Source organism: Moschus berezovskii, chromosome 9 (assembly GCF_049115385.1).
Source record: "Moschus berezovskii isolate FMDL1 chromosome 9, NW_MosBer_1.0, whole genome shotgun sequence".
Classification (NCBI taxonomy): domain Eukaryota; kingdom Metazoa; phylum Chordata; class Mammalia; order Artiodactyla; family Moschidae; genus Moschus; species Moschus berezovskii.
The window spans coordinates 37229462-37301550 of NC_142468.1; the positions used below are offsets into that span (position 1 = coordinate 37229462).

Genomic DNA, 72089 nt, shown 5'->3' on the forward strand with positions numbered 1-72089 from the left:
CCTGCTCTAGTATTCTTGCCTGGAAAATCCCCTGGACAGTGGAGCCTGGTTGGCTATAGTCCAAAGGGCCGCAGGTCTCCCTGGAACACTTCATTTCAGTCTTGGCAGACACCCTATGCGACAGCTCCAGGGAATGGAGGGCGAGGAGCTCAGGCAGCACATACTTCCTCCCCTTCAACCATCAAACCAGGCAGGTATGGGAGAGAAGCCCTCCTCTCCCATCCTCTCAAACTTGGCACATCAGGTACCCCTCTCAGGAAGACTCGTAGAATACCTTCTCCTACCTTGTTATCAGAGGTCAAAGAGTCGAACATAACGGAGCACACATACACATTATGAAAAATAGTGTGGGGAGTTTTTCAAAAAAGTCAAAAATAGAACTACCATATTATCCAGCAATTCTCATGGGTATTTATCAAAAGAAAATGAAAATACTAATTTGAAAAGATATAAGTATCCCTGTATTAACTGCAGTTTTGTTTTACAATAGCCAAGATATGGAAGCAACCCAAATGTCCATCAATGGATGAATAAAGAAGATGTGATATATTTGCTATATATATGTGTATATGTATGATAATATAATGGAATGTTTTATATACATATATAGTGTTTTATACATACAGTGCTTTTATATAGTGTTTTTATATATATATATATAGTGGAAATTTGCTGAGCCATTGAAATCTTGCCATTTGTGACAACAAGGGTGGACCTAGAGGGTAGATCATGCTTAGTGAAATGAATCAGACAGGGAAAGACAAACACTGTATGATTTTACTTACATATGGAATCTAAAAAACAAAACAAATTAACATAACAAAACAGAAGCAGGGTAATAGATACAAAGAGCAAACAGCTGTTTGCCAGGGAGAGGAAGGAGAAGAGAAATAGGTGAGGAAGATTAAAAGGCATAGACTAACAGTTGCAAAATAAATGAGTCATGGGTATGAATTGTAAAGTGTGGGGAAAATAGTAAAAAATTATGTAACAACTTTGTATGGTGGCAGATCATAACTACAGCTTTCATGGTGATCATTTTGAAATGATGTGGACATCTGCCCATCCAGAGACCATTTTCATTCAGCAAATGATCATGGAAAGTTTATTTATAATAACCCCAAACTGACTTTATTTTGGGGGGCTCCAAAATAACTGCAGATGGTGATTGCAGCCATGAAATTAAAAGATGCTTACTCCTTGGAAGGAAAGTTATGACCAACCTAGACAGCATATTAAAAAGCAGAGACATTACTTTGCCAACAAAGGTCCGTCTAGTCAAGGCTATGGTTTTGCCAGTGGTCATGTATGGATGTGAGAGTTGGACTGTGAAGAAAGCTGAGCACCGACGAGTTGATGCTTTTAAACTGTGGTGTTGGAGAAGACTTTTCAGAGTCCCTTGGACTGCAAGGAGATCCAACCAGTCCATCCTAAAGGAGATCAGTCCTGGGTGTTCATTGGAAGGACTGATGTTGAAGCTGAAACTCCAATACTTTGGCCACCTGATGCGAAGAGCTGACTCATTTGAAAAGACCCTGATGTTGGGAAAGACTGAGGGCAGGAGAAGAAGGGGACAGCAGAGGATAAGATGGTTGGATGACATCACCAACTCAATGGACATGGGTTTGGGTAAACTCCAGGAGTTGGTTCTGGACAGGGAGGCCTGGCGTGCTGTGGTTCATGGGGTTGCAAAGAGTCGGACATGACTGAGCAACTGAATTGAACTGAAACTGGGAACAACCCAAATGCCTACCAACTGATGAATTGGTAAACATATTGTGGTATATCTGTATAGTAGAATGAAAAAGTGAAAATATTAGTTGCTTAATCCACGTCTGATTCTAATGACCCCATGTAGCCTGCCAGGTTCCTCTGTTCATAGAATTCTCTGGGCAAGGATACTGGAGTGGGTAGCCATTCCCTTCTCCAGGGAATCTTCCTGACCCAGGGATTGAACCCAGGTCTCCTGCATTGCAGGAAGATTCTTTACTGTCTGAGCCACCAGGGAAGCCCATATAATATACTACTACTCTGCAATAAAATGAAGTACTGAAATGAAATAATGAAATATTTCATTTCAATAATGAAATAAAATAAACATGAAATTATTATATGAAGAGAAGGACACAAAAGATTATATACTGTGTAATTCCATATAATGACATTCTAGACAGAAATTAGACAAGTGGTTTACAGGAGATGGAGGAGAGGAGCTTGGAATTGGCTACACAGGGCACAGGGAAACTTTGGGAGATTATAGAAATTTTCTGTATTTTCATTACAGTGATATAAGGAAAATATACCCTTGTCACAACTCATTGAATTTTATATGGAAAAATGGGTGAGATAAATTTTATTTAAAAAAATTTATCTCTGTTAAAGCTGACTATGTTCCCTCTCCCGCTTCCAGATTTGAGCAAGTATGTAGACCTGGAATTTACAGCCAGAAGGAAAGGCGTGGTTCTCAGGAAGAAGAATCCCATAGCCTGTATCCAAGCAAGGGTAAACAGTATGATTCCTATAGTCCTTCTCCAAAGAGATCTATGGGCATTTCATTGAGTAACCATACAGTGATACATTGGAAGACTGCTGAACAAAGGATTTAGATTGAAGTTGATAACTGGGTCTTGAAGGGTCATCACAGTCCCTCTGTAAGAGAGGTGGTGTGTGAAGACCAGTGAAGCTCTGGCCCATATTTAGCTCACAGTGAGTTCACTGGGACTGGAGTCACTCCCTAGCTGTTTCCCCAACCCCTGAATGCATAATTGAAGTGTATATACATGGTAGTTGGCTGAACCCCATGTTGATGCCTTGACCTCTGAGTAAGAGCTATTGCAGTGTGGGAAGACCAAGCAAAAGTCTCTCAAATCCCTGCTTCCAGTCAAGGCAGTAAGTAAAAGCAGTTGCATACCAGAGGAAATAGTAGAGATTAGTGCCAGTCTTAAAGATCTGAAGGATACACGGGCCGTGATCTTACCAGTCCAGTCCATGAAAAGCCAAACTGATCCTGGAGGTTAAGGGTAAACTATCACAAGCTCAACCAAATGGTAGTCCCAATTATAGCTGCTGTGCCAGATGTGGTATTTTTGCTAGAACAGATTAACATGATCTCAAGTATCTGGCAGATGTATTTGTTTCATCTTCATCAGGAAGGAAGACCAGAAGCACTTTGCATTCACGTGGGATTAACATTGGTATATACTTACAGTCTTGTCCCATGGCTGTGTTTAACTCTGCCATCAGTTGTCTGTCATAGGCTGAAGAGCACTGGACTCTCTAGATAGTCCATTGAACATTATATTGATGCATGATGTTGTTTACATTGTGTTAATCAGACTGGATGATTATGAAGCAGAGAATATGTTGAAGGACTTGGTATGGTACACATACTATGAAAGGTAAGAGATCAGTTCAGTTCAGTTCAGTCGCTCAGTCGTGTCCGACTCTCCGCGACCCCATGAATCACAGCACGCCAGGCCTCCCTGTCCATCACCAACTCCCGGAGTACACTCAAACTCATGTCCACAGAGTCGGTGATGCCATCCAGCCATCTCATTCTCGGTCTTCCCCTTCTCCTCCCGCCCCCAACCTTTCCCAGCATCAGAGTCTTTTCCAGTGAATCTCCTGTTTGACCACATCCAATTTGCCTTGATTCATGGACCTAACATTCCAGGTTCCTATGCAATATTGCTCTTTACAGCACCGGACCTTGTTTCCATCATTGGTCACATCCACAACTGGGTATTGGTTTTGCTTTTGCTCCATCCCTTTATTCCTTCTAGAGTTATTTCTCCACTGAGCTCCAGTAGCATACTGGGCACCTACCGACCTGGGGAATTCCTCATTCAGTATCCTATCATTTTGCCCTTTGTTACTGTTCATGGGGTTCTCAAGGCAAGTATACTGAAGTGGTTTGCCATTCCCTTCTCCAGGGGACCACATTCGGCTGTGGTCCATGTGATTAGATCAGCTAGTTTCCTGTGATTATGATTTCAGTTTGTCTGCCCTCTGGTGCCCCCTAGCAATACCTACCGTCTTATTTGGGTTTCTCTTACCTTGGTCGTGGAAAATCTCTTCACAGCCGCTCCAGCAAAGTGCAGCCGCTGTACCTTACCTTGGACGAGGGGTATCTCCTCAAGGCCACCCCTCCTGACCTTGAACGCGGAGTAGCTCCTCTCGGCCCTCCTGCGCCTGCGCAGCCACCGCCTGTTGGACGTGGGGTAGCTCCTCTCGGCCGCCGGCCCTGGCCTCAGGCGTGGGGTAGCTCCTCACGGCCGCACCTCTTTGCGTGGTTCGTTGCGCCGGGGCCGGCGTCTCTCGCGTCGCGTCTGCGCCGCCGGGGCCGGCGTCTCTCGCGTCGCGTCTGCGCCGCCGGGGCCGGCGTCTCTCGCGTCGCGTCTGCGCCGCCGGGGCCGGCGTCTCTCGCGTCGCGTCTGCGCCGCCGGGGCCGGCGTCTCTCGCGTCGCGTCTGCGCCGCCGGGGCCGGCGTCTCTCGCGTCGCGTCTGCGCCGCCGGGGCCGGCGTCTCTCGCGTCGCGTCTGCGCCGCCGGGGCCGGCGTCTCTCGCGTCGCGTCTGCGCCGCCGGGGCCGGCGTCTCTCGCGTCGCGTCTGCGCCGCCGGGGGCGGCGTCTCTCGCGTCGCGTCTGCGCCGCCGGGGCCGAGATAAGCCTCATGAATGTTCAAGGGCCTGGTGTATCAGTAACGTTTTCAGAAATCTAGTGATCTAGACAAATTGTTTCATTTTTTTCTTTCTACCACTAATAAGGAAGCAGAATGCCTGGTAAGTTCTTCAGAATAGGAGAGGAGTATATGACATGACTGGGAACCCCATGATGTGAAAGGTTTTCAACTTTACTGTTGTTCAGTTGCTAGTTGTGTCCAACTCTTTGCAATTCCATGAACCTCAGCGCGCCTGTCTTCCCTGTCCTACACCGTCTCTCGGAGCTTGCTCAGATTCATGTCCATTGAGTTGGTGATACCATCTAACCACCTAATCCTCTGATGTCCCCTTCTTCTCCTGCCTTCAATCTTTCCCAGCATCAGGGTCTTTTCTAATGAATTGGCTCTTCACATCAGGTGGCCAAAGTATTGGAGCTTCAGCTTCAGCATCAGTCCTTCCAGTGAATATTCAGGGTTGATTTCCTTTAAGATTGACTGGTTTGATCTTCTTGCAGTTCAAGGGACTCTGAATAGTCTTCTTCAACACCACAGTTCAAAAGCATCAATTCTTCAGCCCTCAGCCTTCTTTATAGTCCAACTCTCACATCCATACATGACTACTAGAAAAACCATAGCTTTGACTATCCAGCTTTGAGTAGAGCTCAATGCAGGAAAGGGATATATGTAGCACACCCAAGCCATGGTGCAAACAGCCTTGCTTCTTTGGCCACGTGATTTGGAAGGCCCTATGGTGTTGTCTTGAGTGAAGAGTGATGTTGTGGGGAGTTTATGGCAAGCCCCAGTAGGAGAATCACAATGTGAACACTATAGCAATGTTATTCCATCTACAGTGGAGAATTCTATGTTAATTGAAATTTAGGTCCTGCTATGTTTCTGTGTTCTGGTAGACAGAGCACCTAATCATGGAACTTGAGTGACCATGTGGCCAAATTGTTCATCATTACATAAATTCCGTCAGACCCACCAAGTCATAAGTTGGGATATCCTAATAGCAATACATCATAAAATAGAAGTGGTACATCCAGGACTGGGCACTGAAATGACCAGAGGGCACAAATAGACTGCAGAAGCAAATGGCCCAGACTCTCATGTCATCCACTATTATGGCAGCTTCCTCTCCCTCATCTTATACCCTTGGGCACATATGTAGTCTTTTAGGACCAGCTGACAAAAGAGGCTAAAGGCCAGGCTAAGTTGTGGATGTGTTGCTATGTGGCTTTATGAGGAGAAATTCTTCCAGTGAACACAGCTTTGAGCAGTATAGAACATCATCCACCTTATGCTGTAGGAGAAGTGGCCAAAGGAAGAACATATATCAACTTTCAGGCCTTTGTAAATAGCTTGACTGAATGGTCAGGGGTCTGGAGGAGAAAAATTGGATTAAGGATGATCAGATATGGATAAGAGTAATGTGGATGGACCTATGCAACTGAGCACTAAGTGTGAAGATCTTTGTATTACATGTTAATAGTCTTTAATGGCAGGATCAAGACCATCCCCAAGAAAAAGAAATGCAAAAAGGCAAGATGGTTGTCTGAGGAGACCTTACAAACAGCTATGAAAAGAAGAGAAGCAAAAGGCAAAGGAGAAAAGGAAAGATACCCACTTGAATTCAGAGTTCCAAAGAATAGCAAAAAGAGATAAGAAAGCCTTCCTCAATGATCAATGCAAAGAAATAGAGGAAAACAATAGAATGAGAAAGACTAGAGATCTCTTCAAGAAAACTAGAGATACCAAGGGAACTTTTGAGGCAAAGATGGGCACAATAAAGGACAGAAATGGTATGGACCTAATAGAAGCACAAGATATTAGGAAGAGGTGGCGAGAATACACAGAAGAGCTATACAAAAAAGATCTTCATGACCCAGATAACCAGGATGGTGGGATCACTCAACTAGAGCCAGACATCCTGGAATGCAAAGTCAAGTGGGCCTTAGGAAGCATCACCATGAACAAAGCTAGTGGAGGTGATGAATTTCCAGTTGAGCTATTTCAAATACTAAAAGATGATGCTGTGAAAGTGCTCCACTCAATATGGCAGCAAATTTGGAAAACTCCACAGTGGTCACAGGACTGGAAAAGGTGTTTTCATTCCACTCCTAAAGAAAGGCAATGCCAGGGAATGCTCACACTGCAACACAATTGCACTTTCTCACACGCTAGCAAAGTAATGCTCAAAATTCTCCAAGCCAGGCTTCAACAGTACGTGAACTGTGAACTTCCAGATGTTCAAGCTGGATTCAGAAAAGGCAGAGGAACCAGAGATCAAATGGCCAACATCTGTGGATCATCGAAAAAGTGAGAGATATTCAGAAAACTTCTGCTTTATTGACTATGCCAAAGCTTTGACTGTGTAGATCACAACAGACTGTGAAAAATTCTTCAAGAGATGGGAATACCAGACCACCTGACCTGCCTCCTGAGAAATCTGTATGCAGGTCAAGAAGCAACAGTTAGAACTGGACATGGAACAACGGATTGGTTCCAAATTAGGAAAGGAGTATGTCAAGGGTGTATGTTGTCACCCTGCTTATTTAACTTATATGCAGAGTATGTCATGAGAAATGCTGGACTGGTTGAAGCACTAGCTAGAATCAAGATTCCTGGGAGAAATATCAGTAACCTCAGATACGCAGATGATACCACCCTTATGGCAGAAAACAAAGAAGAACTAAAGAGCCCCTTGAGGAAAGTGAAAGAGGAGAGTGAAAAAGTTGACTTAAAATTCAACATTCAGAAAACTAAGATCATGGCATCTGGTCCCATCACTTCATGGCAAATAGATGTGGAAACAGTGAAAACAGTGACAGACTTTATTTTTTGGGGCTCCAAAATCACTGCAGATGGTGACTGCAGGCTTGAAATTAAAAGACGCTTGCTCCTTGGAATAAAAGTTATGACCAACCTAGACAGCATATTAAAAACAGAGACATTACTTTGCCAACAAAGGTCCATCTAGTCAAAGCTATAGTTTTTCCAGTGGTCATGTATGGATGTAAGAGTTGGACTATAAAGAGAGCTGAGCACTGAAGAATTGATGCATTTGAACTGTGGTGTTGGAGAAGACTCTTGTGTCCCTTGGATAGCAAGGAGATCCAACCAGCCCATTCTAAAAGCAATCAGTCCAGAATATTCATTGGAAGGATGATTCTGAAGCTGAAGCTCCAGTACTTTGGCCAACTTATGCAAAGAACTGACTCATTGAAAAAACCCTGATGCTGGGAAGGATTGAGGGTGGTAGGAGAAGGGGACGACAGAGGATGACATGGTTGGATGGCATCACTGACTCAATGGACATGAGTTTGAGTAAACTCTGGCAGTTGGTGATGGACAAGGAAGCCTGGCATGCTGCAGTCCATGGGGTCTCAAAGAGTTGGACACGACTGGGCAACTGAACTGAACTGAATGGTGGGGTTAATTGACACTAGTCAGTAGGAAGAGTAGGTGCAGGGCAGAATATCTTTTGATCCTCTGAGTTGTCTATTGGTATTCCTTGCTCAATTTTGTTAGCAGATTTACAAATTCTGCCATTATTGCCTGGAAGTTCATGGTGATTAAGACCTCCAGGGTTGATAGTATAGGCCCTCACATCCTCTGCCTGGTAAGCCATTTAAATTAGCAGAGATGGTAGCTGAGAGTGAGAGGGAAATAAGTTGGGAAATAGAGGAAGAAGGTGATGGCAACTTCACCACCCCATGACTAACTGCAAGGGCTAGGTCTTGTTTCTCTGGTTATCCTTAATACTGAAAGCTTCCCTAGGAATAGAAAGGAGTTGTTCCCAGATGGCATAAATTTAATAGAGAAAGTGAGCACAAAGTGTAGTATAGTAGATTCTGTATTGTGCTTCCTAAACTTCTCACACCCACTTAAAGATTTAGACACTCATTTTCCCAGCTGCACCAGTCCTACCTGCAAATAGCCTACAGTTGAGTTCTTCACCAGGCATCACTCTTAGCTTAAGGGAGCTCCTCTCATAGGTTACACTCCTCCCTGGGGTAGCACACATTCAATGGCTTGTCCAAACAGGAGTAAAAAAGCACAGTTTTCTAGCCTCAATTCAGGACCTCTCTCAAGGGCCATCCCAACTTTATAGTCCCTATAGAATCTGTTGATTCTCTATTGCAAGTACAGCTCAACTTCTCCCAAAGGAACTGGAAACTGGTTCCCAAAGGAACCCAATCTGTGCCAGTGATAACATAGGAAATATAAGAAAGCAGAAGCAGACAAAAGAAGACAAAATTTTTCTATAAATCTCTCACCTATTAATAATTTAGTATATTTCCTCTCTAGTCTCTTTACTATGAACCTCTCTCTCTGTATATATATATATAGATAGATAGATATAGATATATGTGGATATGTATATATTTTATGTTTTTTTATCATGCATATTGTTTTGATACTTTTTAAACTTAATACATTACGAATATCTTACCTCTTATATAATAGCACTCAGTTGCTGCATAATTCATAGTACGGATATACCAGTATTTTATTGTGTGGTTTCTAATTTTTCATTATTGTAAATAATGCTGAAATCATCTTTATAGTTAAATCTTTTCCTACTCATGGTTATTTCCCTTATTTATGAATGTAGAATTGTTGACCAAAAGTTATGGATAACTATATAAAATCAGAACTGTCCTCCAAGTAGAGTATATGATTGATTCTTTAAAATATGATATGTCTGATTCTCAGTCCTCTAGTATTGGCATGATGGGTGTTGACAAAGATGATTTTGCCAGAGATGTATCCTTTTTAATCTTTATAAGAGTATGTAAGCCTTGTTTTAGGCTTCCCAGGTGGTACTAACGGTAGAGAACCCACCTGCCAATGTAGAAGACATAAGAGGGACAGGTTCGATTCCTGGGTTGAAAAGATCCCTGCAGGAGGTCATGGCAACCGACTCCAGTATTTTTGCTTGGAGAATCCCATGGACAGAGGAGCCTGGTTGGCTATGGTCCATAGGATCACAAAGAGTTAGGCACGACTGAAGTGACTGAACATGGCACGGCCTGGGCCATGTTTTATACATGTAGATTTACTTCAGGGATTTTATTCCTGATGTCTCACCCAGTATGTGGGAGGATATGAAGGTGCATAGATTTCTCTCCATTTTTCAGTTGTCTGTTTTAAACAGGAGAAGGGAGGGCAGATTTAAGACCCTATTCTTTTATATCATATGTTAACTCCTAGTCCCCCTCAATACCCTTTACCTCTTTATCTAAATAATTTCTAAATATGAAAAGAATTGCCTGGAACTACGCTACTGTTCCTCAGAAGGGACAATTATGCAACATTAAAGAGTGGAGAGGGTACCCTCAGCCAGAGGCAGAGCCCTCGTTCCAATTAATGCACTTCTTGGAGGAGAGCATAAGTAATTGGTTTTGAGGTTGTTTCCACTGCCTTTAAAGGACAATTGAAGGGCTCATCAAGATGTGCCAAATGTTTATAGAGTGCTTCTTTGGATGAGTATCTGTTTTAAATAAGTGAATTTAAAGGGGTCTTTAACTCACTTAAATTATACCAAGATGGGAGACTGGAGACAGGATATAACTTCCAGTTGAAATTCCTTGATCTCTGGTTTAGTCTTAATTTTATAGATAACAAAAGCCATCATTGGAAGAACTTTAACCAGTTATGTTCGAATGGTATTCAGATGGAACACAGGCTGCAGGCTATCTGCAGGCTTGTTGGTTCAGATCTGGTTTCTCCTTAATGCAAAAATTTGGTGTTTGTTGGTCCAGGGAGCACATACGGTTTATAACTTGCAGAGTCTCGATCCCTTCCCTGGACAGAAGGAACACAGGGTAAGAGAATGCCATGCCTTTGTCACTGGCACCTGAAAACCGTGGTGCTGTCTGGTGAGTCTGAGGAAATCAGCTGCAGGATTTGAGAAAGGCTCATCCTGTAATTCCCCTTCCTTCCTTCTGGGTGAACCTACATCGGTAAGTTCCTAATTCTGGGCTCTGGACCCAGCCTAGTGCACTGAAAGCTTCAGTAAAGTACACACTTGGCTGAAGAACTGGGAGAAGCTGTGTGATACTGAGAGACAGCAAGGGGGATTCATTATAGAAGATGGGAGTCATGGAACAGGGCTCAGAAATGCTCAGAGAAAGGCAGGCTTAAACCTGCAGTGAGACAAATGGACCAGCCTGAAACTTCATTGTACCCTGCCAGTAAATGAGAATGGGGATGAAGACAGAGAACTGACATCTAGATTTGTCTCTGCCTAGCTGTGGGGTCTTGGGAAAGTCATTTAATTTTCTAGGCCCTTGGTTTCAAATGTTATACAATGAAGGATTCAGAGAAGAAAATCACTTGGGTCATTTTTTATTTTAATCTCTAAAATTCTCTGATTTTATTTCTAAGAATATGTTCCAATTATATCTAATTGCCTTTAAGATTCCAGGCACTTTTCATATTTGAACTGTGGACCTGTTTGCTTCTCTGTCTTAAAGCTTAGTGAGTTACCTGACTTTGAAATTACTGCTCACTTCTCTCCCTTTTACTCTGAACCCTTATGGACATCACCCTTTTCACCACAGGGTTCAAATGCACAGCAGGAAGATGACCCTTGACCTCATGCGGGCTCTCAGTCCTGCCCAGGGATCCTATTACATTTCCCTACTCTGATCTTTCCCCTACTTTCTTAGGTAACTATTTCACATCTTTCCATCTTCCTTCAAACCATTCAAACTCTTCCCCTTCTCTTGACTGTCAAATAATAAACCTGTGTCTTATTTTCCTGAGAAAAACAAAGCAGAAGAGGATTTATACAAGAGCCTGTTGCCTCATCTACCCACTTATCTGCACCTTTGCCTTTATATTCTGCCTCTTCTTCAGTTAGAGTACATGAGTGATGAATATATTAATCTAAGGCTGACTCCTGTGCTTGTGACTAAGAGCACTGTTGTTCAGTCACTCAATTGTGTTTGACTCTTTGCAATCCCATGGACTGCAGAGCGCCAGGCTTCCCTGTCCTTCACCATCTCCCAGAGCTTGCTCAGACTCATGTCCATTGAGTCAGTGATACCATCCAACCATCTTGTCCTTTGTCACACCCTTCTCCTCTTGACTTCAATCTTTCCCAGCATCAGGGTCTTGTCTTCTCTAAGAGTCAGCTCTTTGCATCAGGTGGCCAAAGTATTGGAGCTTCAGCTTCAGCATCAGTCCTTCTAATGAATATTCAGGATTCAAAGACATTACTCCAGTAATTGTCCCCTCCCCCTTTCACATCAGTTTTCTCTTTGTAATGGATCATTTCCATAACATACAAATGTGCTGAAATACCATCCAGCTTAAATTTCTCTGTTTCCACATGTCTTTTAAATATTGTTCCAATTCTCTATTTCTTTATACTATAAAATCCTTGAAAAAGTTGTCTCTACTCACTGTGTACGACTTATTCCCTCCTTTTTTATACCCACTCCAGTGACTTCTGTGTAGCTATATCTAGTTGTTAATTATTAATCCTCATCTTACTTATCTCAGCAGTTGATCTAATTAGCCAGTCTTTTTTGAAAAATATTTTTTCACTTAGCTTCTATCTTTTGGTTATCATCCTACCTTACTCGCCATTCATCTTTCTTTCAGCATTGAGCTGCTCACGGTTATAGTCCTTAGAACTATTCTTTTCTGTGTGGACCCAATACCTAGCTGATCTCATCCAGCCTCATGACTCTATGTTCATATATACTCTGATGGCTCCCAAATACTTTGTCTCCAGCCCATAAATTTCCTTTCACCTTCAGACTCATTGAGCTCACTATCTATTCTAGATAGGTATCTGACAGGCATCTCAAAGTTAATATATCTAAACCATGTTCTTCCACCGTTCTGAACCTGTGCTTCTCAAACAGCCATTGTCTCAAAGTACCTGGCATCTCCATCTCTCTAGTTGCTTAGACTAGGAAATACTTATGAAATCTAAGCATCTCTCTAATCGCTTAGCCTATGGAGATATACTTATGAAAACTTCTGCTTAAATTCTATTCTGTTGGTGGCTCCACCTTCAAAATATATTCAGAGTTCATTCGTTTCACATATGATAATATACACGTTTCAATGCCATTCTCCCAAATCATCCCACCCTCACCCTCTCCCACAGAGTCCCAAAGACTGTTCTATACACCCGTGTCTCTTTTGCTGTCTCGTATACAGGGTTATCATTACCAGTCCAGGTTCGATGCATGATACAGGATGCTTGGGGCTAGTGCACGGGGATGACCCAGAGGGAGGATAAGGGGAGGAGGGAGGTGGGAAGGAGGTTCAAGAAGGGGAATACATGTACACCCGGGATGGATTCATGTCAATGTATGGCAAAACCAACCAATATAATATTGTAAAGTAATTAGCCTCCAATAAAAAAATAAAAAAAAAAGTATATTCAGAGTTCAACTAAATCTTATCGCCTCCACTCCCATTTTCATGGTCTCCCTAATTGGCTTGCTAATTCCTTGCTTCTGTTCTCAACATGGCAGATAGAACGATCATTAAAACTTTGAGTCAGGTTATGTGACTCCTTTGCTCACACCTACCCTGCAAGTTCTTATCTGGTTCATAACATAAAGCCTAAAATTCTCTCTCTCTCTCTCTTTTTTTTTTTGGGTATGTTGTGGCCCTTGCAGGATCTTAGTTCACTGACCAGAGGTCGGACCTGTGCCCCTTGCATTGGGATCATGGACCACTAGACCACCAAAGAAGTCCCCTAAAACCTCAGATTCTTATAATGGTCTATGAAGTCTCTAAATTTTCTCCATCACACCTTTTCCCACTAATACTTCTCTCACCTTGTCTGCTACCACACTCTCATTCCCTCCACTTCAGCCACATTGGGCCCTACCTATTCCTGCTTCAGTGCCTTGCGTGTATTGTTTTCTTGGCTTGGCAGCGTCTTTTTGCAGACAACCACAAGGCTCACTCTTTCATCACATATGAAATAGATGCCCACCCTGCATTTCTATCCTTTTTACCCTATTTAATCTTTCATCATAGCGTTTTATCATTATCTGACATATATCGATTTTAAAATGTTTCTTTTGTCTGTCTTCCTTCTCTAGAGTAGAAGTTTCACAAGTTTGTTCTTTTTTCATTGCTGAGTTCCCAGGGCCTGGGCCTGGGGTTGGCACATGATAAGTGCCCACTACTGATTTGTTGAGTAAATATGTGAATGAATGGGGGAGGTTCAGGTCATTCCCATACACTTGCCAAAAGATTGCCTTATGCAGGTGCTTCTCCATTAGCTTATGCACATGTGCATGTTCCCAATAGCATGCCAGAAGACAGAAATTCAGAAAGCACCATCCCAGTTGAAATCCATGGTCCTTTCGACATAGTATTCTCTGGCCAACAACAATCCAAGGGAATTAGGTCAAAGCAGGTATGTATACTTGGTAGCACATTGTCATTGTTAGGCTAGATCTGCAATTCAAACTAGCTTGATCAAACAAACCAAGAAAGGAATATATTGGTTCCAGTCATTTGGAAGTATAATGGGTATCTTTAGGTTTAGCTGGATTGTGAGACTCCAATGAAATGATAACTTTGTATATATCTCTTGGATTCTTCTTTCCTGGACTGGCTTCATTCTCAATCAGGCTCTGTACAGATGATGGCAAAGAAAGCCTTAGGCAGTTGGTTGCAAGCTTATGTGGTCCCCAGCCCTGCCACAATTCTATGAAGTTTGCAGGCGCAGGCCTAAAAGGAAGCAAAGCAGAGTAAACAAAAAGATGACATTGCTGCTCTGCTCCTCATGGCCATTTGTAAAGTTGATTTATTCAAAATTTTAAAATGTATTTTTATTTCCTTGAAGTCATTGACATAGAGTTGTCATTTTAGATTCTGCTGTCTTTGATTATCATGTTTCTTAGAACCCCATGTTTGTTTCCTCTGCAACTCTTTCTGGCATAATGTTATTGTTCCTAATAGAATTGATGAGTCTTTGGTAACTTTAGACCAAACACAGTTCAAATGCTAGTTAGCCCCTTTGGTGCTGTTGTCATGGGACAATATGTATGGGATCTGATGAAAGGGGTGTGGTCCTCACCACCAAAATAGGCCTCATACCACCCTTATCCAGAGGCAACGATTAGTCAAATTCTGCTCCAAAGTAGATGCAGCTTGAGAACAAACTTTCAGCTTAGGAAATCAATAGGTTCTACAGACATTTCAGTCAAGAGATTTGGGACTGGTCAGTCTGAGTCCTTCTTTTAACATGAACCTGGGCTATCGTTTACTCAGTCTGCTTGATCCAGGGAATGGAATGGGCATCTTACCTTATTCCTAAGATAGATGGCCTTTGCCATTATAAAGTCACAGTTCAACTCATCCCTAGAGAGCTCTGGGTGGAGAATTTCAGAAGGGAGGTGAGGAAAATGGAGAGATTAGACAGGTCAAGATTCAAAATGGGGAAGTTACAACACTAGTTTTGCTATTTTAAATAAGAAAAGAGTTTATAAGAAAATATTGTGAGTTGGCCCACAAGATGACTAGGCTGGAGATCCAGGCCCAGGAAATCAATAGTAACATAGATTTTATGCATTGAATTGTGTTCCTCTAAAAGACATGTTGAAGTCCTAATCCCCAGTACCTGTGAAGGTGACCTTTATTTGGAAATAAGGTCATTGTAGATGTAATCAAGTTAAAAATCTGGTCATATTGGGTTACGGTGGTCTCTGATCCAGTGACTGGCATCTTTTTAAGAGAAAGGAATGGGAGATTGATACAAAGAGACCCAGGAGAAGACACAGGTAAGAAGGCCATTGGAAGATAGATGTGCAGACTGGAGTGATGCAACCACAAGCCAAGGGACACCAAGGATTGTCAGCAATCCTTGGGTAGTTTTAAGTTACCCAGTTTGTCGTACTTTGTTTTGGCAGCCCAAGGAAACCAACACAGTGGAAGCATTTTAGTGGGAGCCTCAGCCAGAATCTTGCTAAGTCTGCAGATGTGATACAAGAGCTGCTGCTGGTTACTCAAGCTGGTGCCCCGGGCAGTAGTGCCCTCTCCTCTGGTCCAGGATGAATGCTCATTTCTCCTTGCTTGCTTGTATTCAAGTTCTAGGTAGGATTGTCTGACTGGATAAAGTCTGGGTCACATGTGCCTACCCAAGGTGACCAGAGGAGAGAAAACAAGAATCTGGGAATTTGGAAAGTTACACAGTGGGTCTTTCTCAAAGATGAGACAGAACTTCAGATGCTAGGCAACCAAAAAGAGTCACTGTAACATGTATATGAAAGAAGGCAGCTATTTTAAAATGTTGTTGTTCAGTCACCCAATTGTATCCAACTCCTTGTGACCCTGGGGACTGTAGCCCACCTTCCTGTCCCTCACCATCTCCTGAAATTTGCCCAAGTTCACGTCCACTGCATCAGTGATGCCATCCAGCCATTTCATCCTCTGATATACTTCTCCTTCTGCCCTCAATCTTTCCCAGCCTCAGGGACTTTTCCAATGAGTTGGCTGTTTGCATCAGATGACCAAAATATTGGAGTTTCAGCTTCAGCATCAGTCCTTCCAATGAGTATTCAGGATTGATTTCCCTTAAGATTGACTAGTTTGATCTCCTTTCTGTCCAAGGGACTCTCAGGAGTCTTCTCCAGCACCACAGTTCGAAGGCATCAGTTCTTTGGCGTTCTGCCGTCTTTATGGTCCAGCTCTCACAACTGTGCATGACCACTGGGAAGACCATAGCCTTGACTATACGGACCTTTGTTGACAGAGAAGTGTCTCTGCTTTCCAACACACTGTCTAGATTTGTCATAGCTTTCCTGCCAAGAAGCAATCACCTACTGATTTCATGGCTGCAGTTACCATCCACAGTGATTTTAGAGCCCAAGAAGAGGAAGTCTGTCACTACTTCCACCTTTTCTCCTTCTATTTGCCGTGAGGTAATGGGGCCGGATGCCATGATCTTAGGTTTATTGATATTTAGTTTTAAGCCAGCTCTTTCACTCTCCTCCTTCACTCTCATCAAGAGTCTCCTTAGTTCCTCTTCACTTTCTGCCATTATAGAGTGGTATCATCTGCATATCTGAGGTTGTTGGTGTTTCTCTTGCCTATCTTGATTCTAGCTTGTAACTCATCCAGTCCGGCATTTCTCATGATGCACTCAGCATATAGCTTAAATAAACAGGGTGACAGCAGACAGCCCTGTCATACTCCTTGCTCAATCTTGAACCAGTCAGTTGTTCTTTTTAAAAAAATTTTTTATATAATAAATGGTACAAAGCACAATGCCAAAAACATTAGAACCCATCCAGGGTTCTAACTGTTGCTTATTGACCCGTATACAGGTTTTTCAGGAGACAAGTAAGATGGTCTGGTATTCCCATGTCTATAAGAGCTTTCCACAGTTTGTTTTGATCCACATAGTCAAAGGCTTTATCATAGTTGGTGAAACAAAGTAGATGTTTTTTTCTAGAATTCCCTTACTTTCTCTGTGATCCAGCAAATCTTGGCAATTTGATCTCTGATTCCTTTTCTTTTTCTAAACCCAGCTTGGATATCTGGAAGTTCTTGGTTCACATAATGTTGAATCCCAGTATGCAAGATTTTAAGCATGACCTTACTAGCATGGGAGATGAGTGCAATTGTCTGATGGTTAGCACATTCTTGTTACTACCCTTCTTGGGAATTGGGATGAGGATTGACCTTTTCCAGTCCTGTGGCCACTGCTGGGTCTTCCAGATTTGCTGACATATAGAATGCAACACCTTGATGGCATCATCCTTTAGGGTTTTGAATAGCTCTACTGGAATTCCATCCAATCCACTAGCTTTATTAACAGCAGTGCTTCCTAAGGCTCATTTGACTTTGCCCTCCAGACTATCTGGCTCTGGGTGACTGACCACACCATCTCAGTAGTCCGGTTCATTAAGATCTTTTGTTGTACAGTTCTTCTGTGTATTCTTTCCATCTCTTCTTGATCGCTTCAGTTTCTACGAAGTGTATACAGTTTCTGTCCTTTATTGTGTACATATTCTGTCCTTTGAAATGTGTATGTTGTAAGTTGCAAATAATAATAATAACACTGAAATTTGTGAATAATTTGCATTTTGACATAAACTGGAGGGACTGCAAGTTTATCTTTTAATTTCCTTTTAGGTTCCTGCTAGAAGTTTGGATATATTGTATATATCTTCATGGCATATACTTTAGAGTGTCACATCTGAAAATGCCATTTGCTGGGCATCTCTGAAAAAAACAAGGCAGGTGTATGTTGAAGTAGATGTTGTGTCACCACAAATTTGAGCAGATTGTGAAGAAGACCAGAGGCGCTGTACACTGCAGAGGACTGTAGGCTCTGAAGCAGGCCTCTGGGACTTGAGCCCTGGCTCTCCCACTTATTAGCTGTGTGATTTGACAGTGTTTTAACCTCTTAAAGGTTTTGCTTCCCTGTTTGCCAAATTGGGATGATAGTACCATTGTAAGGATTAAATGAGTTAAACCACATACAGTGCTGGTATGTAATAAGAACTAAAGGTTAGCTACTGTCTCCTTACCAAGTTCTGAGCTTTGGAGAGGTTCTCTTTTTCCTTTTGGGGATAGCATTTCTCAGCATAAAATTAAACAAAAATCAAAAACAGTATTCAAACAGCGAAAATATTAGTATTTTGCTTATACCATCTGCATGAAACTATGTGTCTGGGTGCTTTACCTCTCCAGTCCTGAACCAAGATCAGTAGATGGTCACAGACCTCCAGGGACAGGGACTACAATGTATGCTTTGCAGTTATTAGTTGGTCAATAAATATTTGCTAAGTGTACTGGGCAAGGCAAGCAAGGTGCTTGGCAGTTGCACTACCCATCCTAGAAAACCTCATTGCCTTCCATATCCCCATCTCTTTCTGAAGGTTTCTTACATTTAGCTTTGTCTTACACTGTAGCTGTCATGCATGCTAAGTTGCTTCAGTCATGTTCAACTCTTTGTGACCCTGTGGAATGTAGCCCACCCGGTTCCTCTGTCCATGGGATTTCTCAGGCAAGAATACTGGAGTGGATTGCCATGCCCTCCTCCAGGATATCTTCCCAACCCAGGGATCTCTTGCATCTCCTGCACTGGGAGGCAGGTACTTTACCACTAGCACCACCTGGGAGGCCCTGCTGCTGCTGCTGCTAAGTCACTTCAGTCATGTCCGACTCTGTGTGACCCCATAGACGGAAGCCCACCAGGCTCCCCAAATCCTGATTGTGGAAGTCAATCCACAAATTTCCCTTATCTATGTTAGAGGAGACCTTGTACAAACAGTCTTCCTTGAAGAGGTCTAGTGGATCGTGACTAACTGACCCAATCAAAGCCACTTTTGGAACATACTAATTGGAACTTGGAGAGAGAGCCAGAAGTTGGTAGTGGAAGCAGAGTTCAAGAAGTACACAGAGCAAAACCACGAGTTAGCTGAATCCAGAAACAGACGCTTGAGGGAAAGAGAGAGAATTAGTGAATTGCTTTTTGCTGGCAGCAGAAATAAAGACAGGCATGCATAATGGCAGGCATACCAGTGCTGTACATGATTATCTCATTTAAAACTTATCGTAACCCAATGAAATAGTTGCCATGCTTATTCTCCATTTTACACATGAGGTCACTGAGGCCTAGGGAATTGAGTGTCTTGTTAACAGTCGTGAAGTTAGAGAAGTTAAGTTGGATTGATACCTAGCATCAGCCTATAAGCAGAAGCAGAGCAGCTGAAGCCACACTGGGCAGAATAATGAATGCCTGCCACTGAGGCCACCACAGTTGTGTTCCAAGTCCTTGTCCAGGCCTGCTTCACTGGGAAGCCCAACTATGAATTCACTTTCACTGACTGTGTGTATAATAAATGCTCCACTGAGGAAGGAGAGAAGGAAGCTTGAAAGGCTTTTGTTTGGTAAAGGCTCACTACTTAAGGTACGGTTCAGGAACAGCAGATTTGGCATTACTTTGACTGGAGGGATTGAGGGCAGGTGGAGAAGGGGACGACAGAGAATGAGATGGCTGGATGGCATCACCGACTTGATAGACATGAGTTTGAGTGAACTCCGGGAGTTGGTGATGGACAGGGAGGCCTGGCGTGCTGTGATTCATGGGGTTGCAAAGAGTCAGACACGACTGAGTGACTGAACTGAACTGAACTGACCTGACTTATTAGACTTATTTAACTTATATGCATAATACATCATGAGAAACGCTGGGCTGGAAGAAGCACAAGCTGGAATCAAGATTGCCAGGAGAAATATCAATAACCTCAGATATGCAGATGAAACTACCCTTATGGCAGAAAGTGAAGAGGAACTAAAAAGCCTCTTGATGAAAGTGAAAGAGGAGAGTGAAAAAGTTGGCTTAAAGCTCAACATTCAGAAAACTAAGATCATGGCATCTGGTCCCATCACTTCATGGGAAATAGAAGGGGAAACAGTAGAAACCGTCAGACTCTATTTTTGGGGGCACCAAAATCACTGTAGATGGGGATTGCAGCCATGAAATTAAAAGATGCTTACTCCTTGGAAGGAAAGTTATGACCAACCTAGATAGCATATTAAAAAGCAGAGACATTACTTTGTCAACAAAAGTCCACCTAGTTAAGGCTATGGTTTTTCCAGTGGTCATGTATGGATGTGAGAGTTGGACTGTGAAGAAAGTTGATCGCCGAAGAATTGATGTTTTTGAACTGTGATGCTGGAGAAGACTCTTGAGAGTCCCTTGGACTGCAAGGAAATCCAACCAGTCCATCCTCAAGGATACCACTCCTGGGTGTTCATTGGAAGGACTGATGCTAAAGCTGAAACTCCAGTACTTTGGCCACCTCATGTGAAGAGTTGATTCATTGGAAAAGACCCTGATGCTGGGAGGGGTTGGGGGCGGGAGGAGAAGGGGATGACAGAGGATGAGATGGCTGGATGGCATCACCGACTCGATGGAGGTGGGTTTGAGTGAACTCTGGGAGTTGGTGATGGACAGGGAGGCGTGGTGTGCTGCGATTCATGGGGTCGCAAAGAGTCAGACATGACTGAGCAACTGAACTGAACTGACTTATTAGAAATGCAGTATCAGGGTGCTTCCTCCAGCCCTCCTAAATCAGCCTTCCTTTTAATAATCAACAAATCTCTACATATTTGGTATGTCCATTAAAGATGGAAAAGCACTTCTCTGAAACATTGGTTGTCACACGTTGCTGCACATTGGGAGTTTAAAAAAATACTGTTGCCTGAATCTCTAGCCCTGAGTCCTACTGATTTAGTTGGTGTGAGCTGAGGCCTGAACATGGTGCATTTTGGCTCCCCACATGATTCTAGTGTATAGCAGAAATTGAGAACTCCTGACTCTAAAACCTCTAATCATGGTGCAAATACCTGATATGCAAGGGGCTGAGGCATAATTTGAATGACGACTGTGAAATCATGAATATCAGTTAAAGTCAGTACAGATTTGTTCACCAAATCATAGGTGATGAGAAGTGCTTGAAGCTATAGAAGGATTAACCATAAAATAAAATGAGTGTGATGAAATTAAAATTACTGTGGCTGACTACTTCCAACTTTTCCTCTTCTCCTGCCCACTACAGAGGAACTTGCTTGCTCATGTGTTTTCCTCTTCCTGCTCTCAAGTGAGGGTTCTGTCTCTTGAGTGCTTAAATGATATAGGCTCATGAGAAAGAGGAGGAGAGGTGGAAGACAGAAGGTAGTAGTCAGAATAGAGTTTTAAGAAATTTGGTGGTGGGTTTGGAAGAGTAGTGTTGGTAAGTGTGGGTTTTGAGAAAACTGGGGAGAGGATTAAAAAAATATATGGTAAGTGTGGAAATTTTACTGATTAGAGCCTTATTAGCTTTTTTAAGAGATGTAAGGAAAGCACTGAATATCTTTCATAAAAAGTTCCTGTATGGAAATATACATAACAAAATTTACCATTTTAATTTTTTAAGTATACTGTTCAGTGGCATTAAGAATATTCACATTGTAGTGCAACCATCACCACTGTCCATTTCCAGAATTCTTTCATCATCCAAACAGAAACTTGACCCGTTAAATAATAACTCCTCATTTCCACTCCTCCCCCACCAGCCCCTGGTAACTGCTACTATACTTTCTGTCTCCATGAATGATTATTCTTGGTACCTCATACAAGTGGAATCATGCAATATTTGTCCTTTTGTGTCTGGTTTATTTCACATAGCATGTGAATTTCTTTTATAATTTTTTTTAACCTCTTAGACTGTGCTCTATAAATTATGACTTATTTGGGAACTGAAGCATGTGTGACTTAGCTTTTTTAGTGCTGCATTAGTGTAGTGCTGCTTTTCTTGATAGGGCTTGAACTTAGGAGATGATTATACTAAGAGGTAAGCCATGCTAAAAGTAAAAATAGTTTCAGGAAAGGTTGAGATAACCTTGTTGATGACAGAGCATGCAGGCTTTTAAGGAAGACCGATATCTAAGATTGACAGTTTGTGATACTGCTTATAATTGCTTCATCCAGTTTGCTAACAATGGCTTTTTGGTATTTCTGGTTGACAGTGGGTCACATGCTCTTTACCTACTCCTGTTTTCAACTTCTTCCCAAACTAAAATGCTGTTTTAACAATTATCGCTCCCTCTTTTTGGCTGTGGAGACGTTGGTTGATTTGGTTTGTGTGAACAATGATATTAATGTGATGAGAGCAGGGTGGGGTTTTCGGTTTTGTTTTTAGAAAGGTGTGCTTTAAATCTCATGGGTAAGCCTTAGAACACATCAGTCATTTCTGAAGTGATCACTTGGGCTTTATCCCACAACTGTTGAAGAACAGGAAGTTAGAGGGACATCACCGTTTTCTCTTAGAGTATTTTAGAACATTTATGATCAACCTGTGAGAACTTTTCAGGAAATACTCAAAATAAATTGTCATGTACTAGTTATCTGATTTTTCACAGATTTTTCAACATTGTTGACTCAATTTTTAAAAATTTGGTAAGTGTGAGTGGCTATTCCTACCTAGAATTTGAGGAGCTTGGAGAAGGCAATGGCAAGCCACTCCAGTACTCTTGCCTAGAAAATCCCATGGATGGAGGAGCCTGGTAGGCTGCAGTCTGTGGGGTCGCTAAGGGTCGGACACGACTGAGCGACTTCACTTTTCACTTTCACACATTGGAGAAGGAAGTGGCAACCCACTCCAGTGCTCTTGCCTGGAGAATCCCAGGGACGTGGGAGCCTGGTGGGCTTCCGTCTATGGGGTCACACAGAGTCGGACACGACTGAAGTGACTTAGCAGCAGCAGCATCTACATGGAAGGCTCTCAATAAGCTATAGTTGCCTGTGTTGATTCTGTACCATGATACTATGTCCTTTGCAGACATCTACACTTTAGGTAGAATATGGAATTTCATTGGCAGAGAAGTCCATAGGTATTGTTATATAATACTTTATTAAAAAGATAATATCTTAATAAAGATAATGTTGTCTTCAGTTGGCCTCACTAAAAGCAGAGCCTGAGACAGGACTTTGACTGCTCTTTGGTAAGAATCTATAAGGTAATGAGGGAGACAGGATAGGAAGGAGAAGGGCCAATTAAAGATATGGCTTAAGATAAAGTCAAGCCTTCTAGCTTGATGTTGGAGCATGAGGGGGAACCACTGGAATGTAAATGCTACCACAGAATCATACCAGGCAGCAGATCAGGCTTTCATTATGTAGTGGGACCACTTTAAGACTCTAAAACTTTTATGGAAAGCGTGTGGAACCATCAAGAATAGCTATTTGCTGTGACATCTGTGTCCACTAACTTTAAAATGGCTGTGCAGTAGAGCCTCTTAACCAACTGTTAGTGATGAATCAAGCCAAAATTGCTTCACAATGGAAAACAAAGCATTTATTTGTTCATGAATTTAACTTCTGTTGCTTAAACATCTGTTAGATGCATAGAAATGTACTAGGCACAAAAATCATGGTCAAAACAATAAGAATTATCAATAGAGATTTTTTAATTACTGAAAGAATAGCTTGTTGAAACAGGACAACAATAACCATTTCTTCCACGATTTTCAATCAAGTATCTAGGCTGATAAAGGAAACATGGTGTTTAAACTGTATTTTTGAAAAAGGATGCTACAACTTTTAAAATTAGTTCTCTACATGACTAGTTAAACTTGGAAAGTTGAAACATTAGCAGCAAAAGTGGTACCCTGTTTCTGCTTCATGCGATTGCACATGAAAATCAGGGGAAATTTGTGGTAGCTGAGGTAGGGCTTTGGAAATTGGTCAATTTTAAATGCACCCTTTGAAATTAATCTAAAAATCAGTGGGTTTTTTTTTTAACATAAAAACATGTAACTCTGTCTAACATCTATTGAACAATAAGTACTTTTAGATACAGTAATAAAGGATTCTTATGGCGTAGGCAAAGAACTAAATGTTTTCATTTCGACTCAAGTTCTTGCCCTTACATATATTTGGTGAGCTCAACCAGACATATGGAAACAAAAGGAGAAAAAAATCCACAAACTTCCTCTAACCTTCTTACTGTATGTGTGTAGTGTGCTGTGCTCAGTTCGGTCCGACTCTTTGTGACCCCATGGATTGTAGCCTGCCAGGCACCTCTGTCCATGGAATTTTCTAGGCAAGAATACTGGAGTAGGTTGCCATTTCCTACTCCAAGGGATCTTCCTGACCCAAGGATGGAAACTACGCCTTTTGCATCTCCTGCGTTGGCAGGCAGATTCTTTACTATTGCACCACCCGGAAACCTTATTACTAAGCCCAGGTTGTGCTGTGTTGTGCTTAGTCGCTTAATCACATCCGACTCTTTGAGACCCCATGGTCTGTATCCTGCCAGGCTCCTCTGTTCATGGGGATTCTCCCAGCAAGAATTACTGGAGGGGGTTGCCATGCCCTCCTCCAGGGATCTTCCAGACCCAGGGATTGAACCCAGGTCTCTTGCATTGCAGGCGGATTCTTTACCAGCTCAACTACCAGGGATGCCCTATGAAGCCCATACTTGGGAATAATAATTGGTGTACTTCATACAGTGAACTGGGAAATGTGTGTCTTGTCATGGTTCTTCTTTCATAAGCAGCAGAGATGAACTTTGAATAACTTAAGCAGAGGGAGAGTTTACTGGAAGGATATATTAGTTCTTAGAATAGAAGAGAAAACTTAGGCACCTGGCTTGGAAAGGACAGGAAACATTATGACAGAATCTGAGCGTCCAGGTAACAAAAATGGATGGTCTCTCTTCAGAACGTGTCTGCTGCGTTGAATCCACTTCTGGCATTTTTTAGTCTATGACATTTTACTTAAAGCCCAAATCTCATTTATCTCAATATTTCATTTGAGTGTAAAATTCTTCTAGTTTTCTTATAAGTTTAATTTTCCATTTTCATCCTCCTGATAGAAAGGCCAGCAGAGTCCTTTGTGTTTCCATGTCTCCTTTAAAGGATATTTTTCTCCTTTTTACCCTGTTATATATTCCTAGACTTAATATTGGTTCAAATACAGGTGTACTTACATTTAAAAGCAAATATAAGGAAATGACTACACTACCTAAGCTTAGCTAACAAGAGCTAAAGTTAGGAAAAACACGTTTTCTTTTTGTTATTCCTGCGCAAACCATACTACTAGTCTTCATTATCAGACATTATTGAAACACCTCCACTGTTTACTTGTTCATTCACTCATTCATTCATTTTTATTTATTCACCAAACAGTTATTAGCGGCCTACATTTGTCATGCCTTTTTTTTTTCCCCCTAGGGCTTCCCTGATAGCTCAGTTAGTAAAGAATCCACCTGCAACAACACAGGAGACCCTGGTTAGACTCCTGGGTCAGGAATATCTGCTGGAGAAGGAATAGACTACCCACTCCAGTATTCTTGGGCTTCCCTTGGGGCTCAGCTGGTAAAGAATCTGCCTACAGTGCGGGAGACCTGGGTTAGATCCCTGGGCTGGGAAGATCCCCTGGAGAAGGGAAAAGCTACCCACTCCAGTATTCTGGCCTAGAGAATTCCATGGACTGTACAGTCCATGGGGTCGAAAGAGTTGAACACAACTGAGCGACTTTCAGAGTTTGTTTGGCTTTAAATGGACTTAGGAAAAAGGAGGGTAAGAGGAAGGTTTCAGTGAGATTAGCACAAGCTGGTCAGAGGGGACCAGAAAGAAATTTGTGATGTAGTTTCTCACTTTTGAGTCTGTAACACTGACAGAGTCTAAATTTCCAGATCCTGAAGCAAAACTTAAAATAGCTTATTATTCCTGCTGCAGACGCAACTTACCTGGCATCAGAGCTTTCCCATCCTCTCCTTACCTGGGCAAAGAAGAAGCTTAGAGTACAAGACTTAAGTGCTCCTGAAGGACATGGGACTCAGGGTTCCCAGGTAAGGGTGGAGCTGGTAGGGTTGTTGTCTTATAGAAGCATAATAGCAGTCCTACAACTGACTTTTTATCTGCTTTACTGCTTGTATTCCCATTGTGTCAGGTGATCTAATAACCTATGACACCTGTTCTTCTTCAAGTCTAGGGTCTGATATTGCATTTGGCTGTCATGTCTCTTTAGTCTTACTTAATCTGTAACAAAGAATGCTCAAACTACCGCACAATTGCACTCATCTCACACACTAGTACAATAATGCTCAATATTCTCCAAGCCAGGCTTCAGCAATACATGAACCGTGAACTTCCAGATGTTCAAGCTGGTTTTCGAAAAGGCAGAGGAACCAGAGATCAAATTGCTAACATCTGCTGGATCATGGAGAAAGCAAGAGAGTTCCAGAAAAACATCTATTTCTGCTTTATTGACTATGCTAAAGTCTTTGACTGTGTGGATCACAATAAACTGTGGAAAATTCTGAAAGAGATGGGAATACCAGACCATCTGACCTTCCTCTTTAGAAACCTATATGCAGGTCAGGAAGCAAAAGTTAGAACTGGACATAGAACAACAGACTAGTTCCAAATAGGAAAAGGAGTACATCAAGGCTGTATATTGTCACCCTGCTTATTTAACTTACATGCAGAGTACATCATGAGGAATGCTGGGCTGGAGGAAGCACAAGCTGGAATCAAGATTGCTGGGAGAAATATCAATAACCTCAGATATGCAGATGACACCACCCTTATGGCGAAAGTGAAGAAGAACTAAAGAACCTCTTGATGAAAGTGAAAGAGGAGAATGAAAAAGTTGGCTTGAAGCTCAGCATTCAGAAAACTAAGATCATGGCATCTGGTCCCGTCACTTCATGGGAAATAGATGGGGAAACAGTGGAAACAGTGTCAGACTTTATTTTTTTGGGCTCCAAAATCACTGTGGATGCTGATTGCAGCCATGAAATTAAAAGATGCTTACTCCTTGGAAGGAAAGTTATGACCAACCTAGATAGCATATTAAAAAGCAGAGACATTACTTTGCCAACCAAGGTCCGTCTAGTCAAGGCTATGGTTTTTCCCGTGGTCATGTATGGATGTGAGAGTTGGACTATAAAGAAAGCCGAAGTATTGATGCTTTTGAACTGTGGTGTTGGAGAAGACTCTTGAGAGTCCCCTGGACTGCAAGGAGATCCAACCAATCCATTCTAAAGGAGATCAGTCCTGGGTGTTCATTGGAAGGACTGATGTTGAAGCTGAAACGCCAATACTTTGGCCACCTCATGCAAAGAGCTGACTCATTTGAAAAGACCCTCATGCTGGGGAAGACTGAAGGCAGGACGAGAAGGGTACGACAGAGGATGAGATGGCTGGATAGCATCACCGACTCGATGGACATGAGTTTGGGTGAACTCCGGGAGTTGGTGATGGACAGGGAGGCCTGGTGTGCTGTGGTTCATGGGGTTGCAAAGAGTCGGACACGACTGAGCGACTGAACTGAACTGAATCTGTAACATTTCCGCAGTCTTTGTTTTACGTTAGCACTTTCGAAGAATATAGTCCTCACTACAACTCCTCCCTGTCCTTTTTTTTTCCTTCTGGCCGTGCTGTGCAGCTTTTGGGATCCTGCAATAGAAGCTTGGAGTCCTAACCACTGGACTGCCAGGGAATTCCTGAACCCTGGCCTTTTAAAAACAGAATAATCCTCATCTTAGGTCTGTCTGCAGCCATGAAATTAAAAGACGCTTGCTCCTTGGAAAGAAAGTTATGACCAACCTTGATAGTATATTAAAAAGCAGAGACATTACTTTGCCGACCAAGGTCCGTCTAGTCAAGGCAATGGTTTTTCCCGTGGTCATGTATGGATGTGAGAGTTGGACTGTGAAGAAAGCTGATCGCCGAAGAATCGATGCTTTTGAACTGTGGTGTTGGAGAAGACTCTTGAGAGTCCCTTATACTGCAAGGAGATCCAACCAGTCCATTCTAAAGGAGATCAATCCTGGATGTTCATTGGAGGGACTGATGCTAAAGCTGAAACTGCAATACTTTGGCCACCTCATGAGACGAGTTGACTCACTGGAAAAGACTCTGATGCTGGGAAAGGTTGGGGGCGGGAGGAGAAGGGGACGACGGAGAATGAGATGGCTGGATGGCATCACCGACTCTGTGGACATGAGTTTGAGTGTACTCCGGGAGTTGGTGATGGACAGGGAGGCCTGGCGTGCTGTGATTCATGGGGTCGCGGAGAGTCGGACACGACTGAGCGACTGAACTGAACTGAACTGAACTAGGTCTGTCTGACATTTCCTTGTGATTAGATTGAAGTGATACATTCTAGGCCAGAGTATATTGTGTCCTTCTCAGAGTACCATGTCTGTTCACGTTGGTAATATTAATTTCAATGACTTGTTCAAGGTGTTTTCCAAATTCTCCATTATATAATTAGTGTTTCTCTCCTCACTCTTGCATCTAGTAAGAACAATCCATGAGGAGACATTTTAAGATGATGCAAATATTTTGATCCTCATCAAAATTTTCTCTAGGTGTAGCATCCATTGATGAATCTTGTCTGATTTAATCTTCATTATCATGGTTGCAAAAGAATGGTCCTCCAGGTCTAATACTACTCCCCCCCGCCACCACCAGTGAATTTTGTTACAGCTGAGAATTCCCTTTTCCCCTTATTTAACTTTTATTTACTGTCCGTTTATGATTGATATGGACTTGTGAATTCCCACTTTTTAGTTGTTTGCTATACTTGTTTGCTTTTTAATTGATTGCTATACTTCTTTTGATACTCAAATTCATATATTTTTGCTTATGTAAATTACTAGGCAAATGTAGCTTTAGGCAGTTTACCAACATCCAATTGGGTTATAGCCACTTAGCCCCTTCTAGAGTATAGAAATTTGGGAGCCACCGCTGTGTGTATGTGGCAGACATATATGTGCTTAGATGTGAATAGACAGTAGCACCCAAAAAACTGATAGCAGGGCCTACTGTGAGAGAAGGAGACGGGGGGAGGGGAACAGGGGTTTGAGGTTGGAGAGAAATTTTCACTTTTGTAATATTTGAATTTTTTTAAAAAATCAAGGATATATAACAAGTTATCAGTTCTTTCAAAATGTTTGTTTTCTTGTTGAATCATTATCAGCAAAACCAGATCAATGTGGTTCTGCCACTGAAGATCAGATTTTGTTTTCCCTGTCAATAAACTTCTCAGCTTTATGTGAAAGCGTTCTAGGCACACAGTCTTCACTGCCTATTGTAGAATTGTTTGGTGATTGCCCTTAGTGTGGGTCTATCTTTGAAAGCAAGCTTTGAGTACCGACACTGCAGATTTTGACCCCTGGCCCTCAGTTCTCAGACTCAGAGTGTGACTTTAGTGTCGGTGTTAATACAGTGTAATTGTCATGGCAGTGGAGTGCTGCCTCCACCCTAACCTTCATTCCAGAAAGTTTTACAAGCTGGTAGAGAGGAGACTGTATGGGAAGTTGTTAGATCAAGTGCTCATTTCAAGCTAATTTCTCAATCATTTGGCTGCATGTGTCCTAGGTACGTAATGATGGCTGGATTTGTTCATAGCAGTGCTTTTCAATCTTAATAATTCTCAGGGTGTCTGCTATTGAGTAGCTCTCCTTCCCACATTTTAGATAATTAAGACCTTTTTTTTTTTTTCTATAAATCTACACACAATATATCCTAAAGTTTCTTCCTCACTTAAAATAAACCAGTACATTCAAGACACTCGATCTCACTGTGGTAAGAAATCTCTGAACCTTGCAAAGCTCTGGATGCTCTGGCTCAGCACAGAGAACTTTGTAACACACAACCTAGAGGGAAGCTCCGTTGGCCCCCTCACAAGCAGCCTTGTGTAATTACTCCTCCATTAAGCCTGCATGCAGACCACACTGAACTCAACCATAGTCATCCTTCTTGAAAAAAAATAAAATAAAGTGGCCTTATTATAAACATGGGCAAGCTGGATTTTTTTGAGGGGCTTTTGCATTTTGGAGCCTTGTGGTTTTCTTCATCTATTTGATAATCATTAACATGCACAGCAGTTAACCTTCCAGCAATGTGAAACTTTATATCTGAGCTTTGCAGCATCTGTCTTGAAACGCAGACTGAGGTTTGCTGAGGCTGTTTTTATAATCACTGGTGGTAAAAATCAGGAAGATGCAAAATGGGCGTGTATTGAAGTGTAGTTCATCCAACATTCTAGACCTTAAATTAGAGTGATGAGCATAAACACTGCAAACAGAGTTTTTTTTTTTTTCCAACTAAATTGCAATTATATTTTAAATTACCTACAATTACCAGAAACCATCTCAAAGCTAGAAATTAACTTCTTAGGCACTGGTCCCAGCAGATCAGCTGTTAAATAGACCATCTTGTGTAGCTGACCTCCCACTCTAGTTTCACTCACACACAACCTCATACAAACCAAGCAAGGCAGAGCCCCAGGGTGGAGCACAAGTTTCACAGTCACGTGATAGGCGTGACAGCCCAACAGGATTGTGCAGCCATATTTTTACAACTTCCTGAATTACGGTTTCATCCAGGTTCACGGCGTTTTGCTGAAATACTGTGCTTGTTTTCTTTTTGCTAGTAAGTGACCACTTTATGTTAGATTTTAGTTGAATTATTTTAAGCAGCAGGTTTTGTCATCTGAAATTTAGGAGCCACTAGGACTATTCCTGACTGGTCACTGTGTGACCTTGGTTAAAGTTCTTCTCTTCTGGGCTTTAGAATGGTAAGAATGGTACGGGATGAGCAGTTGGGAAAGTGCCAGGTGGCCTTCCCTCAGAGCACCTGCCAAGTGGCCTACGTACAGGGGTAGATTCTTCCCCATCATGTAGTCAGTCTGCTCCCTGCTCCTATGTTGCACCTCCCTTTCAGTGAGAGAATGGGGATACTTCCCGCCTAGTATATAATTCAGCACATAGTTGAGTTGAATTCAACATGGTAGAGTACTTTAAAATGTTGAAATTTATACTTAATACATTTCATAACGGATGAACTGGTTTAAACGTCATGGCCTCTTGTTTCACCAGGAACCCATGATGATCCTCTTTTTCTTGAATCCAGTTTCTTGTCTTGAATTCACTCCCCTAAGTGTCCCCAAAGTGATTTTTATGAAATGTAGATCTATGCCAATTTCTGTCTTAAAATTTTTCAAATTTTCCGTTTGCCAAGAGCCATCCTGATTAGATCCATGCCAACTTCTCTGCTTCACATTTCACTTCCACAGTATGAAATTATTTCCAATTCTCTCCCATACACCTCTCTTGTATTCATGTAAAACACTTTGTTTTGTACTGTCAATTTTTTCTGACTTGCTTTCCCTATCGCCTCTCCATTTGGCTAAATCTTACAATGGTGTTTAAGACTATTTAGACCATACTTGGACTGAATGTTTGTGTTCCCTCAAAATTCATATTATGGGCTTCCCAGCTGGGTCAGTGGTAAATTATCTGCCTGCAATGCAGGAGACCCAGGTTCAATCCCTGGGTCGGGAAGATCTCCTGGAGTAGGAAATGGCCACCCACTTCAGTATTCTTGCCTGGAGAATTCCATGGACATAGGAACCTGATAGGTTACAGTGTATGAGGTCACAAAGAGTCAGACACAACTGACCATGCATGGCAAAATTCATATATTGAAATCTTTTTTAAATTATTATTTTATTTATTTTTATTGGAGGCTAATTACTTTACAATATTGTATTGGTTTTGCCATACATTGACATGAATCCACCCCGGGTGTACATGTGTTCCCCTTCTTTTTTTTTTTTTTAATGCCAAACATCTTTTATTTGGAATTAGACAATGAAAGCCAAAGTTCCAAACACATCTTCAAGAAGGAAGACTGATCAATGCATTTTGAAGCAAGTTCCTGTCTACAACTGAGACAGTCTTGGGTATCCCAGATTATCAAGAGGGACACAAAATCTTCAAAACAAAATTAAGTCTATTTTATTTAAAAACATATAAATAGGCCAAAGAACACTTAAGCCTGAGAGGGCTGCAAACTTTTCTAAGAACATAATGGTCCCAAAAGATTAACATTTTTTGCTGATTCAGCTCACAATGGCAGCCCTCTTCAAGCAGCAGCGCAGTCACTAGCAAACATTTTACGGGCATCAGAGATTCACAAAGCAATGGGCCACGGCCCTGCCCTCAAGGAGCTTACAGTGGAGTTGGAGAGACATGATGATACATCCAAAAGAGACACAAAGTCCACATATCAATATCATAACAAAAGCAATTACTGGCATAAGTCTTCACAGGTTCTAACAAATGAACAGTAGGAATATCTGAGCTACTACATCAAGTTTCAACCTGACATATCAAAAAATGGTTTCTGTTTATTCTTTTCAATTCAACTGAATTAAAAGGGGAAAGCATAATTCCAAGCCAAATGTACCATAATGTTTGCTGTCTCAGATGAAGGGGTAGATTGTTCAGGTTCTATCTAGGGTTTCTCTGCAGCACCACATCCAGAGGTCAAGTTCAGTAGTTCTGGCTGCTAAACCGATGTACAAACTCAGACAGCGAGTAGACGGCTCCCCATCCGACCTCAGGATCCATGCTGATAAAATCATTCAGGTTCATCTTGGAATCTTCTGAACTGTGGATGGATGTCCTCATCAGACTTAAAGGCATCTTCCACGTATGTGTCAAAGGGGCAGGGGAATGGCAGGACAGTGTCAAGGTCATAAATGAAGCTCTGTCCTCCGCTTGAAACATGAAGTAAGACAACATGGTAATCCCAGATGACAGGTCCATCTCCGGGTCTTGCCTGCTGCTTCCAGATAGGTATCATCTTCCTCTCATTAGATATGAAGACAGCATAACACTCTTCTAAAGGATACTGGTCGTGGTTTTTGATGTATTCGCAGAGCTTCCAAATATTTCCTTCACAGTAGCAGCTGTTGTAGACACAGGCGTCCCGCGGGGGGCTGGCCGGCTTGTAGTGGGCGGCTGCGGCGTTCCCTTCCATGGCGGGCCTGGGTACGGGCCAGAAGCGTGTGTTCCCCTTCTTAAACCCCCCTCCCACCTCCCTCCTCCCCTTATCCTCCCTCTGGGTCATCCCTGTGCCCCAGCCCTGAGCATCCTGTATCATGCTTCGAACCTGGACTGGTGATTCGTTTCACATATGATAATATACATGTTTCAGTGCCATTCTCCCAAATCATCCCACCCTCGCCCTTTCCCACAGAGTCCAAAAGACTGTTCTATACATCTGTGTCTCTTTTGCTGTCTCACATACAGGATTATCATTACCATCCTTGTAAATTCCATATATATGAGTTAGTATACTGTATTGGTGTTTTTCTTTCTGGCTTATTTCACTCAGTAATAGGCTCCAATTTCATCCACCTCATTAGAACTGATTCAAATGTATTCTTTTTAATGGCTGAGTAATACTCCATTGTGTATATGTACCAAAGCTTCCTTATCCATTCGTCTGCAGATGGACATCTAGGTTGCTTCCATGTCCTCGCTATTATAAACAGTGCTGCAATGAACATTGGAGTATATGTGTCTCTTTCAATTCTGGTTTCCTCGGTGTGTATGCCCAGGAGTGGGATTGCTGGATCGTATGGCAGTTCTATTTCCAGTGTTTTAAGGAATCTCCTCACTGTTATCGATAGTGGCTATACTAGTTTGCATTCCCGCCAACAGTATAAGAGGGTTCCCTTTTCTCCACACCCTCTCCAGCATTTATTGCTTGTAAACTTTTGGATAGAAGCCATTCTGACTGGTGTGAAATGGTACCTCATTGTGGTTTTGATTTGCATTTCTCTGATTATGAGGGATGTTGAGCATTTTTTCATGTGTTTGTTAGCCATCTGTATGTCTTCTTTGGAGAAATGTCTGTTTAGTTCTTTGATCCATTTTCTGATTGGGTCGTTTATTTTTCTGGAATTGAGCTGCAGGAGCTGCTTGTATATTTTGGATATTAATTCTTTGTCAGTTGTTTCATTTGCTATTATTTTCTACCATTCTGAAGGCTGTCTTTTCACACTCCTTAACACCATACACAAAAATAAACTCAAAATGGATTAAAGATCTAAATATAAGACCAGGAACTATAAAAATCCTAGAGGAGAACATAGGCAAAACACTCTCTGACATAAATCACAGCAGGATCCTCCATGACCCACCTGCCAGAATATTGGAAATAAAAGCAAAAATAAACAAATGGGACCTAATTAAAATTAAAAGCTTCTGCACAGCAAAGGAAACCATATATTGGAATCTTAACCCTGATGTCATCAAGGGTATCAGGAGGTACCTTTGGGAGGTGATCAAGTCATAGGCAGAGCATGCATGAACAGGATTAGTGCCCTTAAAAAAGAGGCCCCAGAAAGATCCCTTGTCCTGTCTGCCATGTGAAGTTGCAGTGAGAAGACAGCCATCAGTGAGGAGTCTGACTTGCCCCAGACCCCAGATCTGCCAGTGCCATCATCTTGGACTTCCTCATTTCCAGACTTGGAAAAAATCAATTTCTATTGTTTATAAGCTCCCTAGTTTATGGTATTTTGTTATATCTGCCCAAACTAAGACAGACCATATTCCCCAGAAAGCCTCTCTGAAAGTCCCTACTGTCTAGTAAATAATGCTTTTTAATTTATTCACTTAATTAATATAAAGTTGAATGCCTATTATGTACTCAGTAGTATTAACTAATGAGGGTCATTTTCCTCTATGAGTCGCTCTGCTCATCTCTAGGTATCAGGGAAGAGAGGAGAGTGTCCAAAGAGAGCGAGTTAGATTTCCTGGTGCACATTACAGGGAGGGCCAGATGGATGACCTTTAGGGCATGTTTGGGAGGCCTTATCTGAGAGCTGGAGAAGGGTGATGTAGAACAAATAACTACAATCATTTCTCTCAACTATGAACTCTATAAAGTTGAACTTGAGCCTAAAGTAAAAGATGGTTTTTATTGGACTAACAGTAAGTTTGGTTAATAGTGTGCTAGACCTTACACTATTAATTATACTATTAATGCACCCTTCCTTATACTATTAATGATATAATATTGGAGTTACATTAATATAGTTAGTATGATTAGAGGATAAACCGGAAAGAGGGATTTGTTTCTGTGCCCCATATCAGTGACTTAATTAAGTAATGCTTCTTTAACCCAACTTCTGGGGGATTTTTGAGAGATAGACAAACTGGTGTAGAATTAAAAGGTGACAAATAGATGGGCTAATATATCTGCAATCCCATTGTATCAATAGGAATGCTTTCAGCATCAAGAGAAAACTAATCAAAGTGACGAACTACTTTACTCATATAACAAGCATTCTGGAGGTAAACAGCTGTTGGTGACTGATACCAATGTGAAAAATACAAAGCCAGCATTTCTCTAATTTTGTTGGCCATTCTCTTGTGCTTTGCAAGATGGTTGCCATAGCTCTAGACATGAGTCTATATCCAAAACAGGAAGGGTGTGGCAGAAGGAAATGTTTGACAGTGTCATTTCTTCTTTTTATCAGGAAAGCAAGGATTTGCCAGAACTCCTAGAGACTCTTACTTACACCTCACTGGGGCTGAAACTGCCTCAATGGCCGACCCTAGCTTCAGGAGAGCAGGAAAGCAAATATATGGCTTTTCTAGTCTCTATAATGCAACATGCCAAGTAAGGTATATTTGAGAACGGGAGATGGGCTAACCAACCAATGACTTCTGCCACATGTATCCTGTTTAATTCTCTACGACGTCATCAGCCTTCACTACCATTTATCAGTGTCTTGGTCTTTAGGATTCTTTTAAAGTAAAGGTGGCGGAAATATGAAGTTATACACTGTTTATAAGTTTCCTCAGTTACTACAGCAATGTGCCTGCATCTTCAACAGCCCATTTCATGCCTGAGGAAGAAGCATTTGCCTGTGGTGCCAGGGAAATTTTTTGAATCCAGTTGTTTGGATAGTTTTGAAAAAAGTGCAAACAAAAATGTCTATCCTTGGTTTAATTTTTCACTCTTGTTTATCCATGGGTGCTTCTAAGAGCTTTTGCAAGTAAACCTTCCAAATCTTAAACTAAGCGTGGTAGGCAAACTATCTCACAGTTTACAACCGATCAAGAAGAATAACAATCCATTAATTCTGGTGCGGTAACCTCAGGAAAGGGGGCATGTGGAGTAAACCAGGGGGATTCTAGCAAGTGTGAAGGTTTGAAACCATACTGTATCCTCCCTGTGGTGGTATGTCCACAGACACCTCTCTGCCTTAGGAACACATGTGGCAGGATATGCTCTGATACAATTGGCCTAAGGGCAGTACAGAGTAGTGTTTAGGATGTAAGCTCTGGAGCCAGTCTGTCTAGGCTCAAGTCCTGCTTCTACAACTTACTAGCTGTGTGACCTTGGACATGTTACATAAACTCTCTGTGCCTCTAAAGCGGACAGTAATAGTACTCAACTAATGTATATAAATATATATGTGAAGCATTAAGAAAATTTCCCATCACTTTATACACAACAACTGGTACCTACTAGCTTTTGTCATTGTATAGTGCTATTATATAATGGCAATGTCCACCAAGCCAAGTAGATTCTTTGCTTCTTCACCTTTCCTTTTTTGCTGCTGTGCATCCCTTTTGGACATTTGCCTATTATAGAGGAAGCACTCGTAAATGCTCATTAATGTTTAAGTGCTTCAGAAGGAGTAGTACTTCATCACTCTGTGTACACTGTGCTATGTAATATGTATTATTATCACAACTTCACAGAAAGAAAAGGAAGTTGAGCAGAGCGGTGAAAGAACTTGTCCAAGCCACACAGCTAGTAAACTTGTTGGAGTTAGAACACAGGTGTTTTGGGCTCCAAGATCCGTACTGAGTCCCTTTGTGGCATTATTGAATTGAGTTATAAAACTTAAGTTAGCTTTTTATGTGCATATCTTTTCTCTGCATATAATTTTCTCATGCTCTGTTGGAAATATTTGAGCCATAGTCATCTTTTAGGACATTTGCACAGCTCACAATCAACTTTCTCTTTCTAAAAACTGTTTTAGAATCCTAATAAAGGAGGCCCCACTGTTTCAGAATACAAAACCCTTCTTTCCTAAGAGCTGCTGCTGCTAAGTCGCTTCAGTCGTGTCTGACTCTGTGTAACCCCACAGACGGCAGCCTACGAGGCTCCCCTGTCCCTGGGATTCTCCAGGCAAGAACACTGGAGTGGGTTGACATTTCCTTCTCCAATTCCTAAGAGCAACCCATTCCATATGAGTGTCATAGGCCCGACTGTAGGCTTACCAGAAGAGGCAGCATCACCTAGGTTATCCCAGTAAATCAGAGAACCCATCCCATAAACTACCTTAATTGGTACAGGAACTGTACATGATCAACTCAGATCAGTAAATCATTCTTTCTTGGGATTTTTTCCTGGAGTTATTTGGGAAAACAAAACAAAATGTATTTCCTCTCTTTTGGGGTTATTAAGCTTATATAGAATTGGAGTCTTCAGCTTCCAGCTGTCATTCTGTTGGTAGAGAGGACCTGTTGAAGAATTAGAGTGTAAGGGCCTGATATTGTCATTTATGATCCTTGAACCACGTGTACCTGAGGCCAGATGAATCTCCTAACCCATTTATGAGAGTTAACAAATTCCCTTAATTTGCTTACATTTTTTTGAGTTAGATTAATGCCACCTGCAGTAAAGAATCTTTATTAATATGCTTATTTCCCTTCCTTATCCATGGGTGTGAAAATCTTTTTTTAATTCAGAAACTTTGTATTAGGGATTTTACTTTAAATTGACACACATGTCAGATAAGCATGAGGTAAACAATTGTATTTGCATGGAATCAAATCCAGAAGAATTAGAAATCTTCACTCATCCTGAAGATTTTGCTTGGGTATTCCTTCCTTGGCTGTCATACAGCTACAATTGATGCATAGATGATGTATCCCCCGGACAGCAATATGACAGAATACAAAGCTGAATAAATCTGATCCAGTGTGTGGCAACTCACTGGCTTCATGGTAAGAAGACGGCAAAAGTTCAAAGCATGGGTATAAGATGCAGGCTCTAGAGCAATCTCTGGAGTGGTTTAAAAAAAATCTCTTTTGAGCTTTTCTTTTTCTAATTTTCCATCCTTTCTATTTATGAGACTTCACAATTTGGGATTTTGTTCGTGCTTAGAGAATGGGACATTCAAAAACCAGAAAAGAAAAGATAGGGAATGATGCTTTTGTTATTATTGTCATTATTAAGGTGAAAGCAAGAAATTTCAATTGTAAATCAATCCTGTTAGAATCAGGGGTGAATTCGAATCTTAATAGGCAGTGAGGAGAACTGTTGGCCAGATCATTCATAGAGCCATATAACTATAGAATATTTAAAGAGGAAGAGACCCAAGCAATTCAATATTTTCATTTTATGAAAGAAAAAGCTGAAACCCAGAAGGTTAATCCACTTGTTCAAAGTCACAGAAACAAGCCTGTCATCCAGAACTCCCTGGTTTCATCTGCTGTTCTTTCACTGGATCGTGTTACGTTTTTTCTGAGTCTAAAATTGTCAGGCTGGGTCAAAACTAGATGTAATGTTCACAATTCATTTGCATCATGGAGAGGAAGGCAATCAATGAATGAACAGTTTCATTAATTCAGCACTAAATACAACTGCATTACATTAAAGCAGCAAAAGAAAATAAGCAGACAACCCTAGACATAACCTCATACTCGACTAAATTGCAGTTTCTCTATCCATGATTCAAAGTCCAAGTTTCTCCAACCTTTCAAACTTGTTATCCTTACTCTTTTCAGCGTTGAAGAAAATTTATGAAGGCTTCCTCCCAACTCTGCCACGCTAAAAACATACAGATAGAATAGAGATGCCCTCTTACATTGAAGCTCTTATAGAAATAACTACACCAAAAAACTAATTTGTGGAGTATTTGCAAGTAAATGGATTACTGGAAATTCACAAAAGAATTCATATTTATACCTTGAGTTTTTTTTTCGTTGTTGTTAACTCCTTGCATTCCTCAGAGAGATATATGACCTGTAGAGCAATGAATTATTTCATTCCAAATATGTAGAATCATGGAATTTGGGGTGAGAAGGTTATTTAGAAACTGCCTGGTTCAATATTTATTGATGAGGAATCCAAGACCTATTGATATTAATTGACTGTATGTAACCTTGGGCAAGGAGCTGTTATGAATCCTTCCATAATGTCATCTGAAATTAACTTTATCTTGAAAAATCTGAATTTTCAGGGAAAATTGAAATTTTATAGCAGATAATAAAGTATATAAAATATTTTATACATTAATATTAGTTTGAATATGTAAGTTAAATGAAAATATTGTTCATTTGAATGCTTAGTTATGCTAAAATATATTTTTTTTTCACTTCCCTTAACAACCACACTACAAAAAGCCACAGTAATCATTCTAACAGTATATCCCCTCTATATTTAATATTTTACAATCTGATTAGGGGAATCAGTTCCCAGTTGGCACTAGAGGTAAAGAACCTGCCTGCCAATGCAGGAGACATAAAAGATGGGAGTTTGATCCCTGTGTTGGGAAGATCCCCTGGAGGAGGGCATAGCAACCAGTTCCAGTATTTTTGTCTGGAGAACCCCATGGACAGATGAATCTGGTGGGCTACAGCTCATAGGGTCACAAAAAGTCGGACACATGTTAGCACTAAGTGAAACAACTTAGCATGCATGCCCCCACACATGCATATTCTCATAAAATGTTTTGTTTAATATGCACTTAACCTTAAAAAACAGAGACATTACTTTGCTGACAAAGGTTAGTATAGTCAAAACTATGGTTTTTTCAGTTGCCTTGTATGGATGTGAGAGTTGGACCATAAAGAAGGCTGAGCTCTGAAGAATTGATGCTTTTGAACTGTGGTGTTGGAGAAGACTCTTGAGAGTCCCTTGGACTGCAAGGAGATCCAACCAGTCAATCCTAAAGGAAATCAACCCTGAATATTCATCAGATCGACTGATGCTGAAATTGAACCTCCAATACTTTGGCCACCTGATGTGAAGAGCTGACTCATTGGAAAAGACCCTTATGCTGAGAAAAATTGAGGGCAGGAGGAGAAGGGGTCAACAGAGGATGAGATGGTTGGATGGTATCACTGACTCAATGGGCATCAGTTTGAACAAGCTACAGGAGATGGTGAAAGACAGGGAAACCTGGCTTTCTGCAGTCTGTGGGGTCACAAAAAGTTGGACACCACTGAGCGACTGAACAACAAACCTTAAAATGTTGTGTATGTGTAATAAAACATTTGGTCTGATATTCCCCCATAGTGGTGACACATGAAGAATTCCAGAACAATCTAAATACCTCCTCAGAATCTTTGTGATCTGATTGGTGAAATTAACCAACATGAAGAGCTCATAGCAAAAGCAATCTCCAGTTGCGGCAAGCACACTGGCTCACCAAGCCTCAGTAGCAAAGACAAAAAAGGACTCTTTCCTGCTCTGCCTCACAAGGGGAGGCATCTCTTGAATGGGGAAAGAACAATTAGAAAATACGGTAAGTATCTTAATCCAAGGAAACCAAATAGAGGAAGCAGGTGTTCATTACCTAATTCTGTACTATACATTCTTTCAGGTGAAAAAGAAAGTTAGACTTGTAGGTACTTGCAGGCCTTAGGTGTCTCAGGTTATTGTCTCCCAAACCACGGGGAGGGGAGTCTGAGACACAAGTAAGTGGTTACCCAAGAAGCTTCTAGCTGCTGCAACCCTAGGTCTCGACCCGTTTTGTTTGTTTGTTTTTAAAGAAGTTAAGTTGTGTTTTTATTCTTGTGAAAGTCTCTCAGTTGCGTCCAACTCTTTGAAACCCCATGGACTATAGCCTTCCAGGCTTCCTCTGTCTAAGGAATTCTCCAGGCAAGAATACTGGAGTGGGTAGCCATTCCCTTCTAAAGAGGATCTTCCCAACCCAGGGATCGAACCTGGGTCTCACACACTGCAGGCAGATTCTTTACCATCTGAGCCACCAGGAAAGCCCATATTTATTTCCTCAGTTCAGTTCAGTCACTCAGTCGTGTCCGACTCTTTGCCACCCCATGAATCGCAGCACGCCAGGCCTCCCTGTCCATCACCAACTCCCGGAGTACACTCAAACTCATGTCAATCAAGTCAGGATTGCCATCCAGCCATCTCATTCTCTGTCATCCCCTTCTCCTCCTGCCCCCAATCCCTCCCAGCATCAGGGTCTTTTCCAATGAGTCAACTCTTCACATGAGGTGGACAAAGTATTGGAGTCTCAGCTTCAACATCAGTGCTTCCAATGAACACCCAGGATTGATCTCCTTTAGGATGGACTGGTTGGATCTCCTTGCAGTCCAAGGGACTCTCAAGAGTCTTCTCCAACACCACAGTTCAAAAGCATGAATTCTTTGGCCCTCAGCTTTCTTTATGGTCCAACTCTCACATCCATACATGACCACGGGAAAAACCATAACCTTGACTAGACGGACCTTTGTTGACAAAGTAATGTCTCTGCTTTTTAATATGCTATTTAGGTTGGTCATAACTTTCCTTCCAAGGAGTAAGCGTCTTTTAATTTCATGGCTGCAATCAGCAGCATCTGCAGTGATTTTGGAGCCCCCAAAAATAAAGTTTGACACTGTTTCCACTGTTTTCCCATCTATTTCCCATAAAGTGATGGGACCAGATGCCGTGATCTTAGTTTTCTGAATGTTGAGCTTTAAGCCAACCTTTTCACTCTCCTCTTTCACTTTCTTCAAGAGGCTTTTTAGTTCCTCTTCACTTTCTGCTATAAGGGTGGTGTCATCTGCATATCTGAAGATATTGATATTTCTCCCAGCAATCTTGATTCCAGCTTGTGCTTCCTCCAGCCCAGCATTTCTCATGATATACTCTTATTTATTCTTAAGGAAATTTAAATGAGAACTTAGAAAGTCTATGAAACTAGAGAGTTTTTTCTTTTAACAGTGTCAGTTCATAATATTTACTGTGCTCTGACTTCTTCTAGATACTGGGGCTACAAAAATAAAATTTCACTTAAATTTATTTAAAAAGACAACAGCATAACAGTATAATAATGGATATAGAGAGGTGTTCACCATAATATTGATTACAATAGCAAAATGTTGACGTTAACTTGAACAACTATCAATATTGGACTTGCTGAATTATGTTGTAACCATAAGGGAAAAAAGTTATATAACCACTTTAAATAGTGTCCTATGGAAATTTGTGCTTTAAGAAAGCAGTTTTTTTGGGAAAGGTGTTAATAATGAAATGTTTTTTTTCTTTCTTGTTTAAAGCCTTCTGGGTAAAAAAATTCTATGCAGCAGCAAGGCCAGGTGGCATTCCCATATGAGAGACTGTTTCTCTAATATTTGTAAGACTGACAACCCTAAGTCATTAAATCAGGGGATGCCCCAGTTGAGGCATAATTATTCTGCTTGGATAGGAGCCTGGTAGACTAAATTATCTTTAGCATCTGCCAGGCACCTTGCTGATATCTGTATAATACGGGATACTTGATGCAGGACATTGAAAATAATAGGCATTAGTTTACTAAAAGTTATCTTTGGGCTTTCCTGGTGGCTCAGATGGTAAAGAATCTGCCTGCAATACAAGAGAACTGAGTTTGATCCCAGGGTTGGGAATGTCCTCTGGAGAAGGGAATGGCTGCCCACTCAAGTATTTGTGCCTGGAGAACCCCATGGACAAAGGAACCTGGTGTGCTACCATCCATGGAGTCACAAAGAGTCAGACATGACTGAGTGACTAAGCACGCACAAAGTTATCTTTGCTCATATGTCAATTACTACAACATATAAAATGCAGATAAGGCCTAATTAAATCACCAGTAGTTCACAAATGACAGTTAATAAACTAGTCAAATCTTGGCTACCTAGAGAGACAAAGTTTCACTTTGGATTCTGCCCCCTTTTTTTGTTTTATTTCTATCTCCAACATTTGCTATTTCTTAGGCTTTATCTTTGGTTTTCATCCTTTGACTACATGACTTCTTAAATCCTTTCTGTAATTTCTCAAGATCCAGTTGTTACAGAACAAGGACTTTGCACTCTCAACTGTAGAAAAGTTATATGATGCTGTCACCATCATGATTTCACTACTCTCTTTTGACTTCTATAATTTGTGTATCACTTTATCTATGTGGCTGTAGCAACTCATCACTCATTTATTTATTCAAATGTTTATGGAGTGCCTACTCTATACCACATCCTAGTGTACAAAGACTAGATTTGGTCTGTGCCCTTTGAATTAAACAAGCCTTATAAGTTACAGAGGCTTCAAAATGATTCAGAATACTTTTTCAAAAAACAGTTAAAACCAATGATACAAAGCTGTCTAAAAAGTCCTCAAATACTTGGAAATTAAACAATGACCTTCTAAATGATTTATGGATTAAAGAAAAAATTACAATGTAAGTTAGAAAATATTTTAAGCTGAATAATGAAGATATTTCTTAAAAGGATACTGCTAAAGCAGTGCATAGAGGGAAGTTTATACTTTTAAATGTTTATATTAGAAAAGGAGGAAGCCTTGAAAGCAGTCATCCACACTTTCACCTTAAGATGACAGAAAAAGAAGGGGAGATTGAAACAAAATTTAGAAAAATTAAACTAACATAAGAATGAAAATCTTATGATTTGATACAGAAAATGGACAGACAACAGAAAGAAGTAAAAGAATTTGTTCTTTGAAATGATTAATACAATTGATTAAAAAATATAGTAAGACAATAGGAATAAAGAGAAAATACAAATCATGGTCATCAGGAGTAAAGGAAAGGTCATTGCTGTAGATTGTAGAGGCATTAAAATAATAGTAAAGAACAATATCACTGCAGATGGTGATTGCAGCCATGAAATTAAAAGACGCTTACTCCTTGGAAGGAAAGTTGTGACCAACCTAGATAGCATATTAAAAAGCAGAGACATTACTTTGCCAACAAAGGTTCGTCTAGTCAAGGCTATGGTTTTTACAGTGGTCATGTATGGATGTGAGAGTTGGACTGTGAAGAAAGCTGAGCGCCGAAGAATTCACACTTTTGAACTGTGGTGTTGGAGAAGACTCCTGCACGTCCTTTGGACTGCAAGGAGATCCAACCAGTCCATCCTAAAGGAGATCAATCCCTGTTCATTGAAAGGACTGATACTGAAGCTGAAACTCCAATACTCTGGCCACCTTATGTGAAAAGTTGACTCACTGGAAAAGACCCTGATGCTGGGAGGGATTGGGGGCAGGAGGAAAAGGGGACGACAGAGGATAAGATGGTTGGATGGCATTACCAACTCAATGGACATGGGTTTGGGTGGACTCCGGGAGTTGGTGATGGACAGGAAGGCCTGGCATCCATGATTCATGGGGTCACAAAGAGTCAGACATGACTGAGACACTGAACTGAACTGAAAGAACAACATGAACAGCTTTTGCAAACAATTTCAAGAATGTAGAAGAATAGCAAATCAAAAGCAATACATTATCCTGGGGATAAATTCAAGTTACAGACTTGAAAAATGCTTGAATTTGGTGTTATGTTATCTAGCAAGCCATAAAGTTGAGTATGTCCATTAATACTTCTTCATTAAAGGTAAGTGGAACATATCAGACTGAGCTCAAGCAGGCCTGCTGGGACCAGTGAGCTATGTAAGCAAGTGGTGCACACTCTCAGTGTTCCCACCCTTGATGCATAGTCACATATCCTTCAACCTACAAAATCCTACCTATATTGTGAGCGAAGCACCTTGACCAGTTAAATAAGGAAAGAAAACATGTAACCTGATTTATGGATGATTATGCACTATATGCAGACTGCTGTACTCTTTAATCTCAATTGTGTCTTTATAAATAAGACAATGATGAAGAGAAATTCTCACTGTGGGCAGAATTATAAGTGGTACACTTTTGTTCACATTTCCTGGAAAGAGAGATGTCCTGTGTCATGAATCTAGATTGATTCATAGTCAGTAGCTAATGGTAGTCTGGATGGACAGATTAGAAAAGAATAACACTGGAGGACTGACAATAAGACATCTAGAGACAGGGTAAGTGGATGGAAACTTTTGACATACCAAGGGTGGGTTTCAGGTACAGTCCGCCGCAGGCGAAGCAATTTTTAGAATATAAATCAACAGAAGATTTTTTGAAGAGGAGTATTGCATCACTGATATTGTTTAGAATGCCCATCACATGATGCTAATAAAAAGAAGGCTAATTTATAGTTGGCTTTATTATTATTTTAAAATTCTGTACAAACATTGCACCTTCTTATCACCTGCACCTGAAGAGCCACTCCCATTATCCTGCCTTTGACCCACAATATTTGTACTCATGAATACTCACCAAAGGCCATCACAAACTAGGACTTTCTCAATAATCATAAGGGCAACAGATGGCCCAAATGATCCGTTCTATGGATGTCTGTCAGCAGCCACTTTCCTTGGTCACTCCAGTGATTTCTCAGTGAGCTCATGGAAAGTGTGGCAGTAGGGATGGAAGTTCTATATGGGATCTGACCCCCTGCCACTCTGCACATGGGCAGAGTACCCGTGTGCCAATAGCAGATATGAACACTTAGCCATTATTGAAGTAGGGTCACATATCACTGGTTAGCCACCTGGTGACAGAATAATGATACTGAACTCCTACTTTTCATGGTTAGTTTTCTGTGACTGTGGTTTTCATTCTAGAGGCCATGGGATTGTAGTTCTTGCTTCTTCTCTCTGCCTTCTGATGGATGAGGGTAAGTAGCTTGTGCAAGCTTCCTGATGTGAGGGAGCACCCATGAGGAAAACTGGGTCATGCTCTGGTGGATAGGAGAAGGGGGTGACAGAGTATGAGATGGTTGGATGGAATCACCAACTCAATGGACATGAGTCTGAGCAATCTCCAGGAGACAGTGAAGGACAAGGAATCCTGGCATGCTGCAATCCCTGGGGTCATAAAGAGACACGACTTAGGGACTGAAAAACAACTCCAAGAAGACATAACAATCAAAGTACATGAAGCAAAAACTGATAAGAATGCAAGGAGAAGAGAGGAAGCCACTATTATTGTTGGATACTTTAACACTCTTCTGTCAGAAATGGATAGACTCAGCAGGCAGACCTAATAAGTAAGGTAGTTCAGCTGGTAAAGAATCCACCTGCAATGTAGAAGACCCCAGTTTAGTTCCTGGGTAAGGAAGATTCCCTGGAGAAGGGATAGGCTACCTACTCCAGTATTCTTGGGCTTCCCTGGTGGCTCAGATGGTAAAGAATCCGCCTGCAATGAGGGAGACCTGGGTTCAGTCTCTGGGTTGGGAAGATCTCCTGGAGGAGGGCATGACAATCCACTCCAGTATTCTCGCCAGGAGAATCCCCATGGAGATAGGAGCCTGGCAGGATACAGTTCATGGGGTAACAAAGAGTCAGACATGACTGAGAGATTAAGCATAACACACATAGTTGAACTCAACAGCACCATCAGTCAACTGGATATAATTAACATCTACAGATTACATAATCCATTCTTCTCAAGCTCATATGGTATTTTCACCAAGATATACTTCATTTGGGGTCAAAAAGTACATCTTAAAAAGTATAAAGGATAGAAATCATACAGTGTCTGCTTTCAGATCATATGGAATTAAACTAGAAATCATTAATAGAAAGATAGCTGGAAAGCGAAAAATACTCAGATTAAACAACACACTTGTAAATAACACATAAATCAGAGAATAAACCTCAAGGTAAATTTTTAAATCCTCTAAATAAATTTAAATGAAAATGCAGCTTATCAAAATTTGTGGGTTGCAGTGAAAAAAGTGCTTACAAGGAAATTTGTAGCAGCTAATGCATATATTAGAAAGAAGGAAGATCTAATGTAAGTCACAATCTAAACTTCTACCTCAGACAACTAGAAAAAGAAAAGCAAATTAAATCAAATATAAGTAGAAGAAAAGAAATAACAAAAATTAGATCAGAAATCAATGAAATTAAGAACAAATCAATAGAGAAAATCAATAAAACCAAAAGTTGGTTCTTTGAAAAAGTGTAATCAATAAGCCTCTAGCCAAGATAACAAAAAAAGGAAGAAAACACAAATTACTAATATCAGAGATGAAAGAGGGGACATCACTATAGATTCCATGGAAATTAAAAAGGATAAGAAAGGGATATTAACTTAAAAACTTATAAACTTAAAAACCAAGATGAATTGGATCAATTCCTTAAAAGACACAGCCTTCCAAACTCACTTAGGAAGAAATAGACAATCCGAATAGGCCTATATCTATTTAAAGAAATGGGATGAACAACTAATAACCTTTCAAAAGAGAAAGCATCAGACCTTAACGAGTATACCTGTGAATTCCACCAAATATTTAAGGGAGTAATTATAATGATTCTCTACAATTTATTTCAAAAGGTAGAAGTAATACCTTCTAACTCATTCTATGAGGCTGACCTTACCTTAATAGACTGTTGCCTGCCAAGATCCTCTGTCCATGGGATTTTCCAAGCAAGAATACTGGAGTGGGTAGCCACTCCATTCTCCAAGGACTCTTTCCAAGCCAGGAATCGAACCAGCATCTCCTGCATTGCAGGCAGATTTTTTTTACCATCTGAGCCACCAGGAAAATCCAATGATTCTCTACAGTTTCTTCCAGAAGATAGAAGAAGTAATACTTTCTAACCCATTCTATGAGTCCAACATTATCTTAATACCCAAACCAGACAGAGGCATTGCAAGAAAAGAAAACTACACACCAGTGTCTCTCATGAAAAGAGATACAGAAATCCTCAAACTGTTAGCATATCGATAACAAAAATGTATAAAACGAATTATACACCAAGATCAAGTAGGACGTACTGTAGTATGCATGGCTTGTTCAGCAATCAAAAAAAATTACTGCAATCCATCAACAGACTAAAAAAGAAAAATTATATGATCATATCAGTATATGCAGAAGAAGCATATTCTGTCAACAGAAGAAATTGACATAATCCAACACCATTCATGATTTTAAAACAAAAAGCTCAGCAAAATGAAATAGAGGGGAACTTCTTCAGCTTTATAAGGAACATCTACAGAAAAAAACTAAGGTAACATCATACTTGAGTTTCCCAGGTGGCTCAGTGGTAAAGAATTCACCTGCCAAGCAGGAGATGCAGTTTCAACTCTTGGGTCAGGAAGGTCCTCTGGAGAAGGAAATGGCAACCCACTCCACTGTTCTTGCCTGGGAAATGCCATGGACAGAGGAGTCTGGTGGGCTATAGTCCAAGAGGTCACAAAGAGTTGGACATGACTTAATGACTAAGCAGCAACAACAACAAAATTATACTTAACAATAAGAAACTCAAAGCTCTTCTGCTAAGGTTGGATCAAGTCAAAGCTGTCCTCTCCCACTGTGTTATTCAGCATCTTACTAGAAGTCCTAGCTAATGCAGTGAAACAAGAAAAGGAAATGAAAGGTTAACAGATTGGGATGAAAGACAAAATGAGATGATGGCATGATCTTCTATGTAGAACATACAAAGCAATTTACCAAAAACTCCTGGAACTAATAAGCAATTATAGGAGGGTTGCAAGATACAAGGTTAATAGGCGAAAGTTAATCACTTTCCGGTATATCAACAATGAACAAATGGAATTTGAAATTATAAACACTTTACAACTTACATTAGTACTTCAATCCCAAAATTCTTAAGTATAAATCTCACAAAATTTCAGTAAGGTCTGTATGAAGAAAACTATGAAACTCTGACGAAAGATATCAAAGAAGAACTCAATACTACAGATGACCCAATTCTAATTTAAGTCTACAGCTTCCCACTGAAGTTGCTGATAATTCTGTTCATCTAATATCTTTATTTCAATGCACAGAAATAGAGGAAAACAACAGAATAGGAAAAACAAGAGATCTCTTCAAGAAAATTAGAGATTCCAAGGGAACATTTCATGCAAAGATGGGCTCGATAAAGGACAGAAATGGTATGGACCTAACAGAAGCAGAAGATATTAAGAAGAAGTGGCAAGAATACACAGAAGAACTGTACAAAAAAGATCTTCACAACCAAGATAATCACAATAACGTGATCACTCACCTAGAGCCAGACATCTTGGAATGTGAAGTCAAGTGGGCCTTAGAAAGCATCACTACGAACAAAGCTAGTGGAGGTGATGGAATTCCAGTTGAGCTATTTCAGATCTTGGAAGAAGAACAAGCTGGAATCAAGATTGCTGGGAGAAATATCAATATCTTCAGATATGCAGATGACACCACCTTTATGGCAGAAAGTGAAGAGGAACTCAAAAGCCTCTTGATGAAAGTGAAAGAGGAGAGTGAAAAGGTTGGCTTGAAGCTCAACATTCAGAAAACAAAGATCATGGCATCTGGTCCCATCACTTCATAGGAAATAGATGGAAAAACAGTGGAAACAGTGTCAGACTTTATTTTTTGGGGCTCCAAAATCACTGTGGATGCTGACTGCAGCCATGAAATTAAAAGACGCTTACTCCTTGGAAGGAAAGTTATGACCAACCTAAATAGCATATTAAAAAGCAGAGACATTACTTTGCCAACAAATGTCCATCTAGTCAAGGCTATGGTTTTTCCAGTGGTCATGTATGGATGTGAGATTTGGACTGTGAAGAAAGCTGATCGCTGAAGAATTGATGCTTTTGAACTGTGGTGTTGGAGAAGACTCTTGAGAGTCCCTTGGACTGCAAGGAGATCCAACCAGTCCATTCTAAAGGAGATCAATCCTGGGTGTTCATTGGAAGGACTGATGCTAAAGCTGAAACTCCAATACTTTGGCCACCTCATGCGATGAGTTGACTCACTGGAAAAGACTCTGATGCTGGGAAGGATTGGGGGCGGGAGGAGAAGGGGACGACAGAGAATGAGATGGCTGGATGGTATCACCTACTCGATGGACATGAGTTTGAGTGAACTCTGGGAGTTGGTGATGGACAGGGAGGCCTGGCATGCTGTGATTCATGGGGTTGCGGAGAGTCGGACACGACTGAGTGACTGAACTGAACTGAATCTCTTTATTGTCTGATTGAATTCTCTATTCTTTACATATTTGTTCCCTCTGGTTGGATGCAAAATCTTACAGATATTTAAGGATATTTGAATATATCTCACACCTGAGGTCAAAACATCCAAGTAATAGTGATGAGAATCTCCAGAGATGAGCAAAGAGAATCAGCTAAAGGAATGTTTAATAAAATGGCTGGATATAAGGTATTTGTAGAATTTCCATACCAGCAACTAGGAAATATAATAGCAAAAGCAACAAAAATATAAAATATCAGGAATAAATCTATCAATAAGTGTGTAAAAACTATATAAAAATACTTCAGGGAATTCCCTGGTGATCCAGTGGTTAGGATTCCATACTTCCACTACTGGGAGCACCGGTTTAATCCCTGGTTGAGGAACTAAGATCCTGCATGCCGCTTGACATGGCCAAAAAGAAAAAAAAAACTTTACTTGAGGGCATAGAAGAAGATTTCAGTAAGTGGAGATGGGAATTGTATTTCTGGTTAGGAAGTTTTAACACTGTAAAGCTGTCACATCAGTCCCAAATTAATAAATTCAATGACCTTCAAATTTTTATGAAATTTGAAAAGTGATTCTCAAACATACAAGATAAAAATGGAGAGAAATGAGATGGAGCTTGACTTCTCCAATATCAAAGTATTCTATAAAGCTGTAGCAATTAAAGTAAATATACTGTTAGCTCCTATAATATAAAGAGAATAATTGAATAGAAAATCTCCAGACTAATAAATGAATTGGAATTTGGCTTATAATATAAATTATATTTCTAACCAAAGAAGGAAGAGTGAATCATCAATGGTGCTAGAACAATTTGGAAAAATATAGATATCTACCTCATACTATAATAATTCCAAGTGATTAAGAAACTTCAACTTGAAAAACAAAATTGCATGATTATTAGAAGGAAAGATAGTCTTCTTAAGCAACACACAAAATATAGAATCTGTAAAGGAAAAAAAAATCACTTTTTCCCATAAAAATATAAAGTTCTCCTCAATCAAAGACATTATATAAAAAGTTAAAAATAAAACACAAATGATAGACTGAGATGAAGATGTTTGTCAAACATGTAATTAACAAATAGTATCCACAACGTAAAAATGTCCTACCCACAGCTACAAAAAAAGAGGACAACCTAATTGAAAAATGGGGAAAGAATATGAATAAGCCATTAACAGCAAAAAATATAAATGGTCCCCACAAACGTAAAAGATTGTCAGTCTTGCTTCTTATGAGGGAAATGCAAAGAAAAACATTCAAGTGTTATTTTTTACTCAGTAGATTGGAAAATATTTACAGCCTGATAATACCCAGCATTATCAATTATCTGGGAAACTAAGTGCCATCAGTTTTGGTAGAAATGTAAATTGATCATGTCTTTTTAGCAGTATCTGTTTACATTTAAAATGAATCTTTGATTCAGTAATTCCACTTCTAGGATTCTATGTTGAAGAAATGTTTGCACATGCAAATACAGATGTTAAAAAAATTCATTTGTATCACTACGATAAAAAATTAAATACATTTAAATGTCCATCAGTAGAAATATGGTAAATTATGAGATATCACTATCATGTGCACTTTATTAAAAAGCAAAAGGTACTTATTGCTCAGTCAAAAGAAATGCTACTGAGTAACAGATATATTGTAAACTCATTAAAAAAGCCAACGAAGTCCAAAATAGATGTGGCTACATGTCTTGTACTTAAATTTATCCCAGTGTATAGAGAAAGGACTAGAGAGTTACAGACCAAATTGCTGACTTTGGGTTGTCCTTTGGAAGAGGAGTTTGGTTAGAACTTTTGAGAAGACAGTTGTTTTTATTGTTACCTGGCTCCTTTAATTAAAAAGCTGTCATAGCTTTTGGTTAAGTAATCAATAAAACAACCTCCTTGTTTCTCCTGGATTTTTTCCTGGATTTACCTTTGAGTTCCTTCAGTGGATGCTACAGACAAGGGATATGAAAGGACATGCTACTTTTGGAATTGTCTCCTCATCTTGGACAGGTCAGCTTTGGGGATTCTCATGTTTTGGTTTATTTATTCATGTATTTGTCATCCTTTCATTTTGTAAATAGTATGTTAGTTAAGCTGGACTTGTGGAGTATTAACATTTATTTATCAGACTGAGCCTCAGTCCCATACTCTGGATGAAAATTCAGGCTGATCCTGTTATTTCACTGATCACTTAGGAATAAAAAGAAATCCTACAATTATGTGTGTCTTAAACATGGCCTCTCAAATTTAGTAATTAATTTTTCCATCCTATCGATACATAATAATCGAACTTTGTCTAGTGTTAAATCGTTGCTCCTCCTGTGGTTGAGTCCTGCTTCCTGCTGACCCTTCAGAGTGAAAGAGGTTTTACTGTCCTTTTCTTTGCTGCCTAGCATTCCTTATCCTCCCACCATTTACTGAGCAGGGCCTCAGCAGCGAGAGTAAGGAGAGGGAGTTAGGAAGGTCTTGCTTGACTGCTGCTGCTGTAAACTGATTTTGCCCTCCCTGGAACTTGTAAGTTCTTCTCTGGGCACCTTAGGGGCTCCCCTGCAGGGTCTCTTCACATGCAGCTGTCTTCATGTGGACAGTGTTCCTTCTTTGGCTGCTCACTTGGCTTCTGCATCCTCCCACCTTCTTCTGACCCCTTGGAGAAACTTATTTAGAGGGGTCAGCGTCCCCTCTTCAGTACTTCCAGGACAACATTCTTCTGTGAGTTTCACACAGTTTGAGGGTGTCTCATACTACTGGCTTGTTCTCAGAGAGACTTGCAGGCATTTCTCTGCTCCAGTGGCTGTTAGCCAACCTCTTGCCTTCTCTGTCTCACAACTTGGAGAAACATATGCCAGGCTCTCCAGAGGCTCTTTTGGAGAACCTCTCTCCAGGATTAGGATAAGAATTAGATACTCTTCTACCCCTCCCCTGTTTGGAAGAGGGCTAAGCAGTGGGAGCCACAGACCAAAGTGGACCCCATGACATTCTCTTCCAAAAAGCTCCCTTTTAGGGTACTTTAAATGATGTATCCCAAATCCCAGTGAGTCAGACCTGTATGGAGACCTTGTCTCTGCCCTTTTAGTGCAAATTAAGGGTGACCATATTCTGAGTTGAGAAGTGTTGAGAAAGACTTTTCTTTAACTGTTTAATTCATGGTCTGCATCTTCTGTTGAAATTTCCTTTCGGTTGTATCTTGTGCCTCAGTAGAAATTTTCAAATTAATATCCTATTTACATTTGGTTTTTTATTGACTTGCAAACAATTACTGAGCACCTTTATATGCCAGATATAGCTACAGCAATGAATCATTTGCGGGCTTTAACTTTTGCAAGCAAGGGAGCAAAAAATGCAAAGCATAGTTTATTTTCAGTCTGCTTAAGGACCCAAGATCAGAAATGTCATTTGTTCTCCTTTTCCCCTACTGCCGGTTTCTCTTGTTTTCTTGGAGCAGATGCTTTTGTACCACAAAATGAATTTGGATTGACCTTGATAAAAACATTCACTCCTAGACAAAGAAAGAAATGAAGTGACATCTTCTTTGTCTAACTTGAGAATCACGAGTCAAAATTTTACTAATTTAACAGTAGCACCTATAGTGTGAATTTTAGAGTAAGAAAAGCGTTCCTTTGAACCCGAGTTTCACTAACAGACAACTTTCTTAATCTGAGTTTTATCACTAAAGTGGTATGATGCTTAATTTTATGTGTCAACTTGACTGGGCCAGGAGTACCCAGACATTTGGTCAAACATTACTCTGGGCATGACTGTGAGGGTATTTCTGGACAAGATTAACATTTGAATCAGTAGACAGTAAAGCAGATTGCTCTCCCTGTTGTGAGTGGGTCTCATCCAGTCAGTTGAAGGCCTGAATACAACAAAAAGGCTAAACCTCAAGAGAAAAAGAGAATTCCTCCTGCCTGAGAGACTTTGAATTGGGTCACTAATTTTTTCCTGACTTCATGCTTGAATCATTTCCTGTTCCCAAGTCTCAAGCCTACCAGCCTTTGGACTAGAACTATACCATCAGATCTCCTGGGTTACTTACTAACTGTAGATCTTGGACTTCTCAAGCTCAAAATCACATAAGCCATTATTATTTTATATATTAATATATGTATATATGGAGAAGGAAATGGCAACCCACTCCAGTATTCTTGCCTGGAAAATCCCATGGGTGGAGGAGCCTGGCAGGCTACAGTCCAGGGGGTCACAAAGAGTTGGACATGACTGAGCCACTTCACATATGTATATATATGCTGCTGATTTTAAAAATATATGTATGCTGTTGATTCTCTTTCTCTGGAGACCCCTGACTCCAGAGAATACAAATGGGAATAAAATATTTTTTACCTCATAATTTTGTCATGATGATTAAATGAAAACAAAGTTTACCATGCCCAGCTCAGAAGGTGGCATAAAGAAGATGATGTAATATTACCTCTGCTTCATATTTTAGCAATTATGACCTAGATAGCCAGATGGAAATCACAGAATTGTTATTTATTGATTATCCACAATGTATTAAACTAAGTGCTTTACATGTTCTATCTCATTTAATCTTAATCAGAACACTTCTTTCCTGGTCAAGGAAACTGAGATTTGGAGAAGTTAATTCATCCAGCATCACATTTTTGGCAAAATGTGGAACCAGAAGAAGAACCTGTGTCCAAGACTACACTCCCCACTACACAGAGTATAATACTTCTCCCCTACAGTCAACTATATGCTTAGAGAGTATTCCGGAGGAAAAAGGCTTCCTAGCTAGACTAGTGGCCCTGATTTCTCACTTTAAGGAGGAGTGCAATTATGCCTGTAACCAAAACAAAACATATACTTAAGAGAATAATAGGAAAACGTTTGTATTTTGTGCCCACGAGAAGCTCACAATGAAGAAATCACCATAAACCAAAAGCCAACACTTCCTTCAAAACCTGTTCTTCAGTTCGCAGCTTTTCTCACCTATTCTATTGCCCTGTCATCTTTCTTGTCCCCAGATCTCCATGGTAGGTAGATTTTGAACCAGCCTCATCCTTGATTGCACATCTTCATTTGTTCAGCAGTGTTTACATACAAATGTGGCTCACCTTGCACCTCTAGAGGGGATGCTCCTTGAGAGCAGTGGCTGCCTCCTGCTAGTTCAGGGCCAGCACCCCAAGAACACAAGGTCTGCATGAGATTTACTGTTCCTTGTGACTTAGGATCCAGCACCTGGAAGCTCTGAAAGGCCTGGTGTAGTGGCTCTCCCACCTCCTAAGTCCTTAGTTCCTGTCCATGTGTTAGTAATAATGACAATAACGGCAGCTACCTGCCCTGTGCCAGTCACTGCCAGACACTGCCAGTGACGAATGTAGATGAACCCCCTCCTTTGTCAGTTTACATTCAGGGTTGTGGGATGAGTGGAACAGAGAAAAACAAAATAGAAGCAACATCAAGTGAATACATAACTGAATAGAAAGCTAACAAACTTCAGATCTGCTAGGAAGAATATAAAAAGGTTATGAGAGACAATAATGGACTGTGGGGAGTACTTTACATCGATAGCAGGGAAAGGACACAAAAGGCAGTGACATTTCACCTGGGATGGCAGCATGGGAAGGAGTCAACCACTCATAGGGTGAGGAGAAAGATTGCAGACAGTAGATCCTAGTCCCCGAGGTAGAAAGGAGTTGCCCTAACGGAACTCTCAAGGAACTGAGAGAAAACCATTGAGTGTGGGACACAGTAGGAAGGGAGAGAATGTCAGCAGGTGAGGTAATAGGTAGGTATGAGTCAAGTCAAGCAGGACCTTGGAAACCATAGTACAGAGTTTGGATTTATTATAGGTCTAAGGGGAAACCCCTGAAAATGTCTTAGGATGGAGAAGAACATGAGGCAAATTCCATTTTGAGAAGAACTTGCATTCTTGCTGCAACGTGAAGTATGGGTCAGATGGGGACAAGAGAGAAGCAGGTAGAAAATGTTACATTGGTCTAACTTGAATGAGCAAGACTTGGTGGTGGTCCCAGTTATGGTGGTAGTGATGGAAATGTGGAGAAAATAGTGCATTTGTGGTATAAGTTGAAAAGAGACAGTAGTATTTGTTAATGGATCACAGTGTGGGCTGAGGAAGGTGGGAGAAAGGGAGGACAGAAAGACAGCTTCTTGATTTCCAGGTTTAGTAAATGAATGAAAGATGGTGCCATTTTATTAAGTGCGCAATTCTGAGGACACAGTAAGTGGGGCAGGATTGAAGAGGAACTGGGCAATGAAGAGGCTTGTGTTGAATGTGTTAATTTTGATATTTTTATGAGACATGTTCATAGAAATGTAAATAAGGCCATTAACTATGTTAGTCTGGACCAGTGGTTCCCAGACTTCAGTAAACATCAGAAGTACCCACAGGGCTTGAGAAAGCAGATTGCTGGACTCACCCCCAGAATTTCTGATTAAGAAATGGGGCCTGTAAATTTGCATTTCTAACAGGTTCTCAGGTGATGCTGATGCTTCTGGTCCACGGTTCTCACTTTAAGAACCACTGGTCCAAACAAAGGATAAATCTAGGAGTCTGGAAGTCATCAGCAAGAAGATAATATTTAAATCCATGGGACTAGATGAGATTGCCTAGATGAGTGAGGCTGTGCAGAGAAACAGAAGGAGGAGATTAAGGTTTGAGGAGGGGTGGAGAAGAGAGACTCCATAGGTCAGGATCAGAGAAGTGGAAAGAAAATGAAGAGAGCGTGGAGTTTTCAGTAGCCAGAGGAGTTGAGAGTTTCATGTCTCGACTGACTGAACATAACAAATACTGTTGAGAAATAAAATAAGAAGAGGGCAGAAAAGTATTCATCAATTTATCTACATTAGAACCGCTATTTAGAGCAAGTACGTTATCTCACTAAATCCTTCACAAGTCTCATCAGAGAAGTACAGTTAGCTCTACTTCATAGTTAAAGAGGCTCAGAGATTATACAGTTTGTCAGGGCAACAAAGGACCTAAAACACAGATTTCTTTCTGCTAATACCTTAGGGAATGCAAAGCTTGCCGCATCCTCTACTTGCTTCTGAAATCTACAAGGCCAGGCAACCTTTGGCAAAACCTTGAGGCATTCTGCTCATTCCACCCTGAGGCACCCAGTACCCTTTGACTGCTCCCTACACAACTTGCAGTGATGCTGCCTTCCCTCCATGACCACCTCCCTTTGGGTTAACTCACCGTGTCTATCAACTGTCTCATCTGCTTTCCATACTCAAGGCCCACCTAGATTTCATTTCTTGGTAATGGCATCAACCTACCTGTGGCCAAATGATAATGGTTACAACTGGGTGCTAATTGGTGGTGTGCAGATTTTGGTGATTTCCAGAAACTAATGGCTGACTTCAAGCTATCAGTGTGATGTGAACATTGAATTGGGTTGAGAGAACCACAGAATTGGCTCTCTCTCGATCCACTGTTAGCTGGTTCCAGCACACCGCTGGAATGATTCAAAATGTTGATTTTCACGTTGCATATTTCCATGCTACGCACAACCTTCTGAGACAATGTTTTAACCACAAGTTGTGGGAACTTCAGGCCATCTGCCCAGCCAGTACAGGGAGATATAAGGAACAGCCTTTACCCCATACCTCAGAGGCCGTCACCTGCTTCCTTTATGTCCTAACTAGCCTAGAAGCAGACGGGATGTCAGTTAAAAACTGGCAACTGAATCATCGCTCTTTGGTTTCCAGAGTTCAAGAATGTTCTTTTATGAGGATTACAGGCTTGTTCTTCTTTGGTGTCAGCAGGCGTTTATGATGGCTGTAGCAGGAATGAGAATTTGGGTCTGGAATAAGCCTTGCTGTTTCTTGCCAGGCTGCAAAGGTTTATGGTGGAGACCAGACATATGTCTTGCTCACGCCCATACGCTACTCTGTTTCCGGAATCAGAGGAGGAGGCCACATCCTCATACAAGCAGGAATGACTGCTGAGGGCTCAGTCAAAACACTAGGGAATTTTAACTTCCTCGTGTAGCTTCCACTTGCTCTCACTCTTTTATTCCTAAAAGCACAGGCTACAGAAGTGGTCTCCTGGGAGTTATGTGCTGTGATATTGTGGTGGATGGTATTATAATGTTACCTTGCACTTGCAGGGAGGGGACTGAGTTGGTGGGGAGCAGGAACACATGGAGGAAGCAGGAGCTTTATTGGGAAGAGAGGAGCAGCCAGAGCTGCTCTACTGATGTGCAAGGTGGAGAAATGGCTGTGAGATGGGTTAAAAGAGGTGTTTCTTCGCAACTTGATTTTATGACTGTGTGTTTTGCAAGTGGATATGGTTAGCTTGGGAACAAAGTCTTCTAGGCTCAAGGTTGTTTTTTTTTTTTTTTTCAATTGGCAGATACAGGAATCTGAGAGTTATACTTTATTGCTTTTTAGGGAGCTGATCACATAGTCAGGTCTTAGCCGCTAAAGGCAGCTGGAAGGATCATGGCACTAGCAAAAGGACTTCTAGAAAGCTTCTAATCATGAGCTATGAATGATTTTTTACCAGCATCCCAAAGCAGTGCTGCCCTTACAGGCAAATTCTTATTTCTGGGACCAGTTGTCTTATCGTATAAAAATTACACAGATGTAAACATCCCTGGGTACTGGAGGTGTTTGCACGATGATACTTGAAAGTCATATACTTTCATCTAGTACTCTAGATGCAAATTTGCTTGCACATGTATGTATGCAAATGTGTCAAAATAACACTAATATTTATAATAATACTTAGCAATTCTATATGCCTTTCATCTGTAGATCTCAGGGTACTTTGCAAGCATTCATTTATTCTCCCAACACTCCTCTGAGGGAGGTAAATATTATTATCCTCTTCTTTACAGATGAAGCAATTGAGGCAGTTAAGTGATTCGCCTCAGGCCAGTTGGGGAGTGTGGGTGGAGAACTGGGATTAAGAGCAGAGAGTTCCTGGAGATGTCCATTAGGGCAGAAACCTGGCAGTCAAAACACGGAGGGCACTGTGGCACACAACTCACTGGGCTGTTGGAAGGGTCACTTTTTCCTGAAACATGCATCTCCATGGTAGTAAAAGCTATGGGTTGTTAAACATCTACTGTGTGTTGGGTGCTTTACAATATGTTATTTCCTATCCTCATATTGAAACTAGAATTATCCCCATGGCACAGATGAGGAACTGGAATTGACAGTGGTGAAGTATCTTGTCCAAGATCACTAGCTAATAAGTGCCTGGGCTGGAATTCAAACCCAGACCTGTTTGCCTCTCAACAGCACATACCTCATGCTCATCTGAAAACTTCAAGGAGTCACCTTTCTATCCTCCCAAGTCTCTTCCTTTAATCTTTGATCCTTTATTTGTCCTGTCTACCACCAATTTCTTTACATTTCACTAAGCTTAGAGACTGATGATTATATTAATAGAATACCTGATCTGGACAGACAAATTTCAAGCACAGGAAAGGGGAGCCTCTATAGTGAGGGGCATGCATGATAAGTCAGGAGGGAAAGCTGTAATTATTATTATTATTGCTTTACTTTGTGTTTATTTCTAGTGAGTGTATCTGTTTGGCATCTTTTAAACAGAACAAGGAAATAGCCAGAGAGAGAGAGAGAAAGAATGGATATGAATTCTCCTTGGACAGATAGATTTCTTGCTGCACTGTCAGGAGAAGAGTCAAGGAAAGAGCCAAATGACTTGGAAGTGTAAAACGAACTGCATTTTCCTCTAGTCTTGGGTCTGCTCAGCTTTAAGCTATTCTCAGGAGCTCTCCTGAGCCCAAGACTTTCATAACTCAGCCTGCAGTTGAAATGGTGTATTTTATGGGCTGAGGCAGCCATGTAATCTATGAAGTTGCCAAGGGGTTGCTAGAAAGACCTGGAAGCATACAGAACTTCCAATGTGGTAAGGAAGTCGGGAAATAGTGCACTTCAGAGACACACCCCATGGTGCCTGCCTCATCAGTGAGCAGGAGGTGGACCAACTTGACCTCTGCAGCTGCCCCTGGACAGGATTCGTGATTCACAAGGACCAGCCCGAGGCCACCATTGCCCAGTTGGTCTTGGGATGGTTAGGGAGAGGAGGTGCCCAAGATTCAGCCAACCAGATAGAACTTGCACCCTTTGGAATTATAGACTCTGGGAAGTCAGTTTGTAGTATGACACATTTTGTAAGCAAGATAAGGAAAATTCAAGTTTGAGTCACAACTCAATTGAAACCATTTTTCTTGGAGAAGTGAGAAATAGCTTATAAAAAGTCAGTGATTATACAGGAATCTGAACTCAGCTGACCTATCTGTTTTGCTTGAATTCTTTTATTAGTTTAGTCCTGATCCCAGTGTCCCTTCCCAGGCATTCCCTCACCTCAGTCTATCGCCCGTGCTTTCTATCATGCTGTTGCATATGCTTAGAAACAAGAGTTTAAAGAAACTGTTAATTACAAATTGGGTCTTTTGGTTTGATTCAGAATTCATGTGCTTGTCATATGTGTACCTGTTTATATACACACCTGATGCACACACACTGGGTCCACACAGGGCTAAAAGCACAGGGCCAAAGAGAGGATATGTAGTCTGTGGATGGAATAGTCTTTTGTTTGCCATAGGATGGCCAGTTGTCTGGGGAATGAGAGATTTTCTGAGATGCAGGACTTTCAGTGCTAAAATCTGGAGAGTGCCAGGTAAAATGGAGCACGTTGTCACCCTAGTTTTTGAGAATGGTAAACTGAAGGAGATCCAACCCAAGTTTTTAACACATTAAATTTGTTGAAGTACATCAAACTGTTAACAGATATTTCCCAAATACAAACATAAGCCCACCCTCCACCCACCCCATGGAGTAAGTTAGCACCTACACAATTTGCAAGTTACCTTAAATATCGGAAAGCCTATAGCTGCAATCTTATGAATTTTTGTGTCTTTGAAGTCACAAAATAAGAATTCTGCTTGTGGTTTGGTTTTGAGTGTGAATGAGAGAAAGAGAAAAAATGCCTATGGTGTATTCTGTACACCCATATAAACACTTTTGAAAAGTGTTAAGTGGAGGGCAGGGCTGGTAATGAGACTGTAATGGTAATAGACTGAACAGCAGAGCCTACACCTGCTTTGAATGAATGCAGGGAGCTTGGGGAAGCCCAGAGTCCAGTGGGGAGCAGCCAGATTGGGCGATGTGCTTCCATACCCATGCTTAACCACATAATCATTAAAGAGCAGAAACCTCTTCTTGTAATCCTGTCCTATAGGACAGCAGGGAGTGTTAGCATATTTGGACTGCTTCACATTCCTTCTTGCCTACTTTTGAGAACATACTACATTTTAAAACTTGTTGGTTTCTTTCATGTTTTATTTGACCCTATGTAATTGCATTCCTGAAGGAATAACAGGCTCCCCTAGTGATTTACACCCTGTATTAAATGTCAGTTTTGAAGAGACACAGTTAACAGTTTGGTTTAACCTCTTGCCTTCCCTCTATTAGCTCAAAACCGAATTTGAGCTCCAGCTCTTAGGACTCTGGGGGAGGGATAAAAAGATTTTAAAAAATGAGTTGAAGCTGCAGAACTGCTGAAGGAAGCTTCTTCGCTCTTGCCACTCTCCCCCATGTAGCCCAGAAGATAAAACATCCTTTTTCTTATGGGGATTCATACTGTCCACATCTGTCCCAGCACAATAGTGAGGACTGTGAATCAGAACCACATTCTGGACTAGCTGGGGTTCTGTTTCATGTTGCCACCCACCCACTGCTGTAGCCCTAGGGGCACCAACAGTTGCTATAAACCGTGGATCTACCTCAGTCATGCAGTACCCAGTGAGTAGCGGGGCTTGATGAAACTGTTGAAAAGAAATCTTAGTAATTATCTTATTTCACTTTAGTTTGTTTTATGTACATACTTAGCTGCTATGATGTTATTGTTGGTTACAGTATTTCATTTGCCCTTTTAAATTCACTTAAAGTATATTTAGCAACTGGTTAATCACCTCTTATAAACTAATTATTGGGAGAACCTTCAAGTAAAGTTTGATGTAACTACATATTTCTTCCCTCATGTCTCTGTGTATGTGCATCTTTATGTGTGGGCTTCCCTTGTGGCTCAGCTGGTAAAGAATCCGCCTGCAATGAGGGAGACCTGGGTTCGATCCCTGGGTTGGGAAGATCCCCTGGAGAAGGGAAAGGCTACCCACTCCAGTATTCTGGCCTGGAGAACGCCATGGACTGTATAGTCCATGGGGTCACAAAGAGTTGGACACGACTGAGCAACTTTCACTTTAAAATACAGGAGTATCTTGTATTTTAACCTGATAGGTAACTAAAGCACCATTATTTACTTTCAGAAGCCCATATTAGCAATATGGGACACAATAGATTTTATTTTTAAAACTGTTTTCCATGCAGGGGACTAACTAAATTCATCCTCTGCTTTGCCCCACTCTTCCCACCCTCCCAGTTTTTCACTAGTGATCACATTCTACTGGGCTTGACTGGAAATGACCACAGTGTGTACCAGAGAGAGAATGAAGTAGGAAGCAAGGACCATAAGGACAATTAGGCTCAGTTCCATGAGATATGAAGATGTAGCCTCCTGTCATTATGTCAGCACCTGAGACCTTAATCCCAGCTCCTACTATCAGGCCATATAAACCATTAGCTAAGCCATTTAACCTGAAACTCTGTGTCTATGGGGAGAAAAACTCAGGCTGCTTTACAAGATGAGAAGGCTTGTTTGGCTCTCTATGCATATATTTATCTCAGTCTTATTCCCCAAGTTATTTGAGATGGTTCATAAAGTAGATAAAATAATTAAGAAATCAGGGCAAAGGGAAAATGAAGGTAGGAGAAACAGTGTCAGAGAGATGAGTGTTGTTCTCTGTGGACACTGGCCAACTGTGGAGCAGGGTGCAATTGTCCATCACTACCACTGCTGCAACTAATAGCTGCTGCACAAATGGATTCTTTAAAGAACGCAAATGCTAAATAGTATTACTGCCAGAAATCATAGAGAATGGACAGTTGGGTCTTATATTTCATTCAAACTGATTCATATTTTTGAGTTATCTGGTATGGCAGAAATGGGTCTTATCTCGCAGAAATGATAAAAGAAAAAAAACCTAAGGTTTGTATTCCATTCAGAAATACATATCTCTAAGTAGATAGCCTTTATATTTGGTTATTGCTGATTGTTTCCCTTAGTCCATTGGTGTTAGTAATACAATTATTATTATTAATAAATTACAATTTATTATTATTCTTATGGTCATTATTTTGACTACTGTGTTGTCTGTGGGCGAAATATATTATGATAAACCTACTTTATGAAGCTATAAAAGAGCCTAGGACAATGATTTCAGTGTTCTTTTATCCGAATCACATCAGCATGGAAGAAGACCATGAAGCATCTTCCTCATTATCATACATATTGACGAAAAAAACCTCACCAGAACAAGACACATTGTGTTTGATGATATTCAAGTTTTCATCAGGGAAACAATTTCTAGTCATGACCGCTTTATAAATGTGTACTCTAAGAAATATTCACTTGAAAACTTAAGAGACACTATATGCAGCACCAATAATCCCCAGACCTTTCTTTGAAACCCTCTGACCTCAAAAAATACTCCTCGTTAGCATCATGCACAACCAATCATCAGTTTACAACGTGTGAAGTTACCCAAGTGGCTGAGATTGCAAACCGTGGAAGTGGAGATTTGGGCTCAAATTCCATCTCCTCCACTTACCTATGAGGCAGGTTACTTAACCTCTTGTAGCCTCACTTGTCCTATAGTAAAAATGGAGCTGAAAACTCGTAAAGTTGTCATAGGGATTAAATGAGGTATGTTAAGAGATTAGCATGGGGGATGTGTGTGTATAGAACACTAGAACACTAGAAAATTATCTGTTGTTATGTCTATAAATGCTATTTTTCTATCTGTATTAAAATGTTTTGTATTTCTTTGGAGAAGTCTTTGTACCTCATTTAATGATTTATTTCATGATATCGTAGGGGCTCCTAATGAGGCAGAGATAGAAGCACATAATGAGTGCCCTGGGAAAGTTTGATATTTAGAGTAAACCTACTCTTTTGTAAGATGAAGATTCACTTATTTCTATTCTGAAGCTCCAGGTTGTCGAATATTGGATTTTCTTAGAGTGGTTTTTATAGGGCAGGGCTGGCTGGCTGCAGAACTAATAAAAGAGATTTTATTTTCCTGGTATGCCACATAGCTTGCAGGATCTTAGTTCCTTGAACAGGGATTGAACCTGCTCCCAGACGGTGAAATCCCTAAGTCCTAACCAGTGGACTGCAGGGGAATTCCCAAAAGAGATATTTTTATTTTATTTGTTTTTTTAACTTGCATCTCTATCACTTATGTGTTACTTGATGTGTTTATTTGGGAAGAAAGATTTCTCTTCTGTGAATGATCTGTTTGCATCTTTTATATACTCTCTTATTGGATAATTTGTCCTTTTATTCTTGTCTGCAAGAAGTCTTTATTTTTACTGTTTACAAGAGTTTTCTTTGCATTTGATACTAATCCTTATAGTGTAATATATATATATATGGATATATCTTATTTTAGATGAAGGTATATCCTATAAAACTAATTATGTTCATTGAAGAAAATCAGAGAAACAATATTTTTTGCATAACTCCCACAGCTAGGGACATCTTCTTCTATGAAAATATATATATGTATATATATTTATAAAAATATATATTATACATGTTTTATTTAAAATATTTTTGAAGTTGATTAACAGTATTGTGTTAGTTTCAGGTATGCAGCATAATGATTCAATATCTTTACAGATTATATTTCATTGTAAGTTATTACCTGATAATGGCTGTAACTCCCTATATAGTACATTCTTGTTGCTTATCTACTTTATACACAGCAGTTTGTATGTTAATTCCATATCCCTGATTTTTCCCTCTCTTCGGTAACTATGTTTGTTTTCTGTATCCATGAGTCTGTTTCTAGTTTGCATATACATTCATTTATATTCACATGTTGTTTTATAATCTGACTCTCCTCCTTTTCTATACATCTTGCAAATGTTTCTATGTCACTAAATACCCACAACGCAATTTGAGTTTCTGGATAGAATTTCATTATATCTCTGTATCATAATTTGTTTAATAATTTCTCATTTTCAGGCAACTTTTTGCAATTAATTTTAAAAACTTGCATAAATATAATTATTTACCTATCAATAATATTTGTCTTTCCTGCTAGACTGCTGACTTTTAAATCTTTCTGACTGCAGTTCATAAGAAGCGCATTTTATTCTGTGACTCAGTACTCATCTGCTCATGTCTGCTTGTGCACACACATAGAAGTGGAAAAAATGTCATGAAGCCAAGCTCATTTTCTGGTAATTTCTCCATTTTTCTACATCAGTTTTAAAGAAATTCTGGTCACAATCCACTAAATTTATTTTATGTCTCATGGATAAGTTTTAACCCTCAGTTAGAAAAACACTAAGTCAGTAGTTCCATGGGAGCAGGGGCTGTGCTTGGCACAGAGTAGGCATCCATGCTGACTGTTTAGGTGGCATATAAGTCAGGGTTCTCTAAGGAAATAGATGCGCATGTTTATCTCCTATTGGATATGTATTTATCATATTATACTCTCTCTTTTATATGTATATATAATGTATTTATTATTTGTCTATATATATTTGTATGTACATACAATATACATATATAGTATGTATATATAATGTATTTATTAATAAATAATAATGTATTTATTAGTATTTACATATATATAAGTATATATATATAACTATATATATATGTACTCTCTCTCTTTTATTATGAGGAATTGGTTCACACAATAATGGAGGCTAAGTCCCACAATCTACTGTCTGCATGGTGAAGACCCAGGAAAGCCAGTGGTATAATTTGATTAGAATCTGAAGGCCTGAGAACCAGAGTAGCTGATGGCATAAGTCTCAGTTCAAGGGCAGGAGAAGATGGGAAGAGATGTCCCAGCTTAATCAGCGAGGCAGGGAAAAAGAGAAGAGCCTCCTCCTTCTTCTGCCTTTTGTTCTGTTCAGGCCCTAAGCAGATTGGATGATGCCCACCCTCATTGCAGAGGAACATCTACTGAGTCTGCCAATTCACAAGCTAATCTTACCCAGAAATAACTACACACACACACACACACACACACACACACACACACCCAGAAACAATGTTTAATCTGGGTTTTGTGGTCAAATTGACATATAAAATTGACCAGCACAGGCAGTATAGTGTTATTATTGTTGTTCAGTCACTTAGTCGTGTCCAACACTTTACACCACCATGAACTGCAGCACGCCAGGCTTCCCTGTCCTTCACCATCTCCCAGAGTTTGCCCAAACTCATGTCCATTGAGTCAGTGATGCCATCCAACCATCTTGCCCTCTGTCATCTCCTCCCCCTGCCTTTAATCTTTCCCAGCCTCAGGGTCTTTTCCAATGAATCGGCTCTTCCAATCAGGTGGCCCAAGTATTGGAGCTTCAGCTTCAGCATCAGTATTTCCAGTGAATATTAAGTGTTGATTTCCTTTAGCATCAAGGACTCTAGAGTCAGACAGCATGAATTTAAATGCTGGTTCTGCCCTCTTGCAGTGTTGGTGGGAATGCAAACTAGTACAGCCACTATGGAGAACAGTGTGGAGATTCCTTAAAAAACTGGAAATAGAACTGCCATATGACCCAGCAATCCCACTGCTGGGCATAGGCACCGAGGAAACCAGAATTGAAAGAGACACGTGTACCCCAATGTTCATCGCAGCACTGTTTACAATTGCCAGGACATGGAAGCAACCTAGATGTCCATCAGCAGATGAATGGATAAGAAAGCTGTGGTACATATACACAATGGAATATTACTCAGCCATTAAAAAGAATGCATTTGGATCAGTTCTAATGAGGTGGATGAAACTGGAGCCTATTATACAGAGTGAAGTAAGTCAGAAAGAAAAACACCAATACAGTATACTAATGCATATATATGGAATTTCAGTTCAGTTCAGTTCAGTTCAGTTGCTCAGTCGTGTCCGACTCTCTGTGACCCCATGAATCACAGCACGCCAGGCCTCCCTGTCCATCACCAACTCCCGGAGTTCACTCAAACTCATGTCCACAGAGTCGGTGATGCCATCCAGCCATCTCATTCTTGGTCATCCCCTTCTCCTCCTGCCCCCAACCTTTCCCAGCATCAGAGTCTTTTCCAGTGAGTCAACTCGTCACATGAGGTGGCCAAAGTATTGCAGTTTCAGAAAGATGGTAATGATGACCCTATATGCAAGATAGCAAAAGAGACACAGATGTATAGAACAGTCTTTTGGACTCTGTGGGAGAAGGCGAAGCTGGGATGATTTGAGAGAATAGCATTGAAACATGTATATTATCATGTGTGAAACAGATCGCCAGTCCAGGTTTGATGCATGAGACAGGGTGCTCAGGGCTGATGCACGGGGATGACCCTGAGGGATGGAATGGGGAGGGAGGTGGGAGGGGGAGTTCAAGATGGGGAACACATGTACACCAATGGCTGATTCATGTCAATGTATGGCAAAAACCACTACAATATTGTAAAGTAATTAGCCGCCAATTTAAATAAATAATTTTTTTAAAAGTGTTGATTCTGACACTAGCTAGTGGCAATGGACAAGTTACTAGCCCTCTCTGTGTCTCATTTTCTTCCACTGTAGAGAAATAATGCCTATCACATAAGATTATTAAGAAGATTAAATGTATTAAACTTTTTAAGCACTTAAAACAGTACCTGCAGTATGTTTTTGTTAAATAAAAAGGAAATTCCTGCATGTCAAATGGTTGGATCAAAGGATATATAAAAACATAAGACTTTTGAAACATGCTGGTAAATAACCACCCATTCCTATTGCCCACAAATCCAGCAAAGTCTGAACCAATTTTTAGTCCAACCAGCAATAATAGACTCGTAGAAGTGATGTAGTAAGGTGTTGTTCACTTCACTTACAGAGGATATATTGGACTGGTTAAGAGTTAGTGGAGTGGTAGCTCTTTCAAGTAGTGAGAGAAGGGAAGCAGCAGCTAGTCACAGAAAGAGGCCTTCAAGGGATGCCCACCCACACTTGGCAGAACTCCAGGAGTTTCAGAGTAGGCAAAACCCCAGGGATACTCTGTAGGGTGGGCCGACGCTTGGGGAGTGAACATAAGGTAAGACTGCCAGTTAATCACCCTTCCCTTGGGCACACATTTCTCACCGCTACCCTCACCACTCTGCCACTTACTTCTAGCTCTAAAACCTGTCTCAAATCTACAAGTATGCACCTAAGTCCTGTTGAGTCTGTGTCAGGTATATTTTCCCAACAGATAGGTTATTTTTTGAAAACTAGGTGTCCACCTAAACCACTCATACATACACTTAGAGAAAGCCATAGCTTTTTGTTTTGGCATGTAGAGAATTACATATCCAACTCAAGCCCCAACTTGTCTACAAAGTCTTTCCTAGTAACTGTAGCCCAGATAGATGGCTCCTTCCTTTGAGCTCCCACAACAATCCTAGGCAGCATCTCAGTATTTAGTACTTAATTATATGCTGTCTAATTCTAGAAGGTGTTAGTTGTTTCCCTCAAATATAGTGTAGCTTCTTTGAACTCAACCACCATCTATTTCTTTTGGATCCCTCACTGGCTTGGCTCATAGAGGGTTGTTAGTAAATAGTCAATGATTAACTGACCCAAGTGTGAACTACATGGAATTTGCATTGAAACAAAATTACATTAAAAATATGTTTTCTGATTTTCACAAAGTAAATTAAAATGGGTCAAGTATTTAAAATTTAACCTCTACAGTAAATCATGGTTGAATTTATTTATCATCATGGAATAAATGAAATGAGCCCAGCCTTTCTAAACAAGACACAAACCCAGAAGCCATAAATGGAAGAAAAGATATTTCATAACATTAAAACATTTTAAACTTCTCTGTGACAGATTTTAATTTGTGAGGAACATGTGCAAGTCAAGAAGGAGTTGATGAACAGCCTCCTCATCCCCCAAATTGTAAGAGGGTGGGGAGTGCCAAAATTTCCTCTCTTGACCTTTGTACTTTTCTCATCTACAAAGGATTCTTTCACCTCAAATGAGGATCTTCGTCTTGCTCCATCTTTGAATTTTGTTTCACTGTGTCTTTCTTCTTTCTTTCTATTTTCCTTTACACTCTGATTCTTGAGTATGCAAGAAATAAGGGGCTTTGTGGTGGGTTTCAGGGAAAGAATAGCTTTCTGCAGCTGGCAGAACTATCAAACTAGTAACCCTCAATGGCCACACCAAGCCACTTATGACTTGGATATATCGGAGTAGAGAACACTGCATGGCCATCAGTGGTTAAAATCATCGGCTGAAACAAGGGTAGCTAACTTTTTCTTCATGGCCTGCTTTACCATAAAGTCAGTGTATTAGGTGCCCCATTGAGAGAGACTTTTACTCTAATACCATAGTGTAAAAACTTGGAAAACTTGGAACATCAGAAATTTCATGCAAGATCTCATTTTAGGGTGAGAACTAAAACATTTACAGGAGGGAGAAAATCATGCATCAACTTTTAAATGTTCGTTTGCTCTATAGTTCTGATTTTATTTGGAACAACAGAATCAAACCAAGAATATATTTCTTTTCTTATCACTAAGAGAAAATTCAAGTCTTATTAATGTTGGCAAACAATTGAAAAAGAGCAACTTTTCAGAGAAAAGATGTTCAAGATAGGAGGAGACAGAGGTGAGTAGGTGAACTCTATTGGATAGTATTTGAGGATATCATTAATGAGGATGATATATAAATAAGAAAGCCATCAAATTTAATCTCAGTTCATTTTGACTTCTTTGGGGACACATTGAAAAGTATTGCTTATCAAATGGAAAAAAAAGTTGATAGTGAAAAAATAGTTTATCTTTTATAGGGTACAAACTATTACAAAGAATAAAGAGGAATGAAAACTATCTTAGAGTACCTGAGAAGATTCCCTTAGAAAATGCCAAATTCTTGACGTTCTAATTATTTCAAAGAGCACTGAAAAAACACAGACATACGGAATGGGAAGACTTTTTATTCCTTTGGGGTTCTCTTAACATATTTCAGGAAATGAAGTTTTCACAAAACATTTCTTTAAGAAAATTTGGAAAAGAGATTTTTATCGTAAATAACACTTGTTTTTGCTTCCAAGCATCTGTATTTACAAGATGAAAGGTAATACTTATATGATACATTTTATCCAAAGATGTTGAAGCAGGGCAAAGGCTAACAGTTTTGCCAAGAGAACTCACTGGTCATAGCAAACACCCTCTTCCAATAACAAAAGAGAAGACTCTACACATGGACATCACCAGATGGTCAACACGGAAATCAGATTGATTATATTCTTTGCAGCCAAAGATGGAGAAGCTCTATACAGTCAGCAAAAACAAGACCAGGAGCTGACTGTGGTTCATCATGAACTCCTTACTGCCAAACTTAGACTTAAACTGAAGAAAGTAGAGAAAACCACTAGGCTGTTCAGGTATGACCTAAGTCAAATCCCTTATAATTATACAGTGGAAGTGACAAATAAATTCAAGGGACTGGATCTGATAGAGTTGCTGAAGAACTATGGACAGAGGCTTGTGACTTTGTACAGGAGGCGGTGATCAAGACCCATCCCCAAGAAAAAGAAATGTAATAAGGCAAAATGGTTGTCTGAGGAGCCCTTACAAATGACTGAGAAAAGAAGAGAAGCTAAAGGCAAAGGAGAAAAGGAAAGACATACCCATCTGAATGCAGAGTTCCAAAGAACAGCAAGGAGAGATAAGAAAGCCTTCCTAAGTGATTGATGCAAAGAAATAGAGGAAAGCAATAGAATGGGAAAGACTAGAGATCTCTTAAAGAAAATTAGAGCTATCAAGGGAAAGTTTCATGCAAAGATGGGCAAAATAAAGGACAGAAACAGTATGGCCCCAACAGAAGCAGAAGATATTAAGAAGAGGTGGCAAGAATGCACAGAAGAACTATACAAAAAGATCCTCAAGACCCAGATAACCATGATGTATCTAAGGCAGTTTCCCAGCTGCCAGATTGAGCCTCCAGGCTACAGGTCAACCAGTCCCTTCAAAGTTGTTTCCAAAGGGCTCCATTCAATTTGGCTAATGTAAACACCCTACTTTTTTACTATTTGGAAAGTTAACATGTTAATAAAATTGAAACTATGATCCATAGTCTCTGTTTTAAAGTATTTAAAAATACTTTTATATGGCATTATGTCCATTGAAATTGGGATTCCTTTGCTGATGACATAAATATCTTGAAGATTTTACTAAATGATTGAAAGAGACAAATACATAAAAAGAAAAAAATGAAATACTAGACAATTGCAGTGGCATTAGTGGAAGAATGAATACAGCAAGGGTGTTATTTGCATATAGAGAAGAGTCAAATAATTCTGTTTTGATTGACCCAATCAAATTGATACCAATTGAGGGTATCATAGTTGGAGGGAGATTTCAGAATATGGCAGAAGAATAAGGGAAGAGTAGTTGGTGGATCCTTTGGGATTTGTTGCCATAAAATGGTTTGTGACCCTGACTTAAAAGAATAAATGGGAGATTGTTCTTTTAAAAGTACAGGCAAGTGTTGCTTGAAACTTATCCCTCTTTACTGTATATAGTTTTGATATTAGCATGAAAATATGCTCACGAACAAATTTGTCTAGGTTACTGTAGACCTCAATTAAGCACTTCTTGTACCTGGGAGAATTCTACCTTTAGCATAAAAGGAGACAAACACATTCCAGGTTTGCTGGCTGTTTAGACTAGCCAGGTGGCTTTTACCATCTGAGTCCTTTGCCACTGTAGAGACTGTAGTGGTGTGACACTAAGGTATGGGACTGGGCAGATGACAAATCTAAGAGCTAGACCCAAGCATGACCTGGAACTGGGACTCTGATTAAATAATAATAAAGGACAAGAGTTTAGCTCAAGTCAAACCTGATAATTGTGCTGTTTGGCGTACATACCAAGATATATGGTTACATCAAGATACTTGTTGACAATGTTCATTACTTATTCTAGGGCAGGTATTCCTGAAGAGGAACTT

General features: G+C 40.4%; 2 pseudogenes; both read right to left on the minus strand.

The window, feature by feature from the left end:
• Positions 1–31941: 31941 nt before the first annotated feature.
• LOC148776436 (protein N-terminal glutamine amidohydrolase pseudogene) lies at positions 31942–33013 on the minus strand (annotated as a pseudogene).
• A 4812-nt stretch (positions 33014–37825) lies between these two features.
• On the minus strand, positions 37826–37987 carry LOC148776437 (transition zone microprotein 1 pseudogene; annotated as a pseudogene).
• Positions 37988–72089: the final 34102 nt, after the last annotated feature.